The sequence below is a fragment of the Acipenser ruthenus genome, chromosome 27, assembly GCF_902713425.1.
Source record: "Acipenser ruthenus chromosome 27, fAciRut3.2 maternal haplotype, whole genome shotgun sequence".
Lineage (NCBI taxonomy): Eukaryota > Metazoa > Chordata > Actinopteri > Acipenseriformes > Acipenseridae > Acipenser > Acipenser ruthenus.
In genome coordinates, this window is record NC_081215.1 from 21,513,117 (window position 1) to 21,585,205 (window position 72,089).

At 36.4% G+C, this 72,089-nt stretch overlaps 1 protein-coding gene across 4 annotated transcripts; it reads right to left on the minus strand.

Annotated features, from left to right (window-relative positions):
* Positions 1 to 1,436: 1,436 nt before the first annotated feature.
* LOC117431930 (transcriptional enhancer factor TEF-1-like) lies at positions 1,437 to 59,412 on the minus strand. 4 transcript variants are annotated; one of them, XM_034905127.2, is made up of 14 exons: positions 59,136 to 59,412; positions 58,548 to 58,683; positions 38,575 to 38,827; positions 18,219 to 18,283; positions 16,169 to 16,231; positions 16,017 to 16,079; positions 12,602 to 12,736; positions 11,526 to 11,572; positions 11,163 to 11,224; positions 10,639 to 10,763; positions 9,446 to 9,619; positions 7,588 to 7,728; positions 6,697 to 6,849; positions 1,437 to 5,720 (listed from the first exon to the last, which is right to left on the minus strand). In XM_034905127.2, the coding sequence occupies exons 3-14, from the start codon at positions 38,579 to 38,581 to the stop codon at positions 5,607 to 5,609; spliced, it is 1,149 nt and encodes a 382-aa protein (XP_034761018.1). In that variant the 5' UTR covers positions 38,582 to 38,827; positions 58,548 to 58,683; positions 59,136 to 59,412; the 3' UTR covers positions 1,437 to 5,606. The 4 variants fall into 4 exon arrangements, with proteins under 4 accessions (XP_034761018.1, XP_034761022.1, XP_034761021.1 ...); XM_034905131.2 differs by lacking the exon at positions 16,169 to 16,231; XM_034905130.2 differs by lacking the exon at positions 16,017 to 16,079.
* Between the last annotated feature and the right edge of the window lie 12,677 nt (positions 59,413 to 72,089).

The following is a 72,089-nucleotide window of genomic DNA, read 5'->3' on the forward strand; positions in this document are numbered from 1 at the left end:
CAGGGTAACCACCTGTCATTGTTTTCTCTGGATCGTTCTGGTTTTGAGGAAGGTGTCCTGGGATTTCAATATACCTTCCCCCGGACACTAAAAGATCCTGGATTTTAAAATTTTCCAGCTTTTTTTTTTTTTTTTTTTTTTTTTTAATCAAAGCGGTTACAGTATTTTTTTTATTTAATAAAAGCATTGAGTTAAAAAGAATTCTGACTGCAAGTCAAAAAAGTACATTGAGATCAATTCAAGTTCCATCTAGGGTAACTCCCAATGCTTGAATATGAAATAAAAAAAAAGGAAAACATTACACGATTCAAGGTTACACCTAATTGAAATGGATTTCATTGACTAGTACAAAAAAGAAACAGCTATAAAATTAGATGAATGTCTGGAAAATAGGTGTGGTAGAAATAAACGATTCTTTTTGACTACAGGCACATTTCATTTGCCACCTTGCTGTACATCTCGCTCTCTTCAATGCTAAAAGGGAACGCAACACTCTTATAAAATATATTTCATTTAAATGTAATCATACACAAGTATGATTTGGGGTTTTAGAGAATGAAGAAAAATGAAGAAATGGCTTCAAACTTTATTTGAAGTCTGCAATATAAGAATGCAGCACAGTGCTCCTATAATTCTTCTCTCCCCTCCCCTACTCGCTGACATTTTCCGACACAGACAAAATGATCAGTTTAGCCCTGAGGTCAGCTGATCCTAAACTTTGTTCCCAGTATGTGTTACTTTCAATTGGTACTAAGATAGCTGGAGATGATCATGCAAAAAAAAAAAAAAAACAACAACACACCACTGAATTTATCGCATGTCTTGGTTTTGACCATTTTGATATAGACTTTCATATAAAATCTTTTTCTTTTGAATTATTTGTTTGTTAATGAAACAGGAGTAATTCAGATGTGTTGACAAGCAACTTACTGCCAAGGCACACACAAGTTAGCCATTTCTGTTAGCTGATTAAGAGTTTCACCACAAAATGGTGCCACTGAGATCATTTAAAATGTGTGTACAAGTATATGAAAATTAAACATCCAACTGTGCTTGTGTCTCCTTAGTGCATTTCTGTCTGAAAAACAAACAAACAAAAAAGAGGGACTGATTTAAAGGATGTGGTATTTAGTTTCACCGCTGTTTAGATCGCTTGACGATGCTGGAACACGTGCCACACAGTGTACAATTTTGTTGTCATTGCTATTTTTTTTATTGAGGGAGGGTTACACAAAAATGTTTGTTTATTTATTTATTTACAAAGACAGGATGAAAGTATCATTACATTTTTTTTTACCAGCTGCCCTTGGTGATGTCTTGTTTGGCTAAATGTATTGGCTTATATATTTTTGTACTGTGTATGAAAATATGTGCTTCGAAATCAGTACTTATACCCATACTGCACAGTCCCACATTAAGCACAAGAGGGCAAAATACAGGGTTTCAAATTTTATTTATTGTCAGTTGATATTGTATGCATACAAAGTTCCTAGAAAGCTAGAAAATGTCTACCACGTTATCAAGGAGGCATCAAAATGTGTTACTTAGCAAAGACAAGAACATCTGCAATAAAAGAACACACACACGTGAAGCAGGTTTTTTTTCTTTTGAAGTGATGAAATAATTGCACTTTACTGTCATGGATATTAAAGATATCACACAATTGTACCAAGAAAGACAGGTCACATGGTTTTTATACAAAGCACCTTTAAAAAAAAAAAATTCTCTGCACACAAACCCTATAATTCTCATGATACTATCTGAACTAAAGATAAGTTCACTCACTTTAAAAGGCAACATTTAAAATGATTATAAACAAAAGGTACCAGTACCTACAAAGATAATAACAAATATATTTAAAAAAACCTGTACTGCTGATAGGTTTGTATTGAAATTCCTTTTGATTTCTGTGTAACCATAATATTAAAATCTTTTTTTAACAATCACGAAATGTAAAAGCTAAGAAACAACCCTATTATCCAAATTTAAACAAGCAGTATTATAACATGCTTCAAAATGGAATTTACATATCAAAGTTACCAGCAGCAGTGCAGTAACAAGTTCACCAATGACCTTATTTGAATATGCTGTCATCACAAAACCAATTTTATACACATAACACAATAAAAACATGAACTGAGTTAATTTTCTTAAGTTATTTATAAATGTGAACAAATACACAGGGCAAAACAGCTGTTAACACAAAACAAAACCTGGAGATACAACAATAAAAACTATTTGATTTGAAACAATATAAAACTCCATAGTCTACTTCAGGCACGTAGCGTTCTAGCGAGTGATTATTTAAAAAAAAAAAAAGTTACCTAAAATCCCATAACCTGTACAGGGATACTAGAGACGCTTTAATATAGAAACTTTCTGATTTTGATAATTTAATAGAAATATTTAAAAAAATTCTGGGACTGGTGTATTTTGATTAGATTAAAACTTTTTGAAACTCCATAAACTGGAATCTAAACAGGTGACATTCTGGCACTGAGAGGACACAGGTCCTCCAAAGTGATTTAGTGATTTATCTAACAGCAATTGCATCAGCTGAATTCCTTCCTTTTTTGTCAGGTCACTGAAGCTACAATAGTAAACTATGGTAACACATACATACATTATATATATATATATATATATATATATATATATATATATATATATATATATATATATTCAACTGTTTTGTTTCTTGGGACTTGCTTGAATCCTAAAAGTCAAAGGGTGTTTTCTACCATTCCTAACAATAAGGCAATTATTCATGAGAATCCGTTTTTTTTAACTTTTTTTTAAATTTAGTCGTTGCCAATTTTTATTATTTTCTCCCAATTTGGGATGGCCAATTATTTTTAGGCTCAGCTCACCGCTACCACCCCTGCGCTGACTCGGGAGGGCGAAGACGAACACACGCTGTCCTCCGAAGCGTGTGCCGTCGGCCAACCGCTTTTTTTCACACTGCGGACTCACCATGCAGCCACCCAAGAGCTACAGGCAAGACCGTAGGTGCCCAGTCAGACTACAGGGGTCGCTGGTGCACGGTGAACCGAGGACACCCTGGCCGACCTAAACCCTACCCCCCGCAGGCGACGCTCGGCCAATTGTGTGCCGCCCCCTGGGAGCTCCCGTCCACGGTCGGCTGTGGAATAGCCTGGACTCAAACCGGCGACTTCCAGGCTATAGAGCGCATCCTGCACTCCACGTGGAGTGCCTTCACCGGATGCACCACTCAGGAGCCCACAATGCAGGCCCAAATTGAATGCATCTACTGCACTTTAGTCATATTCCAGAAAAACTAACACATTAGATAAAGTTCTCTCATACTTGGTCTTGAATCTTGTCAGAAACCTAATATAAATATGTCCAGTAGAAGGGGACTTATTCTGCAAAATACTAGAAACCAATCCAGTTGTTTCCTTTTCAAAATCTTTTAGATACTGAGGTACATAGAAACCGGTGCTGCCAATGCAAGAAAGAACACTTGCAGCAGTTGTAGTATTCACTAATAATAAATCACTGTACAAATGATAATGAAAGGGTCTCATTCTCAGTGCAATGGCTGTTTCCATATCAGCTTGAATCAAAGTAAAACTAATAAAAAAATCACTCTGGAAGACCTGCTTTCCTTATTACAATTAGCTAATAGCCCAATTATTGGTGTTAACAATACATGAAGCTATGAACACGCAGGTGCTGTTTTTGTGTTTCTGCAACCTCTCTCAATACAGAATATGACATTGTTACATTCACATAAATGAATCCCACTTTCCTTTTCTCCTTAAACTTTTTTTTTTTTTTTTTAGAAAACATAAAAAGGCATTGTGGTGATCTCTTATTCTCTTTTTTTTTTATTTTTTTGGTCTTGCTACAGATAATACTTACAATTGATTCAGTCTTTTCTAAGCTGGAAGTTCCAAACCAAAGGCACTTTCATGCTACAGGTGCAGGAAATCGCGAAGGATCAGGTCATAGCTTTTGGTCATTTAGAGAAAAGGCAACATTTATTTAGTGTTTTAAGTTCTACCCTGTAAAAGAAGTACTTTCTGTAGCTTTTTTTTTGTAACTGTAGGCTAGTTCCAATTGTGTGCATATTGTGTAACTCGCAGTAATTCATTCCAATGTGTAAAGTTGGTTATTTCAGGTTTACCTTGAAATAAAATGTCAGACCAAGATTGACGTTACATTTGTTACAGGCAGACAACAGAGGTCAGTATTACAACATACACTAAGGCACTGTATACTGATATACTTTGGCAGTTTTGAATGATATACTCCTACACAGACTGACAATAACAAGAAAGTCTTCCAGCTTAGGAAAGAGCTCACAGTTTTAGTGGCATCTTTTGGATATCACACCACCACATTTAAGGCTTGAATTTATATAAAATGAATGGTGTACACCACAGATTTCATAGGACTTGATGTGTATGTAAAGGCAGCAACCAACTGATATTGGCAAACAAAAACTAAATATAGAACCTGTTCGGGAATGATGCACCACAGCAGATTAATGCAGTGGAAACTGTTTTTAAACTTTACTGTTTCTTCTTGTTGTCAATTTTCTTTAACATGTGATCCTCACATACAATTATATTTACACAGAATGCCTGTTATTGATCAAGAAAGGCTAACAAAACAAGATACCTCAATAAGGCGTGTCCTACCTGAAAACCCAAGTGCTTAGGACAAGGCAACAAACGATTTGTGAGAATGTACTGCTGTTCCGTTTTATTAGCAGTACTAATACTTTATTGTGAAAACCTTCTGCAGCTTAAGGGATGGGATTTCATAGAATTCTTTGAATTTGCAAATGTAATATGCAACATTCTTATTGCAAAGTGATTATTGGTACGGCCGAGGTAAACCTAAAAGACTAGGTTTATATATCACAGTGCATTCAGTCTTCACCTTTCGTTTTCAAACAGTGAAAGAGTAGTGTGGCTTTGTATTAAGAGATTCAGACAAATGAACCCTGTTTAAGAGAATATCAGAGACCATAATTCCTGTTGATCTCCTCCAAGCTGCAAATGTTTTAACTTTGTAGTGTATTTCTAAATAGGCTGGCTATTATCTTTATCTTAAAACTAGCATTTTTTAATATTCATTTATCCAAAATTATGTCTTTTGATGAAATACTTTCTTTGGAAAAAAAAACACAATCACAATAGTTCAATATATTATACAGAGCTTAGATGTCCCATGTTATAATGGCTAGTGTCTTTGATAATTACTTTTTTTTTTCTCAATTGATACCACACAAAAAAAATTAAAATAAAAGGTCTAGCAATCTGATACAACCCCACCAACAGATACTACTATAATACATTAGAACTGACACACATACACGCATACACACACACACACACACATCTTCCTAAGAACAGGCATTGATTAGTCATCTGTTAAAATGAATAACTAATTCAGTATCAAAAGTTTTTACAACTGTACCGCAATTCACAGCTGTAGTCGTACACATATACATCATAAAAATGACTTCACCCAAATCCGACAAACAAAAACGTGGGTGTGATTCTGATTCGAGGCACTGCCACTTGTATTGAGGTTTAGTCTCTGTTTAAGGTTTTCAGTAAAATGTTCCTCTCTCATTCCTTCACAAGCCTATAGATGTGATGCTGGGCTCCATGCTCACTGTTCGACACTTCAAACACGCATGCCAGACAAAGAAGAGTCTCCTGTGTATCCCTGTTTGTTACCACCTAAAACAATGTGATCAAAAATGAATTAACAAAATACATTCCAAAAAAGCATGGGATTAGTTAGTTAGATTAGATTTCAAAACAGATTTGGGGGTGAAAAAAAAAAAAAAAAAAACACAACGACGACATACAGAATGGCTTCAAATCTCTTTGAAAATATTGCTATTGTTTTATTGAATGAATGAGAGAATGGAACACATGCCACCCAGTGGCCGCATGTTGTTATTGTTGTTTTTCTTACCTATAGGGAAATTATTTGTTTATTTAGCAGACGCCTTTATTTCAAGGCGACTTGGAGACTAAGCAAGCAGAAATCCAAATAGCCTGGTATTTTGCACTGTATGTAAAAACCTTTAAGCTTCTCTATTATGTAGCACGAAAAAGACAGCACCTCGTACACTGTTCATATGTGGATGGCTGCTTCTGCTCTTAAACTGGCTGGAGAAAGGCCCTGAAAAACGACAGATCCCTCCCAGCGAACTCTGTTTCTTCTTGCTCCTCCTACCTCCTGCCCCCTACTACAAATCCGCTCTGTCCTAATTTCCCCCCTGCCTACAGTCTTTGAGAACTGCTGCTGCTGCTGCTGCTGCTGCTGTTCCTCCTTCCTGCACCAGTCTTGATACACAGTTGGCAAAAGGAATGTTAAAAATGCAGGCTTTGTCTTTCAGGAATGCACTCAGACTTGCAGAGTAATAATAATACTCCACTGCTTCTATTTGGGGAGGCTTTCACAAGCATACATACACTCCTTTTAAAGTTTCTTTTTTTTCAATTTCAACGTATTATGTAAAAAAAAAAAAAAAAAAAGCAGCATAAAATCATACAGGATTATTTAACCCTTTGACTTTCACAACAGCACTGAATGTTCAAGCTTGTTGTTTGTAAAGTAACGACAAGAATTTCAATTTAAACATTAAAAAAAATAGTATGTAGTAAATGTCTGCTAAAGGATCTTAAAATAATGAACATATCTTACCAGTAAAATGGTGAAATTCTCCAATACACTGTTCATCATGTATTTTTCTGGCAAGTGTTTAAGCTTGTGAATAAAATTGATCATATATTCACACATGGGCGAGCGACTTATCCTATATACAAAGCGTCCATTCTCAAACCTTGCATATTCAGTCTGAAAAACAAACATAACACAGTCCATTACCTCGGGGGTATTTAAAAGAGAAATTATGTTTTGTGCTTTGCAGTTATCCGAGTATCCTGCTTCTGTTCACTAAATAAAATAAAATAGTCCTGTATATACAGGGTTATTACAAGCAGGGTAGGTCAGTTCTTAAAACTGTGGTATCAAAAGCATTTATTGCTGGGCTGGGTAATTTGTTATTATTTATTTCTTACCAACTTACAATTGTTACAAGACATCACATTATTTTTACATACAATTACCCATTTATACAATTGGGTTTTTACTGGAGCAATCTAGGTAAAGTACCTTGGCTCAAGGGTACAGCAGCAGTGTCCCCCACCTGGGATTGAACCCACGACCCTCCAGTCAAGGAGTCCAGAGCCCTAACCACTACTCCACATTGCTGCCTGTTACCACAAGTGTGAGTGCCGCACACTGTTTGTATTCTGCTATTTGCCTTGCTTTGTGCTCTGTGATAAACACCAAATTACACTGCAAGTCCAGCCATGATATGATTATACTACAGCTGGCTCCTAGAACTAGAGACGGCCTACTTATTGTGTGTATGTCTCTCAGTAAGACATAACAGCAGATCACAGGCTATTTGATACATCTACAAACTGAAATGATGTTGATCTGACAGTAGTATTTTAATATTTGTAAAAAGAAGTAATTTCTGTATATTAAAATCTCATTGCTGTATATTAAAATCAGTTGAGAGCATACCTCTACTTTTTCCACAACTTGTTTTCCGAACGAGCACACCTTAGTGGAGCAGGTAATTGTCATGTTTTCAGAGCTCTCGTACTGGCTTGTGACACCATAGAATGCTCCTGCATCATCTTGGATATTGCAGTTCAAGTCAGCCTGTAACGTATAAGAGACTGTGTTTAAGTTTCGCTTTCACACAGACAAGTTCTGAAGCCCTACGCCTATTCTTATGCCCCGTGAAACTTTACATACTAAATCACTGGAGTTTAAAATAAATACTACAAGTGTCACGTACCCATTCGAACCTGAACATTGGTAACAGGCCTTACCCGATAAGAAAGCTTGATACAGCACTCTTATAATGGGGTAGCTCTGCAACAAGTATGATCTACTTTTCATAGAAAAATCATGCATTCCCCCACCCCCCATCCCTCATGGACCCCATTGAGTATAATTTTTCTATGAAAATATGGAGACATGTTGTATAGCTCATGGTCTCACTTGAGATGAAGTGATCCACTAATATATTCACACAAGCTAAAAAAGAACAAATATTCTTTGGAACCATTTTTCCAACTCATTAACAGAAGTGGTTTTATTTAAAGACCACATTAAGGCAGGCATTATTGTGCAGATTCTTCCCTTTATTTGAAATTTACATTCAGCCAGTACTTCAAAAGAATCTTTAAAAAAGGCTTGTTCAGATTATGATATGCATACTTTGTACAAAGCTGCTAGTTTGCATTTTATATTCCAGCAAATGTAGGCGATGTTTAAACAGCTATTAAGAGAACAGTATGTCACTATTGTTTTAAAAATACTATGCAGAATTGCTGCATGCTTTGATCCATCTATAGTGTCATTTAATCAAATACAGAGCTCTTAAATTGCACAGCACATTCTTGGATTTACATTTGATGTATCTCTCTATAAAACAATTAGCATGGAGATGCTACTGCCTTTGACAACAGTCTGTAATAAGTAGCATTAACAGTGTAACATATCAGGGTCTACCATTTACGTCTTGTGTGGTGTATATTTTAAAAGCATATAAAACCAAAGTAATTAAATGGATGAATGCATTATTTAAGTGTCACTGACCTACTTGTAATAAAGATGAGCGTTTTCTGCTATGCATTGCATAATACTGGTTACATTATTGAGTGGGTTAAGGCATTACATTCCACTGTGCTAATGGTTTTATCAAGGAGTTATGACAGATCCTTTTTTATTTTAAAAGATTTTTATTTAAAATTTTGGCCACTAATTGACCTGCTATTACTCCTGATTGAAAACATATTTAAATGAAACCTAGGTGTTAACATGTGATAATTAATTATGGTGAAGGCTGAGCAAATCTTTCTTTTTTTTTTTTTTTACCCTGGTTATTTCCAATAATTGTATATAGCCAGACAACCACATGTATATTTCACCCCTGTGATTTGCATCAGCCTCGCTTTGTGTATAGAAACATACCCACCAGCAGGTGGCAGAAGTGGAACACTGGGATCTCACCACCTGTCACACTGCAGGCAGGTGTTCAAACAAAGAAATAATAATGCATTCTTAACGGACACAGACGTTTTGTGTTGCTCATCGATTTAAAAACGTGGATACAATTTTTGTTTTTCAAATAACACACCAAGATTGTGAAATACCTGCAAACCTTTGAAACAATAGCATGTAAATCAATTTCTACTACTAACTACTACTACAACTACTACTAACTACTACTACTACTAGATAAAAAGAACAAAAACAAATCGAGTCTCTTCAGGAAAATGTTAGCTATAAATCTTGTTTTAATTATTATTAAGGCCTGCAAGGAAGTTGTCAATACTGAAGCCAGGCTTGTGGAGTAGAAAAAACTCACCCAGAATTTTACAAGGAAGAAGGCATTATGCGGTCCCTTGCCAAACAGCTCCTTCAGGCCTCCTTTCTTTTCTGGGAATTTATCATAAATCTGACGAATGTCTACTGATTCAAGTAGGGCATCGTTGTAGGAATGGTTGGTTTGCCCGATGTGTACAAAGAGGTGCTTGTTATACTGGAAGAGAAAAGGACATGAGAAATGTCACTGTAGGGCAAGGCGAACCTAAAGGCTCTGTCATTTCCCCTCAGTTTTAAAGGCCTGTTAGGGTAAGCATCTCATTCAGGAAGCACACCAAGAAACAACTCAATGCAACAACTGCAGGCCTTATTATACCTATTATTATTATTTTTATTATTATTATAGCTATTTTTTAGAATTTATAAAATATTGCAAGAGTTTTTGGAATGTGCCACTTGACAGAAGTACTTAAAATAATGGATTTTTATGAGGGCTATTTCAAAGTCATCCCAGCCTTCAGTTCAATATCTGTTTCTACAAAACCGAAACACAGGCTTTGGAAGATTTAAACAGCTGGAGGATTCAGGGTAAATGCAAGATAAATTGCTGCTGTCAAATAACATAAATAGAATATATATATATATATATATATATATATATATATATATATAATCCACTAAGGAATGCAGACTAACCAAGACAAATCACCTGCCTCAAATACAAAAACGAAGATATTTGTTTCTAACAGAAGGAATAGAAAACTGTCTTGATTTATTTTCCAGGAAGACTAGAACATAAAATACCTAGGATTTGTATTTCTTTAGTTACATATTTAAGTAAAGATATTGAGTGGCTTACAGTAAACTTTCCGGCAATACAACAGCCATATGGTGCACCAGGATGCCTAGTTTTTGGGTGCAATTCTAATTAAGCTTTAACTGGCAAAAAGCATTTCAGTAAAATATAAATTAATGCATAAAGAGTAAAGATGTGAAGATACCATTTGCCATTTCCTTTGATCTTGTTTTTAAGAGTTAGGTGTGGACTTAAGTTTAGGTATGCAAGTGTAAATACATGGTACTAAAAATGCTTTAAATTTTTTAACCTTGTCTAGGTTTAGGTTTTTAGGAGCCAAGGCCATTGCTATTCAATAGCAATGTATGATTTAAATCGTGGATGTTAATTTAAGACCATTATATTTGATGCACAGCTGTCAAAGACACCAGAATGCCTACCGAATCGGGGTCTCTCTGCTGCTCGAGGAATGCCGAGAACTCCACCTGTCTCAGTTTGGTTGTTCCAATGGACCGGCCTTGCCAGGCAGGTACTGAGGGGGCCGCTGTTACTGCAGAATCACACCCTGCATATCAAACAACACCATCAATACCATTTCACAAGAACAACCATTCCATAATATCCCCAAGACCTCTGATGACATTCAAATTCTTTGAAGGAGCTGTGCAACTGTGCACAGCTATACTCATATTTATATTTCTTGGCGTTAATAACATGCACTTATGGGAGTAAGGAAGCACAGGAAGAACATTTTGTGACAAGCGTACCAAGAGGCACCTTGATATTAAGTGCTATTTTCTAAATATTCAACTATTTCTAAATAAAATTAAATAAAATTAAGGATGGTTTATAAGGGAACAAGTGATTATGTTACTAATAAGATACTAAGGATTTTAAAGCTGTAATCGTTGCCAGTTTGGCTCAGGAGGGATTAAGTATCATACAATATCATTATAATCCTTACCTGGAACAGGTGTTGTTCCTGCTGGTTGGATTGGATATGCTTGCTGAACAAATGGCTTTATACTAAACAAAACAATACAAATATATATTTTTTTTAATTGAAGGATAATCAGATAGATGCAAAACAGATATACAGTGTATTTAAATAAAGTACACAAGTTCAAAACAACGTAGGGCTTAAATCAACACAAAATGTATGGTGCCGCCATAACTATACTTTATAATGGCTATGATGCTGCCATAATTTGGATTTAATCCAGATTTAGGTGTAAATTCTATGTAGTAATCCATGTGTTTCTTTAGAGCCGCAGCCAAACTGCATGTTTATTTTTTATCATTCGGAGAGAACAATTTGTTTACTTACTCATGCGAGGATCCTGGTTGACCTGTAGATATCATTCCCGGCCAAAACTAGAACAAAATAAAATAAAAAAAAAAGTGTCACTTATGCAGAACACATACTAGGTCTTCACCAGTCTTTTAATTTCTTTTTTTCTCTCAATACAATACTGTTTAATAAAAATAGTTAACATGTCCTAACTTATTATCTGCATTATAGTTCAATTATAACTTTTTTCAGGATGGAGAATCCGCAATGTGGATGATTTAAATTGCAATTGAACAGATGAATTAATGATGATGATGATGAATTTGGCGGTGACCTTGTCCGTGGGTGCTGACAGCTATCCGCAATGTTGGCCGACTAGCAAATACACGATGACATCATGTAGTCTAGTGCCGCGGATAGGAAGTGGCTCGTAGGGCCACCTCCCCCCAAAAAAGACAAAGCTGCCAAACCATGACTGGATAAAATGAAGATGATGACTGGTTAATGCAACAACTGCAGTGGTGCAATGCCACCTACCCACCAAAAATAGGAAAAGGACGAACGAAAAGTAAGCAGCTGAGACAGTGGGTGGATTCTCCTTCCAGAAATACAACCAAGTTTTCCATTATTTTCCTTTTTTTCTATATATACTTTCTGAACAATAAACCCATTTAAACTTTACACCTTTTCCCTTCCACTGATTACATTTCCCATGTATTCACCCCCCTTGGACTTTTCCACATTTTGTAGTGTTACAACCTGGAATTAAAATGGATTTAAATTGGGATTTTTACCATTTGATTTACACAACATACTTATCACTTTGAAGGTGCAAAATATTTTTTATTGTGACACAAAAGTTAATTAAACAAAAAAAAAAAAAAAACATTTGTTGGTTGCACAAGTATTCACCCCCCTGAGTCAATACTTGGTAGAAGCACCTTTGGCAGCAATTACAGCTATGAGTCTTTTTGGCATGCAAAATGTATCCAATGTTAAGTACTTAGACAAACTACTGCTTTGCTATGGCATTTATTACAGATCCTTATAGCAATCATTAAATACATGGGAGATGTGTGTGAAGTACTGTTGGCTTTGCTGTCCTCACTTACCCCAGGTGTTCCTGGAAAAGCCGGGCGAGGAATGCCAGGCAAGCCTAGTTTATTGTGGATGGCAGTGGCTGACACGATCTGTGCGGATGACATTGCTGCCATGCTTTGTAGTGCTTTGTCCTTCACGGTTTGATCCTTGAACATCAGTAACACAAAGTCTTAATATCATAGGAAAGAACAGGTTGTTCAAGAGCAACTAAGAAGCAGAGAGCTAAATCTATAAGCCTCAAGCAATACCCACAAGCAAGCACGGATGAAGGAAATTAAACAGGGACTGCTGCTTTGTTTTTTTGGAAGATTAGGACATGTTCAATATGTACTGATTTACCAGGCTTCCTTGACCTTGTGTGCAGTGGTATAGTTAAGGTGTAATAGTGTGGTATTAGCAGTCAGGCCTTAAAGCCAAACGCCAGTGTTACCAAAACATCTTCCCTTTGTGAGATCACTGCCATGCTGTGAAGTAACTCCAAATGGACCTGAAGACAGCGGTCTACACTGTGGGCCCAGAAAGCAAGAAGCTACATTAGTGTGTTGGATGTGTAACCAGTCCACAAAACTACCACTGTACTGGAATCTGTGACATACTGGAAACCAGATAGGCAGGAAGCTCTGAACTCTATCATCCCACTGTTGAGAAAATAACACTTGTATGCAATGCAGTGCACCATAGAGAGTGTGATATGAAATCAAGAGAAACAGTAAGTGTACATTTTGTAACAGGTCCATTCCACATTAAGTGTGTCAAAGTTTGAAACACACCTGCCTGCATTGTAATGTAGACTGAAAACTTGGTGAAACACATTTTTTAAAGTTATATTGCTAAAAGCTTCCTAAAGGAAATACATACATAAATATTTTTTAAACCTATAAAAGGAGTGATTTCTACATTTACAGATTTCTAAATGTTGCTGCAACACACGTAACGCGGAATGGGCCTACAGCAGTTGAAGACTGATAGACAGAAAAAAAAAACAACTTTAAAATGGTGAAATGTGTCTAACACAAGACACACAACTGTGCAAAATGCATATGCAAGTAGGTTTGAAACAAGCAAACATTTTGGGTGAGCATGCTGGCAAGAAAAAGGTATTGTGGTGCAAATACACTTCTTAAATAAAAAAAAATAATAAGAAACCTTGGTGCAAGAAACCAAATGGTAAGCAAGTGCTCCCTGAGGGAGGCCTTTACAGTAACTGCAGAGATACTGTTCAAGCTAGCCTAAAGATGGGCCAAGCGCAGCTACAATACATACTGTGAAAGAGATACTTACCATGCTTGTTACCTGAATACAAACAAATAAGAGGACATGTACTTTAAGCCCCTTGCTGTCTGAGCATGTAAAGTTCTTCAACTTTTGAGGCACATTTTAAGACTTATCGGTTTTAAAATGTTACCAATCTTTTGTACAGTATTTAAAACAGATTCAAATATAAATAGTCACTGTTCACAAAACTTCAACTTGCAGTAACTGTATTCATTTTCGACCAAAGATCTTTGTGAATAGGGTCACTTGTCAAATATTTCATATAAAAAACAATACACATCTTAATATGTTCCACCAAGCTGACTGGTATTCTTTTTAACAGTATAGTCGATAGTTATCTCTGCTGTGACTGCATAATCCAATTTATGTTTTAATTAATCAATGCTACTTCTAAACAGTAATCCGTTTATGAAATTACATATTTGTACATATTTTTATTTTATCCAACATGAGCCCCCTTTCAAATGTATTTCTAAAAAGAACTCCTCAGTACCGGTAATTAAAAATATGAAACACATAAAGGGGGCTTCACTAGTTTGTATTGCATCCTATTCATGAAAAACCATTTCACTGACACAGACAATAACAAGATAACATGTCAGGTAACACAATAGAGGATAAAAATAGAAAATGTGAAAACACAAAAGTTCTATGCATAAATGGAAGGGCTGTACTTGAATTCTTCTCTCTCTGGTATCTAATTGGCTTTTCATTAAGGTAGGCAGTAACACATACAAAAGCTGGCTATTTTAGCCAGGCAACAGGCAATGGCCATGAAAGAACGTGCATTCAAAGCTGTCCCAACATACTGCCTAATGAGCGGCAATTAATTCATCTCATTGTGTTTCAAAATGCAGAGGACTGTGAACATCAAAAGGAGATTTGAAGCTAGCTTTTTGTTATTCAATTAAAAACCCATGTGAGTTATCTTTACTGTTGCATGTTCTAAAATATACACTATATACAGCGATTCAAAAGAAAACATTTGTAAGAGAAAAAAATATATATATATCTCAATGTTATTTATTAGGTACATTTCTTCAAACACTTCTGTTCATTGCTGCAGCAAAAGAGAATTATCGATTTCAGATCAGTCTGTAAGAAATTAAGATGGGGAAACAAGAGCATTTCAAGTGCCAAAGCCTGATTTTTGCCGCCTTTTGTTATTTCTAGGAAAATGAGGAGGGGGGGGGGGGGGGGGGAGGATGGGACTAGCGTTTGTAAAGAAAAGTATGTGGAAAAGCAATACAAGAGCCTAAACCTGAAGCATTTCAATGTAGCATTACGCTTTAATACTGTAACCAATTACAATATTTCAAACCAAGGCATTCCACTGATGCCCTATCATCCCTTGTTCAGTTAGCACAGCTCACAGCCAGCCACTAACAGCCAAAACCACTTGCCAGCATGCTGCCCGTTTTACATTCAAAACCAAACTTTCTGTTTATTTACAAGGAAGTCTGTTACTGACACCATGCAAGTATTGTGGTAAGAACCTATGTCTTTGAAACATGTAACAATATAGCATTTGTTTTTAGCATTCTCCTTTCATTATTTGTTCTTGTGTCATATATATATATATATATATATATATATGGAATCATTTTAATACTGAACGCATGCTTACTGTGTTAGGAGTTTTCTTTCATGCAGGATTTTTTTTGTCCTTCCATTCTGTAACTTGTAAGTAATGATTTTTAAAATAAATGTGTTCATATTGTTGTCTCAGCCATTGTTGTGGAAAAAGCTTCTTTGCTTAGAGACGTTTATAGCAGTGTATTAGTTCATGTTATAAAACTTTAGTTTCCGGCAGATGGCCTGTCCTTTATCTATTTAACATAAATTAAACAACTGCCTATCCAAGATATCTTACTGTAACGTAATAGAATGATACATCCATTTTAGATATCCTCAGACTCACTGATTTGCTCAAAACAAATGCATTTGTTGTTTTTTTTGTTGTTTTTGTTTATGCATCCCTAAAGGCTGAATAGACGCAAGAGTGTTGTATTCTAGATGCTAAACAAACTGCAGTCACATGCAAGAAATCTAGGTTACAAGAATCACAGTGCAAGGCATTTACCCATCACCATGGAAAACAGGAAGTGAAACGCATAGCAACCACAAGCCCAAAAGCAGAAAAGCGCATACCTTTAGCTTGGAATGAAACTCACGAGATTTCCTTCTGGCAAGAACCTGAATGTGACTAGACACCTGCAGGGTAGGGGAAGGGAGGAAAACAAAGGAAAAGCCTGTAACCATGGAGATGAAAAGCCCCCTGCAACTGGGCAAGCCAGACGTACCTTGATGGCGGCTTGGATTTCTCGAACTTTCTTTCTTGCTAAGACCTGTATGTGACTAGACACCTATTTTTTCAAATTTTTAAAACAAAAAATAGAAACAAAAGAGGAAACCAAAGGTAAAAATACACATCTATTTGTTAAACTTAGGGGGAAACAATTTGTGTCTCTTCAGCCAGCTAAGCTAGTAGAGTATAATTCATTCTCAGCCACACACCAAGCTTAAGCATCAAGGCATATTATTTGGGTCACCATCACATAAGTGACTTAAGGAAGACAGTCTCATTTAGTTATTTAACCTTGTGCAGATTCCCACTCAGCTGTACACAATGCCTGGATTATATCAATGCATTCTTAATATAATTTTATTTGGTCTAAGATCTAAATAGGCTATCAAAATAGCATTATGAAATGTATTTAATATATTTTAATATATTTATAAAGTGCATAGACTTATTCATTTGATATACCATTTTTTTGTTTTTTGTTGTATATTTAGACTATTGTTTTATGTTAATTAAATCTGTAATTCTTTATAGTTGATATAGCATCTTACAACTTGATGTCTTCCAAGTAAAACATTTAAAAGGAGCTCATTTAAAATGCATGCCTGTGTGTAGTACTGTTAGATACAGCGGTATCAAAGTATTTATGAATTTTTAATAGCTTAACTTCTTTGACATACGAATCCTCTGGGCCAAGTAAAACACAAAACACCAATGGTTTAAGTACATTTGATTGACCTACAAAAAGAATGAATCATGGCTGCGGTTATCTGTCAATATGCGTGACCTTTTGTATAACAAAATTGATCATTCACCATGTAAGATTACTTAAAGTATTTAATCTGACATATAAGCACACATCAAGAACCCTAGCCTCTGTTCACAAGAAGGAATCTCGCATGAACCGTCTCAGTTTAAAGCAACACGGATCCTTTAGGCTTCCTGCTCTTTACAAGACAGGTATTCCCATTTTAAATCTTGATCCTGTCCACACAGTTGCTAAAGCCATCTACAGGAGCACAAAGACTTCAGTAACAATAGTGAAAATAATCTATATATACACACAATATAGGTATCTGCAAGGCTAACGGGCTAGTAACCCTTGACTCGCTCTTATTTTTGTTTTTTTCTAATTGATCACAGATATGTTCTGTTTATTATCTGTCTGGAAGCTTAGGAATGCAAACTGTTTGAGCTTGTGGTATGATTTACATTGTTAAACAATGTTTTCCTTCAGCATTTACTGTACAAACAAACTTGCATTTAAGTGTTGGGCTGGCTGCAAATGGTTTGTTTTGTTGATTTATAAATTGCAGCTTCCATTAATGGAGAAAATGACCACTACATTTTTGTTTCTGAATATGTTGCTGATTGAGAAAGTGCTTATCATAAGAAACAAATTTGATTATTGGGGGCAAATAAAGCCTATAGTTATGAATGTAAAATTGAAGGGAATATCTTCACATTGTCTTGATCAGGCTAGTGAAAAAATCGAGACAAATGAATATTTTTTATTTTTTATTTTTTTTAATTGTGTTTAAAACTTTAATTTTAAAATCATAGAAAATAATTAGTTTTTAAATTAGGAAACATTATTTTACAGATGAGGGGGATATTCTGCACCACATAAATGTCTTCTTCCTTTATAAAATGCAATCTGCCATGTTCACTTGCAACACAGATCAGCACAGCAAAAATTTCTTGCACGTAAACCAGAATCGCAGTGAACTACAGGAAATGCAAAAAATGCCGTTATGTAATTACTGTGATCGTAAGCAGCTTCATGCTAACACATTGCCAGACAAATCTTTACCTAAAGTAACGGGTCATGCAAGCACAATACATGCATGCATGTGTATCCTGTTCAGGTCACTTACGTTATGACACCACACTATATACAAATATAACATAAGCAAATCGTAATATAAAAAAAGGCAGTCAATTACACTCCAGCCCATGAGAGCTGTAGCAGATGCAGCCAGTAAAGCCAGCTACAGTCATGTTTCTTCATTATTTCACATGCATACATTCCCATTGGTCTATATTACCTGTTTCCTTGTCCTCGTCTTTCCTGTTCGCAGTTTGATGTATCTTGCTATTAATTCATTTCGACCTTTAAAGAAAAGAAAAAAAAAAAAGAGAGGGTGAAATCACATATTAATGTGTGATGGTCCAGTTGCAATCATTTCAAGAGGGACAGGTGCTATGACTGTTGCATATTTTATTCTGTGGGTCCCTTCCAACTAAATTAACATAAAACTGCAGAACAGGAAGTGTCTTATTTTTTTATTATTATTTTTTTTTACAAATACAATTACTACTGCTGAGTCTTATGCTTGTGGAAGTTGATACTTGTCAACTAACAATTGTATAACCAATACTTTTCCTAATTACCCAGGCAGCACACAAATGGCCTTTGGTTGGACTTATCTGTTAATTGCATATCACCACCTCAAAACTATTAGGCAAATTATAGGGGGGCTTTCTCATCATGGAGCCAGCTGTCACAGCAGATTGAAATATAATCTCTATCAAACCAATCTTGTGCTCCTTTTAAATAATGTTCCCTCTATATAAATCAAAAGAGAAGTCCACCCTGTGAATTTGGTAATGGCAGTTTACAAATATATCAATAAATGGGATCTATTTCATTCACAGGATCTACATACCTGTGCACGTACCTATATACCTATTGTTATTGTATCCCATTGTATTCCCTCACTCCTGTTATGTGCATGACCTCACATCGGTCCGAGCCCATTCTATTATGCCGAGTCAACTGTGTGTGTGTGTGTGTGTGTGTGTGTATATATATATATATATAAAATCAAATGCTTTAGTACATACAAGTAAAATTAAAAGGATGACAAACTGTCCATCAAAAGTCAACATTGGTTGCTTTCAAAATCAGCCTGAATGCACACAACTACCTTTTCGAAGATTAAAAATACACTCGGACAGGTGTTTCAGTGTTGTGTTGACTGAGAGTTGATAACCAGAGCTGGTGGGAGGATGGGCCCTGCTTTCTTAGCAGGTATCGTTTTGTTAAGGCCATACCAACTGCAGGAGATCATGTGACCTAGGCCAAATAAACAGCATCTGGGGATTTTCAATTACAGCCCTTCACCCAGCATGCCTGCACTGTAATCTCTACCAGATGAGGCTAGGGCCTCGCTATTTTCAATAATTCACACACTGTGTACACATAACATGACAATAAGGGCATTCATGCAGACGCCTGATTCATAGATCAAAGCCCCCAAACAGCCAGCTGTAAGCATGCTTACTGCTGAATAATTCATTCTTTTCACAAGCTTGAAAAAACGCTCAGCAGGACTTGGCAAGCTTGCTTTCTTTCCTGTGTGGTGTGCAAAACAACATTTTGAAAAAGAGGCAGTCAACTTTAAGGACCAGAAATCCCACCCTTTAAAAAGCCCCCACCCTATAGTTAAAAGGACCTGCCTTGTGTCTCAAAGAAATCAGCAGTAAGTAGTTTGTTTCCTGGAAGAACTGCAGTATTTTGCATGGCATCAAAGCAAGAAAACATTGACGATTTTCAATTGCCGTTTGGGTCGCTCCAGTTGAGTCCCCTTATAACTGTAACAATATGCACATAACATGAATATCTGAACACCCCCAAACAATCAGGCACACATTCAACAAGGTAGTATTGGATAAATCCCAGACTGCCTTTCTAATGTCTGTCAAAGTGCACGTAAACCAACTAATTCCAAACTTTAACATTGATTGGCTTTACCAAAAAAACAAGAAATCAAGATCCAGCAATGAACATTTCATAAATAATTTTTTTTTTTTTTTTAAAAATCGGACTAAAAGTTCTAAAGATTTGTGACTACTTCTATTATAACAACAGATCTATAGTTAAGTCAAGAATGGCCTACCACTACTGCCAATAAAAATAAACCAGTTTTGATCTAAAAGCCACCCTTAACTATTACTTCCACATGCACACTTTAAATAGATCAAGACTGACTGATATCACACATGCTTGTTTAAACTTGGTGGGAGGTACGTGATCTGAAACAGTCAGGGTTGTTAATCTTGTTCACAAGAACTGTGATCAATGATAAAATAATGCCTTTAAGACTTTTATACTTCTGCTAGTGACCTTTTCAACCTCTTTTTATACCCCGGCTGTCTGGGGCCACTCCTAAATTGTAACACCTCCTGCAGGGAGAGGGTGGGACACTAACAGCTTTGAGATTCCCCACCCTGATATCCACCCCGAGGCTGGGCAAAGTGCAAACCCCCCACCCATACTTCCCCCCCACCTAAATCAATCAGAGTACATGACAACCGATCTGGCCATGGAGGAATGGTGACCCGTAGGGTTTGGAAGCAGCGGATCATCATTCCAGAACATCAGCAGATCACTTTCATTCTTTTTTTTTTTTTTTTTTTTTTTTTCAAATAAAACCCGTTTTAAGCATGAACTCATTCGGGTTTATGTTCAATTTTACATGTTTTAAACAGGAAGTTTATCTAATCCCTCTGAATTTATCCTGGACCTCTGCGGTTTGGTTTCAAATCATCACACTAACTTATTCACTTCTCTAACAGTATAAAACAATTTTCTCTGCTCTGATTAAATTTTGTCTCAGACGAAAAACTCTTAACTCTTCAGAGTATTAAAAGGATCCCTTGTTGTCAGTCAAAGCAGCAGGAAAAGGATTAGATATTTATGACCTGACCCCCATAGTAGTCACATGCTGCTTGGCAGCTGTGAGACCATGTATTTCGTCCACTCTTTTTTCTGTCATTAAGAATAGCTGCCTCTGAATCTCAATGACCCCAAGAGGTCCTAAAGCATATCAATTGCACTCAAACCGGCTGCCTACAAAGAACCAGCAGCCCTGCTTTCCCCGGATTGTCCTGCAGCAGCTGATTTTTCATTCAGTAACAAATCCAATTTAGTGGTTACACTAGGCTTCAGCAACACAAAAACAAGAGGTGGTGCTAGTGCTACCCACTTATTCGGTAGAGATTGACAGTCAGACGTGAATAAAAGAAACCGTTCTAAAGACCGGTCGATATACTCATGCTATGCCACAGTTAACCTGAAGTACTACACACATGTGCTAAATCTGGCCAGCTTTACAACAGTTGCACGTCACCCTCGTTTTGGATTGCCTTGCTCATTGTATTCAGAGCAATAGTGCGTTATAAAATGCATTTGTTTGTTTGTATAGTTTTAAGCTGGTGTCACCAGGGTGTTTCAGATTGAGTTATTAAATGTCATTGCGCCTAATTTAATGATTAATAATATCTTTCACATAATAATAATAATAATTACGCTCTCTTGCTCAACCATCAAGAAAAGGGGTTCTGGAAGTTGAGACAGTTAAAGTGGGAGCGTCCAGTTTAGAATTACCGTGTGCAAAAACAGACAGGTGGTAGTGGGGTGACTCAATGCACTCCTTGTGCACTTATGGGCTGACCGACTGCTTGAGATGCCAGAGTCTAAAACCTCATTCCTGCCAGTAGGACTGGGATGTGATCTGACCGGATCAGGGATGTGACAGCAATGCTTGATCTCAAGCAACAAATGGTAGCTCCTTTCTTGGAGTCAGCCATTTCCCAGGGGTAGAGACACAGCCGGCGATGAAGGACTGCCAGTTTATTACTTGCTGCCTATCCCAACATGCCTTGCTGCCGCTGAGAGACGATGACCAGAAGAGGCTCGTGGTCACTTGTCCTGGTGGGTGTCACTGTGTCAAATATCTTGGATCTACATACTGTTGTACAAAAGAGAAAGGCCAGCAGCTTGCCTTTGTCAGCTGTGTCTTTTCTTCAGTAGAGTCTTGGTAGCGATAGGCTGCCATTGCAGTGAACTTACTAACCAACAAAAGGCGCTTTTTTGATTATAATACTGTTGTTTTCATAAACCCTGTGGCTGTTAAAATGGATAAAGTAATAAGGCAGGGTGAAAGGAGTTCTTTTTCCATCCATCCTGCACAATTCAGATATCAAAAATACTACTTTGGCTTGAGTTTTATAATTGTTTTTTTGGGGGGGGGGGTTTGGAGGGGGGGGGGGGTGTAAGTTTTGTTTAAAATGTGCTCTTGCCTATAGCAGCACTTTTAATAACCCAAAATAACCACAGTCACATCTGGTCCCACGGTCCACAATGATGTAAATTGATTGCACAGAGTTCTGTCTGGCGTGTTTTCAAACTGCGGAATATTCACACACGCAAGGTTCACTTCATGTGGCTTTTCTGTTTTATTCTCTTTCTGCTTTGATTTTAATAGCAGAGTAAAGTCATTTTCAAGAGCAGTATGTTTTTATTTCGAGAGAAGCCTATCATTAATTCTTATTAGGGCATCATTTGTTGGTGTCATTTGTCACAACAAAAAGGAATCACAATTATAAATGTACCCAAATGATTGAGAATAATTAAATACAAAAAAAGTGCAAGGTGCTGAAATTCAATTTCAGTTGTTCCCTTGTAATTCTACTTTGCTTTTTGCTACAGTGGTGTATTCTAAAAACTGTTACACTACCAATGTTTGAGGTTCCAGTTCAAGTATTTTTTATTAAAAATCAGATATACCTCAAATGTTCTTTGATACATACTGTAACTGCAGGACATGTTTTTAAAGCTATTGCAATCAGTATCATGTTATTACTTTCCTAAAGATATTTGCAAAGAAATATGCAGTAAAACAAATCTGCTGAAGCTGGTCTTTAAGGTATTTGCAGACTATATAAACATGTTTGACAACTAAAGACTGCAGATGTATTGTTAACAAAACACACACACACACACACACACACACACACACACACACAATCTACTTACTCTTTTAAAGAACATTCATTTACTGTTCTTTCTAAGCAACTGTAAATTAAACCCTTTCTTCTGAATTGCAACCAAAAATAATAAAAAGGCCTAAATTAGTCACCCGGAAACTCACCCAAATCCTTCCTGTGCACTTTTATAGAGCAACAACTTGAGGATTAAAAAAAATAAAATAAATAAAACACACACAACACACCACACACCTCATTAGAGCTGGTTGCTAAACAGCGCAATCATCTCCTTGTCTAACTCACTGACATTTAACATTTAACACTTTAAATCTGTTAAAAGCTTGGTCTTAGAATGGTGTTGATCTCTCATGTGCCTTTCAAATGTCCAGTTAGGATCTCTATACAACCCTATTGTTTTTGTCTGATGCTCCTATATTTACATAGCAACAGCAGGCCTAATCCTTTCCGTTCTTTTTCCTCTCCCAGAACCCAATAGCTTAGGCCCCTGGTAGAGAGTCTAGTTTAAACACAAATCCTCCAAAGGCATGGACAATAGACTGGCTGTCCAGTCATGCGTGATGGATGACTCAAGGGTCTCAAGCGCAGATTTGCATTACAACAGACAAAATCAACAATATGGAGCTTTTCACTCGGAGGTCCCCGGTTCTGCCTATGCCCCGAGGAAGCAGGAAACCTTCTACTTAAAGGAATAACGCTGGGCTTGAAACATAGATGCCTAAGGCTTAAAACACAGTAAACAAAACCTTAAAAACGTTTAGCAGGAAAGGAAGGACACACCCGTTGAAATGCTGGTAGAAATCTTGATCCCTTTCTAAAATGTTAACAGAGAAACTTTTTTTTTTTTTTTTTTTTTTTTTTTTTTTTTAAAAATGCAGAAAGCGTAAATTGTAAGTATATCTTTAAAATCCCAGCAGTTTATATTCAGTTATTTGCTTGTAAGGTTACAAACTCACTATTAATATCCAAAAACCATTACTGTCTTCAGAATGGGGTGGTTAATTTTACTGCAATGTGCATCTGAGCTGACTGCCTTAAACAATTAACTCTGAGCCTTGTGCAATTCATAAATCAGATTTAATACCACATTTAACACTGGATTTACTGGATTATTGAACAAATCCTATTTTAATATTTTAAACCTGTAATGCAAAGGAGAAGCACCCTTTTAATACATTAAAGATCAGCATCTTTCGTAAGAGACACTGAAAGAGGGTACTTTAATGTGATTGTATCTCCACCGACTGTAGGAGTCTCCATACGAAGGTGTGGTAGCCCTGAGGTGGTAATTAAGGCTAAACAGAGCACAGTGAAGCTCCTTGTGGGGGAAAAAAAAGGAGGTCCACATCTAACTCCAGTCCACCAGCTGGATATTGAAGGCCATTTAAATCCCTATATTGTGGCCCCTTGGATTTGAGGAAAGTTTAAGGAGGACATCAAGGCCAAAAGTCAGAAAGTCTGCAGTCTGTTCCTTGGCGCAAGATGATTGGACAGTCTTGGGGCATTCTTGTTGTCATAATAGCACACGCCCAGTATTTTTTCAGGGGGATAGATCAAAACCATGGGTCTTCCACCAGCACAGGTTGTTGCCATTACTATCCCCTTTGACTGTCTGACGTCTCCTCTTTTAGCTTCAGTTCCTCCCTCCAGATGAACACCTCCAGAGTACATTATGAGGCGTATGTACTGTGCAACACTATCCACTGTCCTGTTGTGTTTATGGACTCCATTTACAGACAAATACAGTTCCTGTGATCTCCCACCAATCTTGACATTTAAATGGTTAATATCCATGCATGTACATATGAAATAAATTGTGGCTGTATTTGTAGAAAATAATTTGTGCTGCACTTACAATTTGTATAAAACAAACATACTAGGAAATCCATACCATTTGTGTTCTTTAAAACATGTCCATCAATATTATAAAGAAAAAAACAACACACAAACACGTACATTTGTGATCGTAAATCTTGAATTTGAATAATTCTGGGCTAGAGAGCTACTGGAAAACGGGTCACAATGACTGCAGGTCTTGGCCTTGTCCCTAATGAACATCAGTATGCATTGCAAAACCACAAACCTCACTAAACTGGCACTGATTTGGCAAAAAAAACAGCCACTTAAACTTTTGAAAATGAAATGATAATTATTTCACAGTTAACACATGCCCTTATTTGGCCACTAATAAACATATATTGTATTACACAAGTGTTTTCGTTCTAATCACAACCTCATGTGTCTAACAATAGGAGGGAAATATAGTATGAAACTAATACGTATTACATGAACTAAAATGTAGTACTTTGTTGGTTCTCTGTTTTCATGTCATATTAAAAATCAACAAGTGTACCAAGATTAATGTCCAGGATCCTGTGCATTAGTTAAACTGCCCAGAAGAGATGAGCAAGTACCGGCTCTGAGCACTCCGCGTTGTCATGTCGAAGGCTTAAACCGAGTGTGTTTATGCGTCCTGTTCCCAAGGAGACGGGCGAGTGACACTGACGCGGGAGGCGTTGCTCACAATGTGCCTCTGCGTGAGCCAGCTCAGGGTCAGACGCGTTCACAGTAGAGCAAAACACAGACCAAAGCCGTCGCAAAGTCAACCTCTGGAGCAGGCCTAGAAGCTGAGCCGGCTCGAATCCAGCTTAAAAATGGCTAGTGTAAATGTTAGAAGACAACAAACACCTAAGAAATTGTAATGTAGTTTACCCTGCTTGGTTCATTAATAGAAGTTGATTTTCAATGCTTGAAGCCTTCATATGTTCTCTTCTTAAGAACTGCTGCTTTTATTTAGTGAGTAGCATACAGACACTAATCCTGATTATTAAATTACACACCGAAACCGACTTTGAATGATTAATAAACTGCACAATTTCGATCGATTATTATACTACAAAACTTCACGTAAAAAAAGTTACTTCCGCATCTCAGCCACTTTCAATTCCAGCGGTTCACGTCAGGCAACCACTGAAGCTGCTCTCACTCTGGGATCTGTAGTCCAAGGGAACCTTAAGCCCCGCCCTCCTGTTAAAGCTCCCATAATGCATACAAAACGGCGCGACGAACAAAAAAAAATAAAATAAAATAACAAACACAGGGAGCGTAGCGTATTAAAACTCATCATTATAATTACTGGTCAGAGAAAGAAGGTGAGCGAGTGTTTAAATACTGTAAGTTCATAAATACAAACTATTTGCATTTTCTTTACATTTATCAAATCACCTTATTAATGACATTTCATTCCGCAACAGAAAAGCGGCGGATGTTAAATTATATAAATATAGGGTCAGTCCATGTCAAATCAATCACCGTCGAAACTGAAGCGAAGGTTCAAGGATGTCGATATAAATATGAGCTCCCCAAAGTTATTGTCACTTGTATGTATCTGTTATTGTTGACTCGTTTTCTCATTTTAGTTTAGTCAGCGAGACAGGTTAATAAATTAAATAAACAAAAATGTTTCAAATGACTTTCTTGTATTACGTTTCATTTAATATTATTAAAATGAAAAAAAAGAGTTCATATACAATAGTAAAGTAATGCAAAGTGAATATTTGTAAACATTTATAAGTTATGTATATATAGCGCTTACAATTTGTTGATTCCAAAAACATTCTGAAGAAACCTTAAAACATTTTTGATTGGAAACCACTTCGTATGGTGCAATAACAATGTTATTAAATAATGTCTTCCTTATACAATAAAACCGTGTTATGCTGCATCTTAAAAAGGAATACATTTGCGGTTTTATGCTAACCAGTTTTGAAAAAAATAAGTAGAATAAACATTACAGCATGTCCCCAGACCTCAGTCTCTAAATATGTTTTCTATTTATCAGCTTCAGCCTGCATACAGAATGTACAGTTAAATAACTCATTTGAACCTTTAGGACTATTTAGCCATCACATGTAATGGTACGGCAGGCACCTCTCTTTAGTTCTGTTCCATAAAAGTGCCACTGGTTTTACTTGAGCAGAGGAATTAAACTGGTCTGCTTATAATGTATTTATTTTGACTTCAGTAGTAATAATCCTTCAGATTCAAAATGAAAAAGTTGTGGCTTGACCTTTAAAAACAGGAGTGTTGGCATAAATAAACCAGAAAAAAGGATAAAAAAACAGTACTAAACTGGTTCATTACTGACAAAGTAACATATCATGGTCTATCAATCTAAATCTAAAAAAACATTTACCAATAAAGAGCCATTCGTCTTGCCAGTATGTACATGCACCAATTATTTGGCTTACTGTTGGTGGCGGGAATACCTGGCAATAACAGAAAACCACTAGATTTACACAGCATGCTTTACTTGTTGATTATTCTTGACATACAGTTCCAACATGATTGAAGGCTTTGTCAATTTACAGTTGAAATTGCGTTTATCTCCTCTCACCACTGCCTGTACTTGACAAGAAGCTAATGTGGCCTGCTCCTCCTGGTTGATTCCAATCTGGCCACTGGGGACCAATTAATATTATTCAGCATAGCCTGAAATCACTCTATCAATTAGGTACGACTAACTATATCATCACATATATTACTGGTGAGAAAAGTCTATCGGGCTGGAATATGTCTTGCAGGAGAGTGGGATCAAATGAATCAGCATCGACTCAGACAACTGCTAGAATAATTTCAGAGGATGAGAAGACAAATGCAGTAGTTATTACGAGTCCCCTGAGGAATTACAAGCAAGCAATTGTAATGTGTTAAGACTGTGCTGGCAGGTGCTCAGCTCTGTTAGTCAGACACAGGGTTAAATCAATACTTTCAATTTCTCAGGATCAATCTAGTATTAGAGCACGGAGAAATCATGTTAGCAATGGTCAGAACGTGTAAATGAAAAGTCAAACTTTAAAGTATTTTTTTTGTTTTACGTGAAAAGGAACCAATGTGGTCCATCTCTTGATCTAACTGGGGAAGGGGGGTACACTGCAACCCCCCCCCCAGCTTCACCGTCTCCATTAATCTGGCATCAGCTAACTGGAAAATAATCACCTACAGTACAATATCTTTGGTTTGACAATAAGGTCAACTTGCCTCAGTCTACTGAAGACTCCTGTTAAGCATAAAAATAAATAAATAAATAAATAAATAAATAAATAAATAAATAAATAAAAGATTACATTTCTCTTTTAATAACTAGTCTGCCAGAAATAATCTCAATGCCAATAAACCAAACAAGCTACAATACAGTAAATGTGCCGGTCAACTGCATACTGTATATTAAAATATGTTGTCAACTTTAAGGAAGAAGGTTTTTTTTTAAGTCTACTTTACTCAGACATTTGTGATTGTGGAACATTTTGAATGCAGCATTAAGATGCTAGAGTCAGTTGGATCCCACATTTAACTAGCGCCAGGGCCAATCAAAACCGATGCAACCTGAAACCAGCCCACGCATTGCCCAAGAGAAATCTGCAGCCTGTTTCACTCTGACACACCCTAATAACAACTCCTTTAAAGATCAGGATGGAGCTCAAACCAGCATATCCGTACCATTTCCTACAATATTATAATGTTGCTCACCTTGATAGATTCTACCTGAAATGCTTTACTAAATACAGTACATTTTAAAAGGAGCCTGCACTTTCCCCAATAAATAATAAAGACACAGCAGAAAACGATTCACCCCCTTCTATATTTTTACTATATTATATATATATATATATATATATATATATATATAGATATATATTTATTCAGTTTAAAATTGACAGCATTAAGTGCATTGTGTTTTAAGATAAGAAAGTAATATAACTGATTGGTTTTACATTGCAACATCTTTGTAATTAAACACCCCTGCTGGCGTTGGCCATCTAGTCAAGACACCTGGCATGTAAGCCGACACCTCTGTTGCACTTTCAATGAAATGTCAAAAACTAAAAAACTCATTAATGCATGGCTTGTTCATTACGCTACAGCAGGTTCAGGTGGGGAAATTCATTATCTTGCAAAACAGGAAGAAATCATCTGTTTCCACCGTGGCTCAGTGCAATATACATTTTCAGTGCAAGTGTATGCACAGCTTTATGAATGCATAATGTTACAGCTGTTTCTAAACATCTAGGTAAATAAGGGATTAGCCGCGATCTTGGAAAAGTGATGCACCTGAAGCAGATTTTTTATTTTAGTTTTTTTGTAAACAGGATTACACATAAAACATATGAAATGTATTTATTTGGCTGGTATACACAGACCCCCTTCCCAGGTACAGTTGCTTTTTATAAAATATTTGTATTACTTCAGTTGTAATGCAATATATATATTTTCATTAATAATTAAAATGGTAATACATATAATGTTAAAACATGTCACATTAATCAAATATATACAGAAATGTCATTGTGTACATGTTTTTCAAAGTTTAGCCATTACACGTGAAAGTAATTTAATTTGTTTAGTAAGACAAATCAAAAGCAATGTAGGCCTACAACATTCTTTCAAATTACAGCATTGAATATCATTGCTTGTACTAACTGAACACATTTTCTACACTGACAAAAACAGGCATTCAGATCTGTGCCAATTTGAATTATATACGCACAAGCATTAGAAAACTATGCTGTTTTAGCCTACGGGAAAAAACAATTATCTAGTTAAGGACGGTCATGTGTCCGCTTCAACCAAGCAATGTCTTTCAGTGAAAACTCAAAATATCTTTTTTTTTTACATGACAATTCAACAGAAGGAGATGCAACCCCCACACATTTAATTCCTCATGATTTTCAACTTTGACTTAACATGCCTAACTAGAATGGCCTCCGACTCAAGTACCCTGGCTAAATCCTGGAAAGCTATTCAGATCAGACCCCACACCACACCACACACACCTTCTCAAAGGAAGCATTCCTGGTAGCTTTTCTGCTTGGTTTAGAAACCTTTCCAGACCCTGGTATCACAGTGGCAGGGCTGCTGATGCGAAGTATCTTTGGGTGTCTTTTGTGAGAGCTCTCCTTTCATGCATGTGAAAAGCAATACTGGGCAACAGCCATAAAATATTTGTAAACAACACTTAATCACACAGGTGTATTGGATACATAATGTCCTGGTTGTTTGCAATGAACATTTGTCTACCAGTCAATTCTTACCACAGCACAAGAGAGTGGAATAATGTTTTTGCGTTACAGCTGGCCCAATAATATTATGCAGACAACATAGATCAAATTATATCATCTATTCAAGACAGATTTCTTTAGATTTCAGTTTCAAATAAATATGCAGGACAACCCATCATAATAAGGTACATTTTACTCGGCCAACCAAACCCTTAAAGGGTTTTAAATGGGGGGAATTGTCTTAAGTACATCCCCACTTTACAGACTTGGCTTCCAGGATACAAAAGCTTATGATGAAACACAGATTTGTGTAATTTTTCTTAAAACCAGGTGCAGAGAGATACAGCTGCACTGTCAACGTTAGGCATTGTTCAAGTTAACAACACCATGAAACTGAAAGAAAAACACCAAGCTTTTTTTTAAGGTACATCAACAGGTTCCTTTGAGCCCTAGGTCTTTTTTTTTCTTCCATTTTGTTGGTTCTTTGATAGGCACAGGACAGACTGTCTAACTTCACACAGACAGCAGCTTTGTTTGTGGCTTTTAAATACAGTGAGTGGGTCAGAAATATCTAAAATCGAAGTAGACAAGGCCTTATTGTATACAATAAAACAGAAAAATCTGACATAGCTGATCCATCATCATTTAGTGTGTTCGGCTGGCCTCCTGACGTATTTATGTAGGAGGATTGCATATTAAAACACAAAAGAAAACTAGAATATCTGTGTAGTGTGATCTTGTAATCAGAGTAAAACTAGAGTACAAGACCAAACATGTGGTGTTGCTGGCTACACAATGCCAGAGGAAGGATTTGAACTTGTCTTTAGCATCTCCCATCTGCAGTACTTGGTTTAAATTCTCAGTGGACAGTTGGTGCAATATGTACTGGGTGGCCATCGTTGCAGGTCATCAGTTAAATATATGGATAACGATGTGCACTGAAATATTTCCTCTCCCCATAAGAGGGTCGTCCCCCCAGGATTTCGGAAACCATCAGGAATTTTCAATGTTGCTTTAAACAAGGTAATAAGGTAACTAGAAAACATTCTCTTTGCTAGTCTTTTTTTATTAAGGGTGTACAGCAGGTGATTGTGTAAAGGATACCTCTATTACCCAAGCTGTTTAATATCATCCATAGTTCTTGCAAATAGCGATAAGCAGCGCAAAACTTGGTTGACATTAAAATCACATGCAAGGTGTCCCAATAAAGAAAAAGCCTCCTACATTTCCACACACTATATACATTTTTATTTACAGAATGTCCCTGAAGGTTGATATGAATGTTCTACGTTAATACAGCACTCTCAGTTGAGATTTGTTCATGACACTGATATATATGCATCTTGTAGGAATTTATAAATTGTACTGAATATTACACATTAGTTATTTATTAGACTATAATGGGGCACATTCATTTGTGGACAAAAAAACATTTTGGTAAATGCACAGTATATTCAATAAAAAAGGGAAATATTTTTATCCCAAGTAAATTGCAACTATCTGCAAATCGTGCTATACAGCTTCCATTGCCACAATCACTTTGAACATTTTCCAGATGTTCTTAAATCTTTTTATGTGTGAGCAAAGTTAGTAACTTACTCAACTACAACTATTCAAAAAGTAAATGCAGCCTTATCTGCATCAGGATAGCCCTACATTGAACACTGAATGTGGACAATATAAAAGATTGGCTTGTATAAATGCATTGCACTTCATTCACATTACTACAATGTACTATATATGCCTCTCCCCACCCCGTTCACCTAAAAAAAACACGCAGCTCAAATCAAGGTATACCATGCTACCTAAAATGCCATTCAAATAACAGGGTTTCCCTCGATTTGCTTGACGCATAAGCAAGTCTGCCCTCTCCAAATCAGATCATTTTTTTCAGTACAGATAAGACTGGACAGGCTTGTAAACTCTCATTTATTTACGGTGTGTGAAGTAGGCAGAGAGATGCATGTGCATTCCCCACTGAACACCTGCCCTGGAGGGAGTGTTCTAGAACATGAGGGAGCAGCTCGGGCACCATGCCAATACGATCCTTGACATCTCTGCCAGCAAACTGTTTTGATTATGACTCCATAGAGCTACTTCTAATAAGCACCAAATAACAAAACTACTGTGATAAATATAATAGATTATTTTGGCTATTCTATGCAGTTATATTATTTTTTCTTATTTGGTACTTATTAAAAGCTGTTATAGCTAGAATCGGCATAATCTAAATGTACTCCTAGTGCCAAAGTTAGCTAGTTTTAAGGTAGAGAGACATTATTTACCAGCCATCTGATGGAAATTCAGTTTCAGGTCGCCAAAGTAGAATCAACACCAAGAGGATGAGCTGTTCCTTATCAGACACCAAAGACCTGCAGACCATCTGCCACATGTTTAAGGACATTATAACCCCTTCCAAACAAACATTAATTTAAATCTAAACTGATAAGAGGTTGCAATGTTACAACTGGTGGTAATGATTAAGCAAGCTTCTTAACCACTATGCAAAAGAGCCGACGGGGACAGAATCCACAATGGCAGTGCCTCACACAACACTGCCCATTGCAGTTGTATATGGAGGCAAAACAAACTCCTAATTTCTCATGAGGCAAATGGGTATGAGAACGCGTCACCACATTGGCACATTGCATAAGAACGGTTGGTTCCATCTTCTAAATGCTGTTGGATCCTCTTGCTGTTTTCAAAAATAAATATTCATTTGTGTGGTTCTGCTCTCTCCAAATCACTTGAGATCTACCATGACAAGAACACTGATTGACTCAAAATGTACTTTTGAAAACAAACTGTGCTGCACTGCAGCATTTTAGCCGATGAACTTTTATGTCTGAAATATCCTGAATACAAACATTTATTTTCTAATTTTGCCCACTTCCGTCTCTTCTTTTTTTTAATCTATTTTTTATTTCTCATGTTTAAAAGTAAGTCTGTTAGTACATTATCAATGCTCTTCTGAAAATATATCCTTCAAGCCACAGCAAAACTAAGAAATGCAGACAGCAAGCCCAAAAGTCACCAAGCAGATGGCGATTTTACACATCGTAAAAGTAGTTAGAGCTAATAAGTTAGGCTCCTTTCATTTAGTCGGCTGTCATGATGCACCAAACGCACTGAAGATTCTTTGTAATTTCAAGCATTAATGTAGATTCCCCCCACCATCCCATCACAGAACATTTAAGTTTGACAAAAACATCTTAGTTTGTTGGTTGGGTGGCTCATTTCTATCCCAACCCACACAGGTTGGACACAGTTAGGTTCCATCTTTTTCTGTCTGTAAATAGTGACCGTACCTGCACTAGAAATCAGGACTATGGAGCAGTGTTTACAATGCAGCTACCACAGTGCTTCTGCCGTCTTCACAATTAACCTCTAAATCCAGGCAGGGAGCCAGATCAAATGAGACTCAAAGCAGCAAAAAGCCCTTCAGGTAAACAGTATGACAAGCTTAGCTGCAAAAATTAGACATTGTTTTGAACTAAGATGCAGTTGCTAAGAGACAGTTGCTAATTAACTGCATTCAGCCAAGAGAACAAAGGGCTTAAGGGCACTCAGGACTGCGTTTCTCATAGTGAGCAATGCATAACATCTTACGCAATCCACGAGTCTCTCATTGCTAAAATACCTGAGCCTTTAGTTTGGCTGCAGATGCCACAAGAACAAGAGATGTCAAGCAATCAAAATATTTCGTTCAAAATGAACAGAAATGTACTCATTACTGCCTTTGTTGCGATGTTTCAGCTGCATGTTTTTTTTTTTAAGGAAATATACAATACCATGTCATCAAAGGCATCTTGCTAGTTTTGAAAGTAAATTAATTTAGACATCACAGAAATTACAAGCATGCATCTAGTATCTAAAGGTATTTAAAGAGCAAGTAGCAGGGTTCTGAAAAATATAGCGTCACACGTCCCCATGTGTTGCTACAGTTGTTTAAATATTATACCTGTAATTAATTGTTAACATCCTGACAACGTTTTACACTTAAAACTTTAAAGTCTGTTTCAAATCTCTTTTAAAAATGTCCACTCTAGTGCACTGATAGTGTCAGGATTATTGCCCACATTGTCAAACAGGTAACACAGCAATAGTGATCCATTTTTTTTTTGTTTTTTGTTTTTTAAAATCGCTCTTCCTGCAGTGATTTAGTGGGCAGATCTCAAACCCCAGTGCACTAGAGCAGACATTTTGAAACAGACTTTATAAGTGTAGTTCTAAGTGTAAAAAAATGATCAGGATGTTAACAAATGAAAAGAAATTACAGGTACATTATTTAAAAAGCTGTAGAAACACAAGGGGACGTAAAATGCTATATTTGGAACACCGCTACCTGATCTAGTGTTACTAAAATTTGATGTGCTTAAGAAAGGTATACCAAGAATAAAATGCAAAGCAACACTAAGTTACTATAAAATCAGAGACAAAGGGGAGGAATCAGATGGGGGGGGGGGGGGGAAACGAGATTCACTACAATTTGGTGACAGTGATCAGTGCTGCGATTAACATGTGAAGTCTTGTAAAACACCACAGGGAATAGTGTTTATTAGCCTGAACAGTCTGAAGAATTGATTGATTGATTGATTGTAGGGCTGTGTTAGAAGGTTTGTTCGCTAGCCAGGAATTCAAAAGGTAGTTTTAAACCTTCGAAGATTCGTCAGGTGGCATTTACGCACATTTTTTTTTTTTCTGTTAACAGAATCTGTTTGGCAATGTATGAATACATAAATCACACATTAAATGTCAGTCACATGCAAAAATTTGAGCTTTTGATTTGTACAATGCGTATTACGTAAACAAAAGTTGTTGTATTAAAATCCACTACCAAATCGGTATGCGTAGCAACTCTATATGGCGCCGCTGCCGTGTATGGAGCAGGGTATTATTATTATTATTATTTATTTCTTGGCAGACGCCCTTATCCAGGGCGACTTACAATTGTTACAATTGTTACAAGCTATCACGTTATTTTTACATACAATTAGCCATTTATACAGTTGGGTTTTTACTGGAGCAATCTAGGTAAAGTACCTTGCTCAAGGGTACAGCAGCAGTGTCCCCACCGGGGATTGAACCCAAAACCCTCCGGTCAAGAGTCCAGAGTCCTAACCACTACTCCACACTGCTGCCCTTACTACTCGGTTATAGTACCCAAAGCACTAGGGGGGTACCTATAGCGGTTGTAGTGCTTCAGTAAAATATGTACTGAATACCTAGTGTGTAAGACAGTGTAAGAGAAGTGCTATGATAAAATATGTTTGAAAACATACACAAAATATGCTAACACTAATAATTTTAATTTTGAAAACTGAGCACCGTCCGCCCCTCTCCCCTCCAGCTCGTGTTATCCAGAGGCAAACCTTTAATTTCTTAATTCGCCATCTTGACAGCAAAGCCATAGCGTAAGCTGTATTGAAAGACATCATCTCAATACCCTCTGCTGTTTGGGATTTTTTTTATTAAAATGGCCACACAACCAAAAAATAAGTTGAACGCAAAATGTGCAAACGACTGTTGATGTATCATGGAGGCACAACCAATCTCCTGGGTCACTTGACAAATGTAAGTTCATATTATTAATATTTTTAGTAGTAGTAAAATGTGACTGATAACCTGCTTGGAACGGTGAAAATAAAGATTTGTTTTGCGGAAGTCCGCTGCAGTTGGTGCTGCTGCTATGCAAGCTTACTGTATATATCACAAGCATCAGCAATCAAAGGTTCGAACCGTCCTTCGGTAACGTGTTCCGAACCTTCAAAGGTCAAAACGTACCCTTTGTTGCAGTCCTAATTGGTTGGTTGGTTGGCTGATTGAAATAAAAAAAATGTACTAAAAAGGCCACAATTCCGTACCTACAAAATCAAGAACATTTGATATAAATATTTATAATAAATAACCCAGGACTTCAGGGAAAAGAAATCCTTGACCTTGACTGATCTTCCAATGAACAAGAAGTTAAATGTACTCATCAGTTCCATGCTGAACTGAAATATAACAATTCTATTAAATTCTGAGGTTTCAAGGTAAAATAAGAAAGAAAAAATATATATTATTAAAAGTTCAATGCATAAAATAAAAACTAGGCCAGTGTTCATTACTTTATGTATTATTATTATTTTTTTTTATTTTTTTTTTTTTTTTTTAAACACAGGTGAGCAACTTGCTTTCAGTATCAGGAAACCTTGATAAAGCTTCGGATGTTATTACAGATATTTTCAGCCAGATCTATTTACAAGGACAGCTGGCAAAAATGTGATTCCTTTTAATTCATCTCTGTTCCAAGAAAGGAAAAGAGAAAGCAGTATGGCGTCTAAGGTTCAGTTCTTTTCACATAACATATTGTTTCAAACATACATGTGTTATAATACTACGAACCCCCACCACGGACAGAGATTCAAATTGAATACAAATTCAATTCAAATTTTACAAACCGTTAAATATTTTCTTTTCAAGTGGGTTATATTTTAGTTTGAAGTGCTTAAATGCCATTGCACTTCTCAGCACTTTGATTGCAATACCAGTTGAATAAACATGTAATCCGATACCTTAAACATCTGGTATTGTCTACCTCCAAACATTTCATTTGCATTTTGCATAGAAACATAATAGCAAGTTTACCATATGTGTTCTGTATCTACGTAATTCTAATCCTACGTGTACAGTGTTCCATCAACGCAGATTGTATGTATGTTTTGTAAAACTGTGTACTGAAACACAAGATAATATACATTAATAAAAATGGCATCTACTTTCATGTTTACTTAAAGCAAAATTATAATAATAAAATTAACAACCACCACAAATGCCAGCCTCATCACCCTAGATTAATTAGTTACAATCTTTAAACTTCAATCCTTACATTTAAGAATAAATTGCATGTTACTCGTTATTGACAACATAGTATCAACTGAAAATACTGTATATCCTAAAAGCAGGCGGCTTGTTTGGAAATACAAACATGAGGTGTGAGGTTTGAGGCTTCTTCAGGTCGGAAAATGTTCAATCAAACACAGGTTCAGGAAAAGCTGGCTTGTGTAAGACTTTGGATTTAATTGACTGGTTAATTGACTCAGTGTTAGAAAGTGAAAGTTAACGTTGATTATACACAGCCAAATCAGTTCACAATATTCAAAACCAGGACTGAAATATCCCTGTAACTTTTTTTTTTTTTTAAATCCTTGTGTTCATTTCAGTAGACAAGCACAGACAAGAAGCATTTTAAACTCTGGAGGCTGTTGGTGAGCCCACAGTCCTTAACATACAATACAGTCATAGTTTAATTAACTGAACTTGTGGAGGCCTATTTTTATTTTTTACAATACAATTGAAGAGCACTGAAATAGCTGGGGTTCAAATGAAGTGCTCCTAAAATGCCAAGGCTATTTTTATACCTGTGTACCCAGTGAAACAGAGATTTATCTGTGGGTGGTCAGCTAATAGGATCATGATAAAGTCTAAAATGATTTGAACTCCTCACTACAGGAACAATCTTACCTACATTTTTCAAACACTATTTAATTATCTGAGCGTATACAAATTAAACATCGTTATAATGTAGTTCAGACATGTGCTGCTCGCAGTATTTCTTTAACACGTTGCATGCCGTATGTTTTAATCCATTGTCTTGGAGTTCTTCAAATCCAGCCCAAAGTTAAACTGTTCCACAACTTTATAAATTATTATTCATTACATTTCCCAGTGCCAATTACTAAAAAGCATGTTTTCAATCATAATCTGTTTGCATCCGATTTTAAAATTTCCTACAAAATGATGGTCCTGCATATTTAAAGCTAATCATTTAAAACTTACAAAGCAAATGTATTTATTTTACTTTAATCCTGTGCAGACTGAGCATATTTTTTTGGCAAACACAATGCGCTGGGGATCTGTGGTCTAAAGTCTCTTTGTACCAGCAGCTGAGAAGCTTCATTACAACGCTCTGTTTTCCAGACTTTACATTTCATTTGGCCAAAGGGGTCACATGACAGCTGCAAACTAATGCCCTGAGGGTTCTTTCTGCCTTCATTTGACACTGACAGGCTGTGAGAGACTCCAACACCACAGAAAGAAAATATTCCTTCTTTCCATTACATCACCCAGCCAGGAATGGGGGAGGGGGCACAGCTGGTGGCAGCCGCAGTACCATCTGCTCTCGACTAATAGTTCATGCTGGTTTACTTATAGACTCCTACTTCTAGCACTGGGGACATTCATATCTGGTTGCCACTGGTGGGTAACAGGACTTTGTGAATACCAGTAATAACTTTACCTGCATAAGATAGCTGTTTGTACAGTACAACAATGAATTAGTTCATTGTTTTAATTCACTAGTGAACGCCGAAGGGTGGGTCTTAATTAAACAGGAACCAAACATTTGTGTAAAAAAAAAACGACACAAGATATTCTTAGCAACCCTTTAACGGCATACAATCTGATAAACTGTTCACATTTTATATAAATCTGGAGGGAGGGGTAAACAAGCACGTTAGTAATTTGGATCCACTATGCACACTAAGTAACAATGGGAATCCTTGCTACTCACCATACATTTTCCCTTCATCTGATAAGATGATTTTCCTCCTCCCACATGGAGGGTAGATAGCCAGTGCCTCTTGAAAGCTCTGTTCAATGTCAGGGCTCCAGACACCTTCTGCATCATTGTCAAGACTCTTCTCTGCGGAGTCGCTCAACCTTTCAATGTCTTCGGCAGGGCTTTCGCTCCCGCTCCAGCTGCTGGGATCAATGATGACGGCTGGTTTCTCCAAGCCTAAGCCTGGAACCTATGAAAGAGAAACCTGAAACACACAAAAGAAGAGGACTTGATTACAAGCCATATATCTGGTTATAGAAAAGGACTGCAATATTTATTTATTTATTTTTTAAAAAAAGTGGCTATCTTTCAAGTATACTTCTGTTTCTAAAAATATATTGTGAAACCTAAAAAACTTTGTATATGTAATGAATGATAAGCAGATTTATCCAAAACAGCTGGCAACCACATCTTGGACTGTGAATGTTTATTGGTAAACTTAGCTGTTAAGGCATGCAGATCCAATTAAAGGAAATCAGTGTGAAGTGTACAGAACTGTAATTATAACAAAATACAAATCAAAACGACTGTGTTTCTTACAAATACTGAACCATGAAACACAAAGTTTACTGGGCTGTATTACTTGCATACTAGCACTTTCTAGTGCAATCTCTGTAAACTTTATAAAATAAGACCACTTCAGTTTACAAGTTATAGCTATGCAGTACTATTACATGACGATTAAAAAATAAAGTATTTTCTTGAAGAGAAGCATTACAGTTCAACACATAGAAAAAAATAATAGTTTTCCACAAAAAATATTCAAGTATTCCAAAGAGGTAGTTTTGGAGACTTTGGTTAGTTTCTACTCATGCACCACAAGCTGTTGTAAAGTGGGACTAAGAGCATATGTTTCTTCTAGAATGTCAGTTCATGAGGGGGATGGGAGCAAGCTGTTGGAAAAAAGCTCACACTGAGTGGAGGGAGCTTTTACTGAATTCCGTTTTTGTGTGCTGAATGCTGACACTGCAGATCTGGCTTGCGAACTGATGAAGGGGAAAAAAAAAAAAAACACAACTCTAAATAGCTCACTTTTTTTTCTCTCTCAACTGAATAATGAACTGCACAGCTAATCACTTCCAGCAATGTGCATAATGTGGTTGTTTGACTTAATACTGCAGCTTGAAACACAGAAACATGTTTTTCTTTGATATCCTGAAACATTTTGCAGGAGGAATGGGACAAACTGATAAACATGTTAATTGAATCCTGTTTTTTTTTTTGTTTGTTTTGTTTTTCTCTCCGCTCTCTTTGGATGAGTTGTGAGTAGCAATCTATAACACTTTTTAACCCCCCAGGACAAAAACATGTCTTACAGCCTAAAACAACTTTATTTATAGTTCATGCTTAAATTCGGAAGATAGCTACAACTACTCCAAAGAGCAGATGTCTACATAGACACTCGATTAAGGTAATCACTTTGGTGAGCAGCATGCACTTCCTTGTGGACTGGAGACATAATGGACATTTCCTACAGGTGCTTTCCCCACAGACCACACCAGGAAGTTAAATACAATAGAGACTGAAATGAGCAGTTAACAGAACAGAAAAGGATATAAAATGCTTTCTTTACTTTAATTATACATTTAATAACCATCTCGAAAGTGGCCTCATTCTGACAACTGAATTGTCCTCAAGGAGCAGGTGATGCAAACCCCCCAGTTTGTTTAATAGTTTAACTTCAGTAACAGTTCCATTTAACCGCACAATCAAACTTGGGAATTTTCGCTGGTCGTTCTGGGTGAATGATTTTCTAAATTGTGCTTGAGCTTATTCTCTTGCCCCAGGGTTTAAAAAACACACATGTAAACAAAAGCTATCTGGTAACTACAGGTCATTAAAACGAGTTTCTCTTTTTCTATTGTATTTTATTTTTTATTTTTTTTACAAATGTTAATTTGTTTTTTTGGGCAGGGTTTGACAGACACCCAGAAGGTTTGAAAGTAGCAATGAAGTAAAACAGAATAATTATTCAGCAATGCAATACAATGCACAAAAAGAAAGTGATACTGTAGTTGAACTGTAACTGAACAGCACAAACCCGATTTTTGTATTTTTCCTGGAATGATGAATACAATATGACACAACCGAGGTATGCTGTTTAGAAGCCACTGTTTATTAACCCAAACATTTGTTAAAGAACATCTTGAATCAATACTCAACAAAACTACTTAACCACTATACATAGTTGAAGTCACTCTAAGGCAATTTACTACAGAATAAATCACCTTAAACAAGTGACCAATGCCACTACTTTATATGCATTGTTTCTTAGGAGAACTGTTCTCTAAAACCAGATCAATGCTGCTTTGAACACTTGGGTATTGTGATGGTGGTTTCCTAATAAATTTAGATTGTTGCAAGAAATGAAATCCCCTTAACTTCTCATCGCAAGGGTATAAGGATTCCCAGCTACTGTAACACATTATGTGGTAATGTAAATTAAGCCTTTTTCTTTCTGGTTTCAATTAACTTGAAACTTTTTCCTTCAGCTCAGAAACATTTTTCATATCTCGACAAAATTTACCATTTGTATTGCTCTGTAAATTGTGTAATAATTGCTTAATTGAATGATAGAAGACCAGACTATTAATACAGCTTTAAAAGAGCAGCAGCGATCAGTTGCTCTGAAAAGCTCCGACTTGGTTTTCTATTGGCAATCCCTAATGGAGAAATCTGCACAGTAATAACTGAAATAATTCTCTAAAAGCATCACTCTTTGTTGAAAAATGTTTAACTACAAAGACAGGAATCGTAGGTAGGGTTACTATTCCATTCTTGACCTCTTTCAACACTACAGACCTTACTATAAAATTACTATACTTGCAGAACAGATATTGAAAGATAACGCAACTCAAAACAGCAGACCACTAAACTAACCTTTGTGTGTGTGTGTGTGTGTGTGTGTGTGTATATATATATTTCATTCATTCAAGACAATTTTTTTTTGTTCAGATAAGACACTGAAAGTTGTTAAGTTATCCTATTGCTTTCTATAAAATAATTTACTACAGTGAAGGTGCAAATATTTTGCAAATAAATAAATATTTCTTTGTTATACTTCAAGACAAGTATTTAACTATTTGCCTTGGGCACCCTGATTAAACACATGGTTAAATATGGTCTTGTCTGAGTGTAAACCCTTAATAACATTGTCTCCTGTCTTAACTGAAAAGGAAGCAGAATGCAGGCCTACATGTTTACACAGAAAACGAACCTTATAAAGTGGCGTCAATTTCCTACCAATCTACAAAGGCAAAGGCTGGCACTTTCAGACAATGAGCAAATCCTCTTATTCCAAATGTAAGTAACTTGGTTTACAGGCAGTTATGCAAATGAATACTTTACTGCATATCTGCCTAATTTGATGAATGTGTGACAAATTCTTGTTATTTCACCAAGTAGGGCCACGGAGATCTGGGTAATAATAGGGCAATGGAGAACTGTCAGGGTAGGGGGCATTAGGCTGGTTTCATTGACCTTGATTGAAATGTATTCATGATATACTGTTAGCACACCTGGCCTGGGTTAAATAAAAATGACGAATGTTCATAAACATTAGTCTGTATTCCTGTGTCCTATGGGAGGGAAAAAAATAAACTAAAACCAAAACACAATGAATTTGGAATATTACTTCTCATGATTTACATAACGGGTGAGCAATGGGTAACCCTACTGGCAGGCGGGACTGCTATCTGTGTTGTACTTGGCAACAGCAGCTGCCAGAACTGCCATCTAAATACTTTGATCACAACTATTCCATTCTACTCCAGTTTAGAGTTTCCAAGAAATCTCTTTCCCATTGCCAGTGGTTGCATGTACTTCGCAGTGACACACACAAATAAAATGGCAATATTCTGCATCACAGCATGGCTGACAGACGCCAAGTAGTTGAATTCATCTGCAGTTCTAATGACCTTCTGCAGGTTTACTGCATCACCCCTGTGTGAGCGCCTGCCCTTCAGCACACAGCAATAGGAGCAGTAGGGCTGGGCTTCCTGTCAGAAGGTTGGGCAAGTTGTGCTTCTGAAGCACTTTCAAGCAGAACAGGCTTCAGAAAATGAATAAAGGATTCTGGTTCACTGTCTTGATTTACGAAAACATTTTAAAAAGTCCACAGGGAATGAGTCCCACAGTAAATACTGTCTGTGTGCCAGACTCCTGCCCTTCTTTGTTACAAATAGGAAGATAAAAGCTCTTACACTACATTAGCTGGCACACGCCTACACAGGCTGCGCAGCTAAAATGAATTGTGCCCTGGTTCAAATGTATAAAGGGGTGTAGTAGGAAGTCACCCATTAACAAATTAAACACATGTACACAAACTTGGCAGGGTTACAAAAAATGTTTTGACACTGCTTTACAACAGTTATCATATACAACCCGGTCTTGTTAAAAAATGTCAAAGGAACTAACTGCACTGTTTCGTCAGATGTTTTTCTAAAATATTAGTATCCGCCAGGATTTTAAATGGTATACAACATGTAAAAAAAATCTATATTTTCTTCATTGTTTTTCAAAAGTTATGTAAACACAATTGATCTTAATCATTGCTTTTTGTTCAACAGCAAATGTTTCTGACAATATAAACCATTTGTAAGTATGGCAATGAAAAGCACTAAATAAAAATGAGTATCAAATATTAGCGTAACCTTTATACTGTGAAGGATTCCTTCAGATTTAATACTTACAAGAACTGGTGCAATGTTTTAGATATTTTTTGTTTTTTCTGAACAAACTTTTTATTCCTTCAACTAAATGTTTGTCCACAGCTATTAACACATTAACGTAAAACAAAAAGACAAACATTTGATCATTTCTTATATTATATATACACACGCACTATCCCTCCCATTTTCAAAACTTGTCTGGACAAAAAAAAAAACTGAGGTGAACCTGACCTCCAATTATTTATTTCAACTAATTATCCACAAGCTTTATAAGTAGGAATCTTGAAGTTGACTAAACTGCACCACCATAGGGAGTTTTCTTTCTGCGTTGTTCCTTCAGCACCCAGGCTATTTGACCTGAGAAACAGTTAAGTACTGTGGAATGTAGTGGTGGCTGTGTTACTGACGTAATATTAATCATTTTATTCGCTGCACGCATTAGTCAATGAGGTAGATATCCTTCTACGGCGGTTTTGAATTTCAAGGAAACGTTTGCTATTGGATGTTGCAATAGTACAACTGCAGTAGCGATTTTGAAACCTCAGTAAAAATGGTTGCTCATTCTACAGTCTAATGAGGAAGTCAAGATGGACCTAATGTTACATACACAACAAGATGAGTAACTTGTCAAAAAGCATGCTAAAAAAAATAAGTGGTTATATTTTTGGGGGAGGGGTGTATTCAAAGTCTTTTATATCTGATAAAGACATTCTGTGTTCTGTATTTTGACCACAGTTTAGCAATACTATCTGTTATGAACTGGTAAAGTGCATACCAACCTACTGATACTTGTTCTATTTACGTATAACTACTTGTACAAATGCAAAAGGTTCAAAAACAATATCAGAAAGAGTAAAGTTGAAGCAGTATGATTCACTTCCTGGTTCACCAAACTAAAACACCTGAAATATTTCTATCGCATTTAGCATCCAGCATCAGGAGTTCTGTCTGAAAAGGAAACTGACCTTTCCATTGTTTAATAGGATTAAGGAGGAAGTAACAGATGTTCTTGGTATTAGGTCTAAATCATGCAACTTCCAATATTTTTTAGTGAATAGTTAGTGGACACGAGTTGCTGTGTCACAAAACCGATGTGTAGCGTTTAAAGTATTTTTTAAATGTCAAAGCTAAAGCCTAAAAAATGTGACAAGGGACAGGATGTACTGCATCTGTTAAATGTGCTTTAGCTGGAAGCTAAGGTGGAGAGGGGATCCCTAGTACTCTATATACCTGATGTAAAAAAAGTTTTTTTGGGGAATGCATCTAATCTCCACTATGAAAAAGTCTTTCAAGGTAAACTGGAAAAACCTGATTTACTGTCCTTTGCCAAAAGTGTACATTGGCTTGCAATACACCTCTCCATTTGCAAACTGTTTACTCTGCAACTGTGAGTCATTTGACAAGATTGTTTCATGAATTAGTTTGACCTAAAATGTGAATCATTTAACCCAAGTATTTGTCAAAACAAGTATTTTAAGTGTTTAAAAAAAAAAAACACACGCACGCACACACACTGAGACACACACACGCACACTGCATTTACTTGATCATTTAAGATAAGATTAATTAAATCACTTTTCATACAGAGAAAGTACCAATATATCTGATCAATAAGAGCTCAATGCATGTTATAAGACTGTCAGTTTTTGTATCTCAGCAGAAATACTGAAAGGGTGGAATTATTTCCTAAATCCATTTTTTACAGCATTAGTACTTGTTCTATGAGGTTACATGCTTTATAATGGTGGCTGTAATGGGAAGACAACAGGTTTTACAAGAAATACATCTGGGGATATCAAAGGGCAAGGCAAAGGATCACCTGGGAGCCAGAGTCATTTAATTTGTAGGCTTTTTTCTAGTCACTGTCAGAAATGGTTTATTTTATTGATATGGTATCATTTGTATTTAAAGCACAATTTTAATAAATATCTCAACTGCTTAGCTTCAGGCTTCTTGGTAACAAGGATGCAATTAAGAATTCTGGTTATAAATATATTTTATTTTATTTCAACAAAACCAAAAGTAAAACAAAACCATGCTGGAAAGTCTTAAATGGTCTGACTGTTTCAATCACTGAAATCTTTATTTCCACATTATCATGCCAAACTCTTAATTTTGTTTTGGATGTTCCTACATACAGTACATTTTGCTGTGGGGCCTTCGTTCTCGTGACATACCCTAGTTATAAAGGGCACCGTCACTGGAATGAAGACATGCTTGAGTTACAATGAATGTGCTGCTGTTAGTCTCTTATGAAGACTATCTGCCTAAACCTGCTTAAACCCAGGACACCTTTTGCAAAATCCCTGTTTTAATATGACAAAAATGTAGTCCAGTATGCAAACATTTTTTGCGATCTGTGTTCTTTGCTGCAATGTTAGTTTGTTGGTGGACAAAAAAAGTGTACTTTGTTTTTAGTATTAAAATGTGTATGCGTTTAAAGTTACACCCAAATATTTGCATTACCACAGGCCCATTATGATTACTGATTGTTCGAAATAATTAAATCTCATAAAATGTGGTTGTACCGATTCATGACTGCTTAAGTAAAAACGAAAACTTGGAATCCTGTTGCATTTACTTCAATAGATTTTCTGCACATAGTAAAAGAAGTTTTTTTAATCTGCTCATTTTTTCTTACACCATAATGTAAGAATATCAGTGATGTTGCACAGACAAGAAAGTAAAACATGTCTATTCAGTGTCATCTGGGCACCAGAAAAGCCAGCTATATACATCAGCTGTCTGTCTCACACCTCAGGGGAGGTTAAGATAGCCACATTACCCTCTTTAAAGGAGAGCTGACCCCCTATAGGGCAAATCCTACAGGAGGGACTGTGGCTCAGCCTTGTTACCCCCCTACGGTATAAAAACCTTCAAAAAGGAGGGGTAGAAAAATAAGGGTTTTAACCAAATGGCTGTAGAAACAGGTTTGCTGGTAGATCGCGTTACAGATAACCAACATTTGGAGGGACAAGTGCTTTTTTGGGTGTGGTTAGAATCCCTTACCTGAAAGTCTGCCTGAGCTTACAGCACAAAGAAGGAATCGTACAGAGATGGAGTTATTTTTTGATGTTAGGGAGGTGGAAATACAGATCCATGTAAGAGATCAGTTCAGAAGAAACAATCTAAATTTTCTATCATGTACTTTGATTTAGAAAAAGAAAAGGGTGTGCCAAGACTTAAAATAAATAAACAAACAAACAAACAAACAAACAAACAAACAAACAAACAAACAAACAATGTGGTCCCTCGGTTTCCCTTGTTTAGACATTACTGAATCAACAAATCTGACAATGTTATTTAATAACAAACCTGTCGTGATCAAATTAACTAAAACTCATTTATATTTTCTAAGCAATTATTTCTTACCTTTCAGCCTTTTGATATTTTTTTTCCCCCATTAGTTTTGTTAGAAATGTGTCACCAGGCAGTGGATTGTGGGATTGTAGCCCTGGACAAGGTGTTACCTGTGGAGTGTGGGGCAGCAGTGTGGAATAGTGGTTAGGGCTCTGGACTCTTGACCGGAGGGTCGTGGGTTCAATCCCAGGTGGGGGACACTGTTGCGGCACCCTTGAGCAAAGTACTTTACCTAGATTGCTCCAGTAAAAACCCAGCTGTATAAATGGGTAATTGTATGTAAAAATAATGTGTAAAAAATAATGTAATTGTATGTAAAAATAATGTCATATATTGTAACAATTGTAAGTCACCCTGGATAAGGGCGTCTGCTAAGAAATTAATAAATTCAATTCGACAAAGGAATACATATCCCAGTTTCCACTGCGGGAGCTCAGGTTTAATGAAAGGACACGTTTACGTTAGGAATCAGCTGCATTTGCCAGTTTTTCAACAATTTCATTGTCAGTTTATGGCCTCGTTATGGCAGTAAAAATGTCAGCACCCGGTAGAGAGGAAAATTTGCTTCCAATCGGCTTTTAAAAAACACTCAATGCAGAAGTTAATTGCCATGGACTGGCACTCCATTGTAAAAATGAAGGAAGGGCAGATTTTCTTGTTTTGAAAATCAGCACATTAATAAGTGGGAGTGCTTTAGTTAATACCTGCCGACAAATACTTCTTAAAGGTAATTTCTCGGAAAATACGAGTACTGGCATACCCCTAGTTACAATTATGTGCATTTATATCTAACTATAGCATACACTACTTGGAAAGGTCATTATAAACCTGTGTTTCCTGTTGTATAATTTTTACATCTTACTAATTATAAGACCACAATGTCGCCCCCTATATGGTTATATAATAATCCTAATTGCAGCCTCTTCTGTGAAAGCCAAGAATGACACCTGTACAGCAGTCAATGTGGTCACACAGATAATTACATACTGCTGCCCTTAACACCGAGCGCCTTGGAAATGTTCTTATTAACGAGATGAAAAGTGCATTTTTAGACATGAGTGGGCTGTAACTGTGATATCCCATTAAAAAGCTGACACTTACCAATCCATTACATCAAACTGAGCTCTGTTGTAGAGTAGGAATCCATTCTTTATATACTGAGCACCAAAAGAAACGTATCACTTATACTTGAGCATCAAAAGAAATGTATCACTTATATTTGGATAAAATTCACTAGATGTGATCAAACTCAGTGACTTTTTATTGTGCTGATTAACAAGTGACATCACGAAGATGCTGCAAAATGATCTGTCGGTCTTGGGCAGGTGTTGTGACTCTTGGTCTCCTAGTTCGTGGCCTGTCATTGACAAAGTGTGTCTGGTTATACCGTCTCCACAGCCACAGTACGCTGCCCTAGTCCAGCCTCCAACATGCCGATTGCACAAAGGCGCTGCTCTCTCGACAGACATGGCATATTGGTTTTTTTTGTGTTTTTCTTTATTGCTTTTATTCAAGCTTGCAATTCAACAGCTGAAATCATTCCATATCCAGTGTCCAATCAACTGTCTCACTAATTAGGTGATTAAGTGCATTTGCTTCAGTCATAGTCACTCCAGCGTGTCATGGTCAAGGATGAATGACTGAGTGATTAAAAAAAAAACATTTTGTCAACGTCCACCATTTATATACCTCATTTTTCTTCGCAAATAAATGTGTTATAATAGTGATAAGTTTCTTTTGATGTTCGGTAAATGAGTAGAACACGTTTCATGACGGTTTCAGGACAGGAGTAATAAGAAAGCAGATGGCAAGACTAAAATGCAATTTTCTGTTTGGAGTTCTCTGCACTGTTATCTTACTATGCGGCACAACAATTTTGTGAACACATGAATTTGTGATGACCCAAGCAGCAGGGATCTGGCTGCCAAGCACAGTTTTATAATTAGGCTATCATAAAACACATTGTCCTCCACATGCTTTAAAAGTGTGGCATAATTTGTTTATAATTGTTTAAGAAATAGATGCCCACTTATGCGTGATGCCCACTGATGAAGAACGGTGCATACAGCTACAACAAACATAAGAACACTTTTGAAATTCCATTTGCAGTTAGCTTAGCATCTCAAATACTGTGGAATGTCATGCCTATTATTATTATTATTATTTCTATTGAACCCTACACTAAAATTCCCAGGATGACAGCACCTGCAGGCTAGTATATATTCAGCATGTTATAAAGCTGCTATCTTGAATTCTATGAATACCTATAAAACGAGGATTAAACAGCTACTTACTCTGTACAAATATCCAAAAAAGGAAAGCAGACTGGACTGGGCATAGTGTTTCTTATTGGTAATAACATATCATCCATTTCATGCTACAGTACTTTAAACCCACAGGCCTGTTCACAGCAGATAACTGTCTAAAGATGAGAACTTCAAAACGTAAACCTCAACTCTAAGTCAAGCACCAAAGTGATAGACCGTTTGATCAATTTTCTGTTAGATGAGAAGAGCATTGATTTACATGGACTGTCAAACACTATTTATGTACTTGGATCCCATTATAGACCTGGAATGAAAAAGAAAAGAATGCCACAAATATCTAGTCTGCCTTATATCATATCTCATTCCTCACTTTAGTTCTTTTAAATAAATCTGTCATTTACTTTATGGCTTATCAATAACATTATATCTGTACTGCAGAGACCTTATGAATACATTACATTAACTAAGAAATATTACTGCATGTATCATGTGCTTTTGGCACAACCACAGTACACTGCTGCACCATTCACATTGCAACAATCGTGTTAGGATTCATAATCTTGTTCTTCATAATTTCTATAAAATAAACAAAAAAGAAAGTACAATATTATGTTCTTTTTTGCTTTTCTGGACACCTTTGAAAGTTGGATGCACAGATTTTCTTTTCAAAATACTCACTACAGTACATAGATTTAAGGCTTCTTGTGAAATTGTGCAATGCTGTTTACAGAATGCTTTGACTCACAGGTTTAGTCTCCTGTATGTGAAAAATGTCAAAGTAAACAGCACTTCAAACTCCAAAATGGACTGATTTTTTTTTTCTTTATTAGCAGCTTTAAAGAATCTATGCCATGTAGCCATTTAAGAATGAAAAACAAAGTCACTGTTTGTTTCACTTGTGCTAATGTCAGCTTTTACCACCACTGTGTTAATTACACAAGGCAAATTCAATTTCTGGAAACTATTCACAACGCTGCAAGTACAATGGCCATTACCCGGTTTCACATTGTGCAGTTTCATCTGACATGGCATAGCTTAAAGAGGCTCAGCCCTTCTACTGCAAGTGTCTTCTTATTCATTTGTGATGTTTAGTAACATTCAATATACATGAAATCAGGCCATCAAAAACTCCCTTTGTAAAGTGTGTGCATCACAGTGTGCAACTTCCCTGCTTGTATAATTAACCAACCTATATTCAAGTAAAACAGAGTGCAGTACAAATTAGCTGCATAATTGCAAAAACTACATTTCCTCGAGGTATTGTGTTTCTAAATCCTAACGAGGCACGTCAGTCCTCCATCGTTCCATTTCAGTGTTTGAGCAGAGGAAGCTGCAATTATCTGTCATTTCAAGACATTTGGGTTTTAGATTGCTTTTCCTGTTAAAATGCATTATTTAAAGTCATAGAAACCATCAATATCCAAAAGTTAGCCATTTGTTACTAGTACTGAAACCCTTTCAGCAAAATAATACTTTAACCAAGTTTAAGCTCCCTCTGTACTGTATTTATACTTTACCATGGATTAGTACAGTCAACACACAGCACAGTATTAGCAACTGATTTGCACAACTGCTGAACAGTCTGTACTGAACTGACATTGCTTTATCGTATGTTTTTTAGAGTCCCATTCAAAAGCACAAAGGAACAATTCATTTTAAATGAGAGCCATAACAAAGCATTTCCAGAAAAAGCGGTGCAAAAATAAAAAAATAAAAACACTTACATTAGCATTAGCAAGTGTATGTTCCAAGGAGCAATATGTCCTTAAAAGCTGCCTTGAATTCTGCTACTAAATATATCCAATCGTCATTATCATAAAATAAAGCACCTAGTTTTAAAATTACCTTAAAATGGTATTCAAAGTATAAGGCCCTCAGCAAGTGCTTGGAAAAAAAGCTGATAAATAAAGGGATTTCTTTGTAGTTTCCTCTTGATCACTATATCAGCTTGTCTAACAATCTTTAGATTTTGGTTTACCTAATACAGTAGCATTCTTTCCCTGCAGTACAGTATGTATAAAGTCCAAAGACTTAAACCACTAATTAAGATATGCTTGAATAAAAATAGTTTACTGGGATGGAGCTACAGCAAATTCAGTATGCATGCCTGTAAAACATAGTTTTCTGCAATTATTTTTATACTTGAATCAGTGTACATAGTTATAAAAACAGAATTCCACAAACTCTAGTTTTACATCAATATTCATAAGGAGAGTTTTGTACTGTGTCGAGTGTTCAATCTGTACTGAAAATAGGTCTTGATGCAGTCTGGTGTGGACTCCACTACACATACTAATGGTCAATAATGTGCAAATAACCTCAAACTTTTATAAAGTTAGAGCAACTAAGAGAAAATTGTATCAAGCCATTGTGGAAAGTCTGTAAAGAGCGCATTTGACATAATGATACTACAGCTGATAATTGCCTTGCTGATCTTTATTACAGTAAGAGAGATTGGAACACAATGCTAGCAAGCCAGATCGACTGGCATTTGAATAAAGACCACAAATTATAAACAGTTTCAGTAAATGGAGTGATTCAGTGCCTTTGTTCCACAGACATACATCTTCCTATTGCTTGCAAAAGCAGCACATGCTAACCGCTAATACTGCCATAGCAAGCACTGGGAAAGGAAGCTATTGAAGCCTGGATTTCCTGCTTTTGGCCGTGGCCAAGAACTCTGAGGTTTACAGTGGTTTCAGGAACTGACTCATCTAATTATTCATGGATTAGATATTGGTTTTTCATATGTCTCTGGTCAGGGAACTATTGAACTTAAACATTTGTAAGATACCCATTCTCGATGGAAACAAATTACTTACTAAAGCAACTAGAATTAGTTTTTGTCTGAAGAGAATTGATTGAGGGATTATTTGCTTTTGCAATTTTTTGGAAAAAAAAAAGAGAAAGCTTGGCATGTGGTTTAAATGACCTCATTGCTGCAAACTGCTAAACCCATGGTTTACAGTTTACTGTACTAAACCTACAGTAACAATGAATAACAAAGCTTAGACGATGGTTCTTCTTGGAAACAGGCTTCTAATAGATGGCTATACAATTATTTAAATATACACCACCATATATTATTCAAGGGTTTCTGGAAAATGGATGTCACTGCAATTTGGATGATAACCTATAGATGGCAGTGTTAATAGACCATTTATCCAGTCCTCAGTTCTATCGCAACCATTGGACCCATGTGGTTAGTGATTTAGTCACAGACTACAGGGTCCAATTTTTCTCTAAGATCAGTCTACTACTTAAAAGCCGATGAAAACAATACTTATGGCAGATAGTGGTTGCGTTCTGTTATAGAAATTTGTCAACACAATTGCATTTTCTCTGTCACTTTTGAGAGGCTCTATCTACTTCAGATAATGTTCTGTAGTCCAAAATGAGTTCTAATCTGGGTCTGTTAAACCAGACGCATATTTCATTTGTCTTGATCGAAGATCTGTGTGCTTTTAAATATAGAAACACCTGGTTGGTATGCCTACTGAACCATGTGTCTAGCAACCATCACTTAAATAAATAAATAAAAAACACACACAATTAATGCAGCTTTAATATCTACATTTTAAAACAAGTACCTCAGTCAGAAAATCACTCACAAAAGCAACTGACAAGGCCAAAGTGCACTCAGGGGCTGGCAGTCATTTTATGGCTATAGTCCTAAAGCAGATTTACTTAGATGACGTCAGTGTCTCCAATCCAGCTTTTTCTTAGCATTCACCATTCGCCTCTCGAAGCCTTTACGAAACTGCAGTGCAGCAGACCATAATAAAAATTCCCTTTGTGACAGAGTTTACCTCAGGGCTTTGAGGCCTAGCTGTAGGTCTTCAACCCAGCTGAAAGTGCTTAGAAGAAATGTGGATAACATACAATGCTACAGCATACTGTACTTATCCAAACAGCATTTCAAGCAAACAAAAAAGCAATCTTATATTGTTTGCTCGGTTAAGGCATACCCACAGGATCAAAGCAGGCATATTGGACTGGCACAAGCGTGTATTATGCAAAGAGGAGAAGAAGAAAGAAACTGAAGTACACAGAAATACATTCTGAGGCACAGCAAACAGAAACACCCTGAGGGCAGAGATAAGAGTCATCACATGGCAAAGTTTTATTTGAAATTGTTTTTTATTTATCTGTAGACAGATAAATAAAAAGCAAATACAAAACATTCAGGTGAATTGAGATTTGTCCAGAAACTCTCAGACAATTTCAAACACAGCATGACTAATTACAGTACCAGTCAATAATACAGATGGATCCATTAAAAATATGTGCAATGTGTCCTAACCCTTCCCATCATCAATTTATCAATAAAAATCCACTTGGATTTAATTTAAAAATCGATAACCGGAATAATCTTTCTACAGTAGCTGCGTTACATGTGTTCCTTGAAATGTATCAGAGAACCACTTCTGATAGCAGAATATCACATACCGTCCAACTGGAACCACACACGAGGGTTCATGTGTGTTTGATCCTCAAAAGTGAACTTTCAAGTACAGGATTATTTTGTTGGCTGCTCTCAAGCCAATATTTTATTTGGTTTATAGGCTGAAGTGCTTGTGTCATTCATACTTTGGGAATAATTTAAATTGGACAGACTTTCCTAACTGTTCCATTACTAACGGATATGTCTTTAATCAAAAGAGAAACCCCTTCTTCAAATAACATGGCCTAACTGTGTTTAATCTGCCAGATCACAGAAAAAGATAAGCGGTGTGGTCTGAACAGGACTTGTGATTATTCTTCTTGGACTAGACTAAACTGAAACACAATTTCACTGCTCTGCATTTGCAGTTCCATCTGGCAGAACAGAAACACTGAACATGCTAATAAAATTACTGCAGATTAGTACAGGGTGCTGGGGCTTTGAAAACATTCAGCAAGTGGTTAAGCTTTAGATCTATATGCACCCATTTCTTAGTGTGGAGTAGTGGTTAGGGCTCTGGACTCTTGACCGGAGGGTCGTGGGTTCAGTCCCAGGTGGGGGACACTGCTGCTGTACCCTTGAGCAATTGCCCTCAAATGTATAAATGGGTAATTGTATGTAAAAATAATGTGATAACTTGTAAGAATTGTAAGGTCGCCCTGGATAAGGGCATCTGCTAAGGAATAAATAATAATAATAATAATAATAATAATAATAATAATAATAAATAAATGAGTAAACTAGTAAAATTGACTAGTTTAATGGTAAACAGTAAAGTGGAATTCAGCATTTGTAATTACAGTATGTGATACATTGGCAATGCTCTCCTAGAATCAATTTTTTTAAAAAGTGTTAATGTTTACTATGTGTGCAAAGAAGAAGTATAAATGTCAACTGATTTAACACAACTAAAGAGATTCCACAGAAAAAAAGGTGTTAGCATTTGCTTCTAATAATTTATTTACCCCCTCCACACACACCCCAAAAAATAACAAAAAGCAGTTGGTGACTCAAATATGAAGCATATTAAAATGCTATTGATAAGCTAAAATTAACAGATAGCTTATCTGAAGCATACACTGGCCATATGGTGCCACGACCACTACCGCCTGTTGCTGGCATAACAATAGGCTGTTCCAGACATAGACTGGAAAGCACTGTTTGACAAATGATCGTTAGCATGAATTTTCAGAGAGCAGAGGGCAAGAGCAAGCGAGCGTGTATATTTGCATTTTCTTTTTTATTCTACAGGTGCATAGAAGACTAAACCAGATGTCAACTTCAGAATCAGGCTGCTTGGCTTCTGTGATTCAGCACCATTTCGCATACTGCCACAACTATGGCAAAGACAATTAGCTTTTTTTTTTTTTGCCTTACAAGCAACCGAGTCAACAGTGCAGCCTATTTAAAACACCTGGCTTTTCACTTCATCATGAAGGACCTGCATTCTGCTCTGTGTGCCAGTCATTTTGTGCTTTCATTACAATATGCAACATGATGTTAAACACATTCATTCAGACTGTTATTTTTCTATTCAGAGCAAAGCTTTTTGAGATCATTCAATCAAAGACTTTCTTGGTCTAACACACATCAGGCCTTCTTTTATTAATCAATTAATTAAAGCCTTACAAAACACAATACACCGAAAATGGTTTACATTTACCAGACTATAGAAGAAAAACAATTAAGAGGATTTTAACAAACAAAAGAACCTTCCTTCGATAATATTATCTTGAAATTGACAAAATTTCAAGATAATATTATCGAAATTAAATGTTACTGGTTTACTTAAATAATGTTCTTTATTTCCCAACACGACCTTATGTTAGGTAAGCTCAGTCGTAATAACTACTGACTAAAGTTTAACACGATAAAACAGAAAAAGCGCACAGTTCTTTTGTTATGGGTTTTTGGAACAGTGGTTTATATTTTATATTCAAGTTTAATACATAAAACTCAACTTTTTAAAAAAAAAAATCCTCATGGTACTCAAAGCTTCTGCTTGATTTGACGTTACCCAAAATCTTTTTTTTATTTTTATTTTTTAAGGAAGACTGGCAACTCAGCACTGCAGCTCAAATCACAAAAGTTTTCTCAACAGCATTTTGAGTTGGAGGTCACAGTGACCCTGCTCCAGAGATCTCATCAATGCCAAAAAACTGTTTCAGCTTTCTTGTTTAAAAAAAAATAATAAAATAAAATAAATCTCAGCGGTCTCCTCATGTCTGTACAACTATTGTTCTCAAAGGAATGAAAATTTCTGTGCTCAAATCTCAAGGGTCTGTCTAATTCTGTCTATCGATCCTTACTTTCAACAGTAGTTAACCTTGCAGATCTATCCCATTCGCAGATAGTACAATATTTACTTTCTACATTTTTCATACATAAACACAATTCTAGTTCAGTTTTAAATGTATCATTGCTCCATCTTGGAGACAAAAAATAAATCACATTGTGTGCATGTTGAAGATTGTCCTTGAACTCTTTCCAAAATCAAAACCTGCACTGAATTATAATAATTAAAACCTGAACATATAAAAAGACAGCTCTGTTGTAGCATTTAGAAAAGAATCTTGCCAAAATATATAAGTTCAATATGTTCTCACATAAACAGCATTTCACATCATTAGCAATCTACAAAAAAACATCAGCAGTGAATCTTTATTATTTTGGGTATCCATGGCTATGTACAAACTCTATGCATATTTATAAAATATGCCCATTATTACCAATGAAGTGGAAACAGTATGCTACTATCACAAGGTTTTTATTTTATTATTTTATGTAAACACATGAAATGCACTTACTCCACCATTTAGCAACGATACAAGACACTTTGCAGGTATGCTGTTTTCATTGCATCAAACAAAAAAATTAGAAAAAAACATCCTGTAAATCCAATTCCAAAAGTGGCACCAAAAGACTGTGCTTCCAATTTTCTGTTTGTGTTCATTTCAAATCATTCTGACTGAGAAATAACCACATTTTGTTATTTATTTATTTATTTTATGTTAAGACACTTTGACAAGCCAAGAAACAATCATTCAATGTGGAGCACTATTAACAACTGGAGAACAATTTATGTCATAGGGAAAATTGTTATGTATATATATATATATTATATATATATATATATATATATATATATATATATATATATATATATATATGATGACTTTAATAAAATATTTTTTATAACCTATCATAAGCAATGGAAACCAGGCTTAAGAATCTGTGGGAGACAATGCCCTATTCTTCCACTGAAAAATGTAATGCAGGCTGGAATCCAACAGGTCCAGTAGTTGCATAAGCTAAAACAAAGCCACTATTGCTATCCATGGTATTTTTTCTCAGCAAACAGATTTACTTCTCACCATCTTGTCATGTCAAGGGTTAAGTCTGTTAGAAGTCAATCTGTTTACTGTAGTAAATGATAATGGCTCAGTTATAGACATCAACAAACAGCACATTGTATCTAGTCAGTCACTATGTAAAGGCTACTGTGAGATATAGGGCAGTAAGTAACTGAAAATATAAAGTTGTTCAAAATTATACAATACTGTAGGTTGTATATAAAAAAATGAACTATTTTTCCATTAGCAATAACTGGTTTCAGGGTTGCCTTTTCTGATTTCAGGGTTACCTTTTATATTACTTTCATATTAATACATGCAGTATTAATGCATATACTCAGCTATGGAGTGTACTGAACCTGAGAATGTAGAATGTAGACATGGATAGCTCTGTCATGTGTATGAATAGGCAGCACTCCAAGGCCATGTTTGTGCTACAACTCAAATGTCATACAGCAACCAACAAATGTGTGTATATATATATATTATATATATATATATATATATATATATATATATATATATATATATATATAAAATCACACACAGTAATTAAAATTACCGATACTATACCCAGAAAATACACAACTTACTCTAAATACAAACCTGCGCTTGCCAGTAGTGAACCGCCATACTATTTGTTTAAATACTGTTTAACCTTTGTAATGTGTTGTAACTTGTGCTTCAGGTATATCATGTTGGATCTTTTTATTGTTTATGCTTACCATTTCGAAGATCTACTTAACTTCCTTTTGTGAACAAAAAACAAAGCAACTACTACAGGACCCAAAACCAGAAGTGCATTCTGAAAAAAATCACTCCAGCAAACGCGTAATTCAAACTCTTTAGCGGTGTAGTCATGCATTACCATCGGTTAGTCTGCAATATTAATACGATAGTTATTACTTTGCACAGATAACTGTCCCCCCCCCCCCCCCCCGTGTGAATGCTTACCTTGTACACATATACAGTATGTCAAACAAACATCTTAAGGTCAAGCACTTAGGACACTTTTTTGTAATTAAAGGCCGCGATTAAAATAAATATGAATTTGTCTCATTTGAAACAGATGAAATCGAAAGCTATGCTTATTTATTTATTTATTTATTTATTTATTTATTTATTATCATTAAAATTAAATGAATACAATGTATCATTGGAAAATAAGCCCACGTAAACCCAAAAAACTAGAAATGTATGCAGAAAAAAAAACGGCACTGTACTTTATAAACGGATAATTAATCACCGTGAAATACTTTTTAATCTTAGAAAAATAAATCCAAGACAACTTCTAGAGCTCCAGTTCTAACTGACAATAACACTTCTCAATCGTTTGGTTTTAATTATTGACAGAATCACAGGAGAGTTCTTTTTTTGTTAGAGCTCTCTCGCAGACGTTGTTAATAAATTATTTACAAAAGACTCCTTCCAAAATCGGCCTCTCTCATGATCGTATCAAAACATTACATCTTTTTCTGAAGTAAAAAAAATTTTTAAAAAAAATCAATTAATAAACACACACAAAAGACCACCCACCTTTAAGCGTAAATACCCTTTCTTACATAAACTACAAACGACCAACTTTTAAAAATACGTTTTAGACTCCAGACTACCTTTGTAGGTTCTAAAACAATTTACAAATAAAGTTTAAAATCCTATAAACTCATTACAGATTTTTTTTTTTAATTATTATTTGTTAAAGACGTTTCTTGTGACATTTTGCTTCCATGTTCTGCAACAAATACACGGTAAATTTTACAGAACACAACACAAAGGCTTAAGGTATGCCAAGAATGCAACACAAAAAGTAAAATAACTCTTATATACTTACAGTGAAGAAAACAACAAAGGAAGAAGAAAAACGCGGATTATCCCGGCGGTGCAACAAGTCCTCCTTTTGGAAACAATGTTTATGCCGAGTCCTGAAAATGATCCACTCTAATCTGCAACTCCCAACCTCAGCGCCTCTGCAGAACAAAACACCAACAATGTGATCCTTCATCTCGTTAAATTTCAATTTCTACACCAAACAAAAATCGAAACTAATCGGAACCGTATTATAGAGCATTTACAGCTTGCGACTGGGAGCTATTGAAGCCCAATCGTGCGTAAGGTCGGGCTTCTTCACAAAAAATTTGAAAAATGTCAAAGATTTTCGTGCTATGTCAGAGACAACAACGCAGTGAGTCAGTGAACAAACTGAAAGCACCCTGTTGCAACAACGGCAAGAAACATTATAGAAGAACCGAATAAGAGACGTAAACCACTGGCTTTAACTCCGTCTTCTTGCTACTAGTAATTAATCCCGACCACTGCTATTATTTGTTTTAAAAATGTATTAATTTTTAACAAAAAGCTACAACTTTATTGAAAACTGGCCAGCTGCAACCATTTTGCATACCATTAAATGCAAACTTACCTCAACCTCCACTCTGCTAGTATTGTTATTTGTGTTTAATTTCTCCCCCTTTTTCCTTGTATGTAATGTATAGTTTTGTAAACTGTGTAAAGTTATTCTAGTGTTTCTGGTGCAGCCGGGTATGTGTACATGAATCAGCAGCGCACCGAGAAGGATGTGAAGAATGCTCGGAATGAGACAAGGTATGAAATGAACGCGAAGCCCGAGCTTCCATGGGGCGGAGCGAGGGTGGCGTCATCCCATACTCCAGGGCCAGCAAGAGGAGGGGCCACAGCCAAAGAGGTGACCTGCAGAGAGACGATGATTTTAAATTCAGCACAAAATAAAGGGAGGGAACTTTGTTACTAACGTCACAAGAAGACCCCCCCCCCCCCAAAAAAAAAAAAAAAAACAATGTTGAGGGTGGCCCTTAAAGCGACCGCCAAAAAACCAAAGGTGGGGGGGTTTGGGTAAGGATTGGGTTTTGGGTTGATTATAGGTACTCTAGTGTATTTAATTAAACAATGAATAAATACATACACATATTGGTACACGACACATTTATAAATACAAAATAAGCCTTACAAAATAACTGATGAATTATAACCAATTCACCATAATCAAAGAAGCTGAAAATACTGAAATCTTTGTACCCTCTGCTTGTATCACTCGTCATGTACTGTAATATAACACTTAAGTTAAACCTTAAATGACAAGCATTAACACATATTACACTGTGCAGTAACTGCTGTTGAGAGGGAGTTTTGTTTCAAGATATCCTAAAAAAGTGATGATGTTAAATGGTACCAAAAAAAAAACTGCTATGAAAAAAGTCAAACAATGCACAATAGGGGCTAAAACACCCCTCAAATGTATTGATGTACTTGACCATTTTAATCTCCATCGTATTCTCTGAAATCGTCTCCATACGTTCCAGACCCTGGGTACTCATCTACAACAGGTTTACCAAATATGAAGCTGCACTTTGATCCTGTTTTTTTATGCTATTGTTAATCCCTACTGTCCCACACATCACTTGCCATTTTAGAAGATTTCGCGCAAATTCTGGCAATGTGATATAGCTCGGTGCAACTGCAAGGCAAAACGTGTTATGATAATTATTTCTAATACTTATCAACTATGTAATTTATGGCAAATACTCTCTGATGTGGATTTTTGCCTCCAATTCATGTGCAGCAATGTTCGTTTCGAATATTTCAAATATTTTCTTCGCCACACTAAAAGAAATAATTATTGTTTCATAATAATGATAATAATTACTCCTATACCGCTGTTTTCACGTTGCACTGCTAAAGTCTTCTCTCGTTGATCAACCAATGAGCACTGACACAAAGCGAAATGGGCGGAGATTTGTGACTCATGACAAAATGAAAATCTGATCAGAATGAAAGCTCGGCCAATCAACATGTAGTGATTATACTGACGTTAATGGTGGCCAATAGCAGCTAACAGAAACAGAAGCAGTGTGAGGAAACAGAATGCAAGCAGCACGAACTGTGCTGAATGAAAGCACACTTGAGAAACGTTGCGCTAGTGGACTGTGTGAGTGGATGCAATGCATCCGCATTGCATGAAAAGCAGATTAAATAAGTCCCGGTACCCAGTACCGGCATCAAAATAAGTCCCGGTACAGAGTACCAGTGAGTACCAGTTGAATTTCACCCCAGCATTGTTGTTTGTTGTATTTGTACTGCATAAGTGTCAAATCCAACTGGGTTTGTTTTATACTGTTTCATAGTTTTCAACAGTGCATTGTTTTCATTTGTTAAAGGCTTATATAGTTTTAGGAACAATTTTAGGAACATTTTGAAAATATATAAGTTCTAAAGCAGAGGCCTCTGGCATTCCAACAACACATGCTTTCTTTAAAACATGTTTTTCTTCCTGAGCAGTCACAGAGTACATTTTCTTTGCACCTCTGCATGTAGGAGCAGGAGCATGCCTTTTGGCTGTGACTGAGGTTGTGGCAAGGGCGGAGGAAGCTTGTGTCTCTGCACTGAAAAGTGCCTTTGGGGAATGTAAATAACAAACCACAAGCAAAATGGTTATACATTAGCTTTAAAATAAAAGGAAATTGTTTATTGTTTTATTATATAGTTTGCATATATTTATAAAACAGCTTGGAAAAATGACAACCTCTGATTGGTTAAACAGCATCCCTGCTGGAAAAAGAGCGTACATGCACAGCTTGCATACTAATGAGCAGCTTCACACTGTATAAATCAATACGCACCACATACATTTCATCACAAAATTCCATGACAAACTGCCATTTAATTTTTATGTTATAAAACTTTCACAGTCATAAAAGTAGTCCACCTGAAAAAAAAAAATAATAATTAAGTTCTACAGCAAGTCCAGAAAACTGCAACAGCATTCTAGGGGAATTTTATGATGCTGAGAGCTGGGCTAAATAGTTTTTTTTAACAATAGAAGTTTTAACATTTCTGTAGACAGCGAGTTTAAGACATTCCTGTTGTGACAGCCGGTAAAGACAAGGCCAGACACTACCCTTGGCTTCATGTTGGGCCTAATCACCACCCAGGCGTACGTATATTTCATGGGAGCCCCACAGCCTGTTGTGATTTATACCTTACGTATATATATATATATATATATATATATATATATATATATATATATATATATATATATATATATAATGTGGATAATAGCTATATTTACATTGTGGCCCCTGCTAAAAAAAACACTTGTGACTATAAAAAAGAATGACACACACATGGCAAACTTCATTTTCTGCATAACGAAAAGAGACGGCAGGGAGTATGAACCGGGATAGGTACATTCTGTTCTAAGTAGTGTTGATAGATATCTTGAACAGCAACATATGGGCTGCTTTGCGTTTCGAGAAAATATTGAATCTCTGGTGTCTTGCGGTTTATGATGTCACATAACCCCTCGATGAAATAGTTTCTCGGAATGCCCTGTAGCCCATATATTATTCTCTCTCTCTCTCTCTCTCTCTCTCTCTCTCTCTCTCTCTCTCTCTCTCTCTCTCTCTCTCTCTCTCTCAGAGTATACAGTACCAGCACAAACATATGATTTATAGCAAGACTAGGGGTGGGGGTTGTATTGCCCATTTTTCTTCATTCAGACCCCTTACTTAAATACTATAGTATCTCTAAATAGATAATCGTCCCCTCTTTAAAAATATGCTACATTTTTTAATGAGCAATGCATCTCACAAGTTGTACAACTAGGGATGGGGGAGTTTGTTGCCAGATAACTTCACTCAGACTACTTTCTCACTAAATATCTTGGCATTTGTCTCTTTTTTTCTTAAAGGAAAAGCTGTACTAATTGGGGAATGGCCACATGTATATAAAGGGAGGCAAAACCCTTTGTTCTGTGGAGTTTTGAAAATGTGTATAGCGAAGGCGAATGCTCAGCCTACCAGTGCATAATCTTGAACATTTTATTGTGGCCCCTGTGCCTTGTATGTTTGTTCCTGTGTTTATTTTGTGTTTTTTTCTAATAAATGTGCGCACCAGTGCTTTAAACTGGTGCTTCCCTGTCTCTGAGTCCCCTTCCTGCCGATAATATCTGGGGCCACAGCGCTATCCTTTCACACTAACAAAAACAGAAAATAGGAGCCCTCAAATTAACATTCAGAGTTGTTAATTTCGTTGCAAGGTGTAACCCGGAGTAAAACTTATGTGGCCTTTATGGTCTCTCATTAGAATCAGGAAAGTGTGCAGGTCATAGTTCCCAAGATCTGCCCTGGGGTCTCACCCTTAGCGACCTCAATAAGAATTCAGCATTGTGAAATACATGTGTAGTAAAAGAATGATAAAAAACATCTTAAATGAATGGTAGAACACAGTGACTGCATAAACATGGAAAAGCATGGTAAACTGCAAAATCGGACATGGTAAACCTCAGACAGTGAAAGTCAAACTTTCAGTTTTCTGTACTACACCCCCATTTACCCCATTGTAATCCTATTAGAGAAGATGGAAAACTTGCCCCTACATGACAGCACTGAAAAAGATTAAGCAAGACTGCATCAAAATCTGATTGGAAACTATTTCAAAACCTTATTCTTGGTTAAGGGCTTGAGGGTATATGTTCCCACCCATCACACTTCTGTGAGGAGCATGGCAGAAGCTTGTATGATCATGTCGAGGCAAGCACAGATGTTATCTTTTGTTTTATACCATTGCCACAATACATTTGGGTCTATAAAACCTAAAACAAAACTAAACTGATATTTGGAGTTGCTTGTTACTTCTTATGGATTGTCTGGATATTTTAGAAAATCTAAAATATCCACTGTTTTGTACCTGCTAAACTTTCAGATTACCTCGATTTGAATCTGAATGAAAAGGTTAATGACGACTCAAATTGTAGTGAAGATACTTTAAATGGGATATGTTGTGCCAAACAGGCTGCAGTGTACAGTATGAATCAAACACAGAGGGTATACTCTGTTATAAACTAGCCTGTCCAGATAAAAAAACATACATACACAGTTTGTCAGTTTCTAAATGGTCTTTTGTGAAGTCACTTTGACATTGATTAACAATTGCAGGACCAAATTATTGTGATCTTGAGAATCAGATTTTTGATTTTCCCGGTCAGATAATGGCAATATTCTGACTTCATTACAATGTCTATTAGATAGTATGTACACCTTGGGATATTATCTCCAGTTAGTACAATACTAGTTGAAGACTAGATTCTCAAGTCCTCTGTTAGTGCCCCTTTGTGACCCCAATGAATGTAATTTCGCAACTCCATGGCAATGATCTTGGATGTCGCAGGCAAACAATTTAGACACAACCCAATTTCTTCCTTGTTTGGACTCTTGGTTAATGGAAAAGCATGCTAATTGCAAAGCTTCTGTCTGACATCAGTTAATCATGGCATGGCTTGTTCTCTTGGGTGGAGTCTTGCACTTACAATTCACAAGGTGTATTTATTTATGCAAAGTGAAGGTGTGGATAAACTTCTCTGGCTCTTTGTTTTTGGGGCCTGACATCATTTGAACAAACGCTGCTGTTTCTTTTTGCCAGCATGCAAAAAAATTAAATAAAAAAAAAAAAAACAGTTACAAAAGCTTTTAGTTAAACATCAATATGTAACCAGGAAGTATAACCATAGATACCTTCATATGTCTGTTTATTAATAGTTTCATAATCATAACGATTAAAACGAAAGGCTAAACCTAAGTGGAGCTTTTTGTTAAGTAGATGGATTAAACCCACAACAAATATAAATGATAAAAAAAAAGATTTCTACCAAACTACTAATTCTTGCTATCTTTTTTTTTTTTTTGCAATGCATTGCAATACAAATACCAACTATTTTACAGGCAAAAGGCACAAACACTATTTAAAAATCTGCGTGTTTCATTGGGAAAAAAAACATACATTATTGTCTTTAATGTTTCAACAACCACAGCATCAAATGACTTCTGTTCTGGCTTTCTGCTAGAAATCCCATGCCTTTTGCCAATCAAATATTTCTGATGAGGTCACTTAGCTGTGAATCATAGTAAGGAGCTGTAGCAGACAATTGGCTGTTGCTGTGCAATAATTATGAAACAGTTACAGTTTTAAAGACTCTGATTCCAAGTGTAAACACTGGGATGCCTTGCTGTCTGAATGGAGGTAGCACGATGATGTTTTTGCATTTACTAGTCCCTCAGTCTGGGGTCACCTGGGGACAGAAATGGTCAACTGGCTGAGCAGAACCACAATGTCAGCAGATCCCCAGTCCTCTTCTCTTACTGTTCCACATTAACAGACTCATCAATTTTCATTTTACATGTGTAATGCAGTCATTCTGGTGTCAACTGGAAATGACAAGTTGCCATGAGGATCCTAATTTCACATTATAACACCTTGTATATTAATACACCTTAACCAACTGCAGCTTTGTTCCCACAGGGTCAGCTAAGATGTAATGTCTCATGTAGCAAAGACAGCACTGGTGAGGGGAAAAATGAGCCATTCACTATACAGAAATACAGGAAGCACAGGCTGAAAACAGTGCAAGCAAGGGAAAGACCTGCTAAATATGTCAACACTTATGTTCCTAGGGTAGTCATTTGTTATTAAAAAAAGAAAAACAACAAACAAAATGCAATTATTAATATGAGTGCCAGTAACTCAGGAACAGAGTACAAACGTTCAAATAAATCCTCCGAAGGAAACACTTGATTGCTCTGGTTTAGAAAGGGTGGCATGTACAGTATGTGCCTATGCTACATCTGAAATTATATTCTTTCATAGTGCGTGGCAGACACCTGGGAGTGACCTTTAACCTTTCAAAGCCTGATGTACTGGTTCTTCTTTGTTGTCCTCACCAGACCTTTTAAATGTTTTATTTCATGTTGAATTGTTGGTGTTCGTGAAGCTGGACTAAGGGCTGTGGAGACTGAATGTATTTGTAGAATCCACAGAGAGGGCAAAGTACAGGCAGAGGCTGCATGCTTCCTCTGTCCAAAACCAACCAGAATGGGACAGAAGGTATCCAGGCACAGATACACCACAGCCTTAGATCCTAAAACTGTCAGGAAATATAAAGCACCCAGGTAACCATCACAAACCTTTAACAAACAGGATGGAAAGATTGTGTCGTGCAAGTGACAGCTGAATCAACCACCCTCTATTCAACCAGCCAAAAGGAATCAGGGGGAATCTAACCCTGCATCTCAATCCATTCCTGTCCCAGCCTCACTTTTGGCCTCAAGACTAGGGCTGGTCGTTCTGACTTCCTGGCTATTTCTCAGCCAAGCTGATATGAAATTATGTAAAACTGTATATAGAGATATTGTCGGATAGCAATGTAACAGTAGTAGAGCTGTTGTTGTTTAGTTGTTCAGAAAGTTGTCAGTTACAAGCTGAAACCAAAGTTTTTATTTCTCTTAACTGGTGTCTCTAGCAAATGGTACAAAGCCTAGTCTCACCTTCACACCGTTCTATATCCTCAGTGTGTTGTCAGCTCTCTGAGAGGATTTACAATGATATATGAGAGGCATGTTTGGTGACCCAAATGAATCCCTTCCTTTCTCAAGAGACTGCTGCCATCAAGTCCATTTTGAAATGTCTAATTTGAAACATATGTGCGAGTCTTGTGGCTGACAAATGAAGCACCTCACTCATTGGCTCTACTTAATCTAAGCATGAAGAAAACAAAGAAGGAAACAGAATACAGAGCAGGGATATTAACATGGAAAAAAAATGGAAATGATTTCTAATGCAGAATCCTGTATTGTAAAGCCAAAGGCAAACTAGAATTTAGTCAAGCACAAGTTATTTAAACAAACACGTAAACATCAATACACATGATGCAGCTGAATCAAATAGAAAACCACTAAGTAAGAAAATAACACGGAAATTGCAAAAATAAAACTCTTATCATAAACAAACACACAAACAAGACCACACAAACAACAATGTACAGCTTGGTAATTGTTTACGCCCAACTGATCTGATCAAATTTCCAGTCTAATTTTACCGTGGCTGTGTCGTGCTTTTAAACAGTTTTACAGCTGGGTGGGGCTGTGACACATAGGAATGAAAAGCCCTGGGGGTCACAGGAGTTAATCCTGGGTTGAGCTGAAATTTGAAACCTGGACCTGCCAGCCCCAACTTCCTTGTCCTCCAGCTCTACACACTAAAGCAAGCCACACCGCCTCCCTCAGGTGATGTTTAGAATAAGGCAAATTGACAAATGCATTGTAAAGCTCAATATATATACCAACACATATGTAGCTGTAAAATATCAAGAAATATTTGATTGCTGTGTCCTGCAATGTGCATTGTCTATATTTCAAAAATTATGAATTCTGCATACTGCTGTGTCTATGGTATTTAATATGTATGTATGTATGTATGTATAGTTGTTGCTATGTAGATACAAAAATAATATAATACACTAGATATGGATCATTTTAAAACAAACATAGATGAGCAGAAACAATCATAAACGAGACCCTTCATTGACCCATAAAACTAGCTGATATTGCTGCCAATCTTTAGCATGAGACTTCAGCACTGTTCTCTCAGCGGATCAGAAAACAGCATCTGCTAAGGAGAACCATTGTCAGGAGAGGTTATTAATTGGGAGGGAAGAAGAACGCCAGCAGGTGGACCATTCTTACAGTATTCACCCGGGACATAAAAAAAAAAAAAAACACAGACGCAACTGGTGTCCAGCATTATGGCATGCGTTTGACGTCTGAGAGCTTCAGGTGCTTTTCTAATGAACACTGTAAATAAGACGGTGATTTCTACTTGAAGGAAGCATTTAAAAAAGAAAAAAAAACAAAACATTAATGTCATTTTTTTAATTGAATCCAACAAACATATTTCTCCAGTTAATTGTGTCATTTTCTCTTCGACCCTTCCCTTCAGCTAAAAATGTAATCCAATTGGGCTCTTGAGAAGCTTTTCCGTTTAAACGTACCCAAAGTACTCAAACCCTTATGATGAGAACTTCAAGATTGTAGGGGAACAGAAAAGCCCCCCCCTTTTTTTTAATGAAATCCATACAATGTCAAGCGGATGCACAGCAGAAAGCACCACAGAGTACAGAGCTATGACCCATATGTCAAACAGAAACGCTTAGAAGACTTAATTACTGGAATGGGGAATATGGGATATGAGAGATATTGTAATGCACAATTCAAGTTAGAAACAAAAGTGCTTTACTTCTATGATATTATTTACACAGGAATTATGACAGGTCTATACAGTTTCTATACAGTTTCACTGTGCCAGTGAGGCACAGTGCCTTATCTTATTCCCAGAGAAATACAATCTCTCTGCCTGTGATTTGAGGAATTGGCTTTTCATTTTTTTTTTTATACCATTCATGCTGTTCAGCCTGAAAAAACACACAACAAAAGATGACACTGGTTTTCCTCACTTGATAAATGGAGCTTGCTCAAAATCCTAAATCTAATTTAATAAAAAATAAATGTAAAAAAACCCAATATTTTAAGTGTACCCATGCAGACATTTAATGCTATTCTAACCTTTCTTATCTAGCGAGTCATTTGCCCCTGAGTAAATTAAAGTGAGTCTAATCAAAATGTAATAATCTGTAATTGATTTGAAGTGAATTTGATCAAATGTTGGGTCACTTCAAATGGGATGTAAGCATGTGAATGGTTGCCATCTAGTGGTAATATCGAAAACGGCCCAATGAGAGTTATGAATGCACTAATCGCTGTCACAGACCTATGTACCTGATTGTTCACATGCACTGATTCATACAGTAAAAAAAGAAAATGTGTTAAAATGAAAAATCCTTTATTATTGGACAAGGTAGGTTTCGATGGTTCATCACATACACAGTGGATTACATTTACTCTTAACCCATCAAGGCCTCCTTCTGTATAATGTATAAAAAATGACTAGACCTTTGCCAATAAACCTAAAAAAAACTATTATAAAAACAATGTGATTCATTAAGTGGGTAAACCCTTCAATTTGTGAAATCCAAAAAGAGAGTTTTACATTTTAGATAAGTTTTAAATCTATGTTGACAGAACATTCATAATTTCAGACACTCAGTCATACATTCTGCAAATGCCTTTATCATGTTTATCAGCTTGACTTGAGTTTCTTATAATTTTACCTCAAAATCAAAAACCTGCCTTTGCTATAAAGTGTGTGTCTTTGAAATTGTAGAATGTAGGGTACTAGTGGAATTACATTGATAGTTGTGTGGTCTTTAAAGGGTCAATTTGCTTGAAATTGTAAGTCAGACTTTTTTTTTTACATCTGTCAAAAGAACTCTGATTTGAAATACAGCCAAAGCAAAGGCATTTCAATGCTGTAATTATAGAAAAATCTTAAAAGCCACTATAAATCTATTTTCTTTCTTTTCTTTCTTTTTTTTCTGTAGGTTTGCGTGATACCAGAAAGGCAGCAGTCCATTTTAAATATATTTTACTTTGTACATGGGTTTACAATTCCACCATTGTTTGTGGCACTTAGGCCCAATAGTCTTAGAAACCAGGAGAAAAGCTGAATGAAGGTCAGCATTTTTTTTGGTTTGGCTTTCAAATGCAGAAGTCAAGTGTCTTTTATTATGGGGATTTTCACTCATAACTTTCCTTTTATTATCCATAACAGAGAATGCCAAGGCTATACACATTGTCTATACTCTCGAACAAAGCACAACTTACCCACTTACAGAATCCTTGGCATGCAGGTAATGTGTGAACATATGGAAATCCCATTAAATACACTGTTAAATGTTCAACAATTGCAGGACAGGTGCCAGAACCACCTGCAACTTTAATAGGAACTCCCACCATTGGGTATGTAATGGTTTTATTTCCCTAAATTAGCTGTTCAAAATGGACACAAAGTAGTGAGGCTCAAAATAGGAAAATGCATGAGTATAATCTTTCAAAGGCGGCCTGAACAGCTTGACCACCAATTGACTCAAATACCAAAATCGAATAAAAAACCTTAGAAATCACACAGGTGCCAACTATTGACACAAACTATGTGGCTGATATAATCAATAAAACTAGTTTCCCCTCATAGATACCATAATTCCCCTGCAGCCTCTGTCATTTATCCAAGATGTTTCTAAGCCATAGGCTTGAATTGCTTATCTCATTAACTGGCAAGGCAAACATGGTCATTGTCTATAGGGCTGTTTTGCATGATCTGATGCTCTCCACCGCTTCTTTCCAGATGACAGTGGCACGATCCAACACAGCAGTTGTAGTGCAGCCACGAAGCAGTTTATTGAAACAAGGCTGATGTGTAGCGCCTCCAATGGCCAAGCCAACAAGATCGAGAGATAGAGCCTGGCACCATAAACTCTTACACACACAGCACGTGTCTGCAACATATTTATCAATCTATAAACTAATGAGGGTCCATGCACTTAAATTAAAAATCGGAGAATGCCAATTTGAACAGATATTCTAGTGTGTGTAACCTGGTCCTAGGGACATTTAGGTCAGAGGATGGAAGGGTTAAATATAATCAAGTCGTTGATATGCAAAGGCAGTCCTGGTGAATGCTTTGGAAATGAGAAGCAACATCTTGAAAGTCTTTTGATGATCATAACCAGCGAACAAAAAAAAACCCGGCTTACTTTCATCACTCCATTCCAGCCAACAGTTGGTTCTCCACTCAGCAGCCATCTGGACCCCAGCGCACAAGATTTAAAAATGTTGATTTTAACTGGCAAGAATGTCTGTGGAATGGCTGAAGGAGAATTCAATAGATTACATTTCTGTAACCAACCATGCCCTGTTTACTTGGGTTGCATTTCAGTGAATAACATTGCTGTGAATAGATGCAAGGTCATTTTAGCAATAAGGAATTATGGGAAAAAAAGATGTGTTACTTTGTTTAAAATGTTCATCTAAATTCCAGACTTTTCAGTTTGGCAGTGCTCACATGTTTTTTCTTATGCAAAGGTTCTTGAGATTTCTGTTCATAACGGCACTATCACATCTTTTAAATTAAACTGTATTGTGGCTTTCAGCAGATGCCTTAAAACTGTCAATATCTCACTTTACCTTTAGAAGCGCCATGCTACTGTGTACCCTAAGAGTGTGTGTTTAACTGTATAGATGAACACTATGCGGCCACAATGGAATTACTGTGATTATCAATAAAATAATCTGAACTTGTCAACCTGCAGGTGTTGCATTGTATAGACAACATTGCTTTCTGAAATGCAAATACAAACAAGTGATATCAATACATCAATAAGGCACGAGTGTGCACAGGTGCAGATCATTTATTAAATAGAATAGCATTAATTATGAATTGCTTTAATGCGTGGGAAAGAATATAACCTACTTGATTACTTGGTGTTTAAATGACATCAAACAAATAAAGGAAAAGTCAAATAAGGAATTTAGAAAATAAAGAAATAAAAATAAAAAATAAAGGAATCATCCCCTTTTGGAATGCAAACACTGAAGAATCACCTAATTTCTTAGTGTCCCTTCTGGTTTTATTTATGTTATAAATAGGCCTGATAATAAAAGATAATAACAGTGTTGTCAGCCTTCAACAAAACGTTCCTTTGCCAATATTGAAGTGCCAGCAAACCTAATTTTATAATGTCAAAACGCATTAAAAAAAACAAAAAAAACCCTGGATGTTTAAAAATGTGAATACCATTCAGATCGTTTAAAAAAATATTCCTTCAAGTGTCAGCTTTTCCTCTGGGGCAGGGATGAGGACTCGCTTTTACAATGAATAGTACAGGATGCATTCTCTGCTGTCAGCCCCTGCTGAAGTCATTACATAAATGTGACCATCCATGTGAACACCCAGCTAAAGTCCTATAAAATCATTACTGTACAAAACACAGCAACCCGAGCCACAGTCATGCCTGGCATAAACTCAGATACCTTCAGAATGAATGACAAACAGACAAACAGTGCAAATCACTCTCTATGGCACATTTGAAAGCACAGTTTGCAGGAGTCACTATAATAAGTTTGATTCCTTTTTTTTTTTTTTTTTTTACTTTTTTTAATCATTATTCCAATATTTGATGTCTTTTACCGAAGGTTTTAATGGTCTCCCCTATAAAAACAGCACTACAGTGCCGGCTAAAAACTACAGCACGTTTGGCTTGGTTTGCTTTTATATGTGTTTCATGAGAGGTTTTGCTTGTAAGTTTTGGCAGTACTACCAACAAATGATAAAACAGTTTGAAAACGACCAAAAAAAGTGAACCTGTCAAGGTCAGAGGTCACCTGGTAGGATCCAACAGAATTGCAGATGCCATCTTCAGCCAACCACTTTAATGTTGAACATCTACTGCGCAATCATTTCGTATACATTTTTTCTAACCAATTTGAAATGCCCAATTTGAATGTCACCTCACTGCAACAAACCACTTACTAACCGATCTAACCCTGCTGGCTTATTACCTCGGTTAATCATTTTCTGTGTCATTCCTACCATCGGCAGCAGTCAATCCTAAATG

Excerpts from the sequence above, each read along its gene's own strand:
- LOC117431930 (XM_034905127.2), bottom strand. Across the intron at positions 16,080-16,168 it reads AAATCCAAGCCGCCATCAAG|GTGTCTAGTCACATTCAGGT; the intron begins GTACGTCTGGCT and ends CCTACCCTGCAG. Across the intron at positions 5,721-6,696 it reads AGAATTTCACCATTTTACTG|GTGGTAACAAACAGGGATAC; the intron begins GTAAGATATGTT and ends ACATTGTTTTAG.